Here is a 71431-nt window from a genome sequence, read left to right as displayed (position 1 = left end):
GCAGTAACGCTCAGCCATCACCGGAAAAGTGCTTCTAATGGCCTTCACTGGTCTCCGTCCAGAGCAACGGGATCTGTTGGTCCATTCTTATATACTGTCTATGGTAGTGACAGCCCTGTTTAAGATCCCATGCAGGGGATGAGACTGTTCCAAGGCAAAAGCTGCCTACAAAAAGAACCAGCAGAGAGGTGTTCTTACCTTGAGGGATTTGGACTGAGCATAACGTTATAGAAAGTGACTAGCAGGAAGTTTAATGTCACCAAACAACAACACAGCTTTATTTTGTAGTATGGCTAGCTCATAGAATTAATGTTTATTCGATTGGACATATGTTTAAGCAAATGTTGACCCTGTGAGTTAAAAATGACCCTGTAAGTCATCATAGAATTCATTGATTTAAGATTAATGATTGTGGCTTTGACTATATGTTCTTTTCAGTTTTACAGTATCAGGTCAGTGTGCTTTGTTCTCGTGTCTTTTGTAAAACTACAACAATTAAACTTAAAACTACAATACCTTAACTTAAAACTACAATACTTAAACTTAGTGTGCTTTGTTCTCGTGTCTTTTGTAAAACTACAACAATTAAACTTAAAACTACAACACTTAAACTTAAAACTACAATACCTTAACTTAAAACTACAATACTTAAACTTAAAACTAAAATGCCTTAACTTAAAACTACAATACTTAAACTTAAACTACAATACTTAAACTTAAAACTACAACACTTAAACTTAAAACTACAACACTTAAACTTAAAACTACAACACTTAAACTTATAACTACAATACTTAAAGTTAAAACTACAATACTAAAACTTACAACTACAATACTTAAACTTAAAACTACAATACTTAAAGTGCCCATATTATGAAAAAAACACTTTTTTCTGGGATTTGGGGTGTTCTTTTGTGTCTCTGGTGCTTCCACACACATACAAACTTTGAAAAAAATCCATCCATGCTGTTTAGAGTGAGATACGGTTTCTGAATGTGTCCTGCCTTCAGTCTCTGGGTGAACTGTTCAAAATCGGCACGGCTTGTGACGTCACAAGCCGAAACGAGCAGGCTAACCGCAACCATTAGCTCGTAGCGTTAGCATGCTAATGCTAACACTAACGCTAGCATGCTACCTCGTTCTCAATAGCAAAGCACTGCTACAACACCACACAAGTTCACCCTAATCTACAAAAGAACTACTTACATGTGCGCCCTCATTTAGAAGTCTCCCAGCTAATCCTGCCTTGTAACTGACCGAAGTTGTAGAAACAGCCTTTCTTTTACTGTCTATGGAGCTAGCTAGCTGACATGATCTGCATCTGGGCTACTGGGCATGTGCAAGTGCAATCAAAGATAGTACAGAAGAAGAAGAAGAAAAGAGGTCTCACTCTGTAGCTAAAACAGAGACCAGGTGAAAAGAGGATCTGCAGCAGTGAGAGAGAGCACTGCAGTACAACAAAAATATGGTGTTTTTTGAAAATTAAACCATGTAAACCTATTCTGGTACAACATTAAAATACAATTATGAACCTGAAAATTAGCATAATATGGCTGCTTTAAACTTAAAACTACAACACTTAAACTTAAAACTACAATACTTAAAGTTAAAACTACAATACTAAAACTTACAACTACAATACTTAAACATAAAACTACAATACTTAAAGTTTATCTACAATATTATTTACAAATGTTATCTCATTGAACTAAAATGATAATATTTCATTTTAGTTCTACGCTCTTTTCTTTGGGAGTGTTTAGGGATTAGGTTCTCCCGTGATATCCACATCATAAAGTGGAGGATAGACCCCGACCCCGTATGAGACGTCCACATGCACCAGGCCGTCTCCATCCAGTGATTCTGTGAACGTGGGACGATCCAGCTTTTCCCACAGCTTCTGCTTGATGCGACGTCCGAGCGCTAAACTGTACGGATGCAGACTGCTGCTCTTGTACCTGTGAGGAGCGGAATAAACAGAAATGAAATCATAATGAAAAACACGATTTAAAAGTTATATTGAGTAATACATTTGAAAGAGTCACGATTTTTGACACAAACATACTTCAGCATATCATCTACAACTTCATGGTAGATCTGCTGGTACTCTTCTACTGAACGGTTGTGTATTTTCAGAGGGCTGTCATGGTGCAGTGGAGCAGGAAGGTCAGCAGGTGGGGTGGTGGTCCGAGGCTTTGGGACCAAATTCAATAACTCTGGAATGTCAGCAGCTGAGGTGGAAGGCTGAGGAGTGGCATCCCAGTCCAACACCTTTGGCTCTCCAGCAGCTGGATTCACAGCAGAAGCTTTGGAAGGATGAGCCATAGAGGTCCGCTTCCTCTTCCGGGGAAGTTCTGCAGCAGTAGTAGAGTGCTGGCGCTTTCTCTTTACATTCGGCACCTGGGAAAGTCAGCAACACATGAGAGGATGTCAGGCTCCAGTGAACTTAAACAACATACTGGTACAGATGACTACTATGTCAAATTAAAAGGCCCTTCACAGATTCTGTCCATTTTTTAGAAAGATTTTAAAACCTTCATTATGTTAGGCTATACATCTAGATACAAAAAGACTTGAAATCAAAAACTGAAGTGAAGCTGGACATAGCATACCCAGCTGCAATATGTGATGGAACTTTAGGCAAGTTACTGAAATGTGAGTCCAATAAGCAGTGCAATTGTGACAATGTGTCCCTATCAATACACTCTGCTATGTGTTTTCCATTTTGTAAAACTGTCTAGTTATCTAATTCTTAAGGACTACATTGTAACAGTTTGGGAAATGTCTCACCTGGTCGTCACTGCAGCATGGACACTGTGCTGCAAGCGTCCTTACACTCTCTGCCTGGCGTGCAGAAGTTCTCCTTTCTCTGCAGTAGTCATGGTCTCGCAGGTGGTTTGGCACATTAACCTGCAGCAATATACACTCATGTTAGAATGAAGCGTTGCAACATCTGGTATTAAATGAAGTGGATTTTATTTCTCCTGGCTACAGATTTGCCATTAAAAATAATTATTTTAGTCGTATGCAACATGTAATTACAAAATTGAATAGTGAATAGTTAAAATCTCCTCAAGACAGGGCATCAAGGCTTGCATGCAGACTTTCAAAGTGTTCAAATCTTACATTTTCCATGATGGAAGTTTGTTGTGTCAGTCTCTGGGAGTCTTTAGTTGTTGTCAGCATGTAGGCAGTTCTCAGTGGAAGTGTTAATTTGGAATAAATTGTTGCGTGAAAGTTGAGGAAAAACTTTTCTTGACCGTCTGAGATTTTGTTTTTGTTTGAATGATGATCTTATAGAAATGATGCACCTGGAGACCAAACATAGCAACCGTGGAATCCTTCATGTCCATTTTAGCTTACAAACATTATTTTACCAAACCTTGGGTTTTATTTTTATTTAAAAATGAAATATGAATGAAATATTTGAATAAAATCAGCCAGGTGTCCATAATACGATCTCACTAATAAAGCTATTTTAAATTTGAGCTTCTTAAGTTGATATCAGTAAGTTTAAAACAAATACAAAGTATTTCTGGGCTAAATCAAAATTCATTGTCCACAACAACCACAATGACTTGCATATAACAGCAGGACTAGCCCATCTGTCAGCTCCTATCACAGCCTGAGTGGAAAGCACCTCCTTTTTATCTCTTATGAGCTTTTCAATCAACTTTAGCCTTTATTTAATTATTATGATTATTCATCATATGACAAATATTTTCTTTTCAATTCTAAACACTTCTTTTGTAGGCTATAATATAACCATATACTCTGGAGAATAAACCTAAGCTTTGCTTGAATTTGTAGCATTCATTTTCATGATATTTGCTTAAAAGAATGAGCTGTATTTTAATGTTATACATATATAATATTAGCCTGGATGCCAGCTGAACTTAGCCCCGCCCACAACATTCGAGGTCGGGAAGTTCGGTCTAGTTGGTTCTGACTAGAATCTGAGTATGACCACGTCAGGCTAATATAATACTAGTTTAATGACATAATATTTGGATTTATGCTGCCGCCAGCAACTAACGGCGATTAGCTTCTTCTGATGAGGAAAAAATAATAAAATAAAATCCCATTTCAGAGGAACTCGCCTAAGTAAATATCCATATAAGTTTATCTTCAAACCATCGTTATATTAGCTTATATGTCATTCTATAATATTAGACCTATGTGGTAAATTATGTTTTATATATTTTCATATCGCTCAACTACAGGAGTGTGTGTTCAGAGCCTGTTAGCAATGTCAGGGAACTCTGTCTCGACAGTAAAATGTATAAAAACACTGCAGGCTTTCAAAGTGTTCAAATCTCACATTTTCCATGATGGAAGTTTGTTGTGTCAGTCTCTGGGAGTCTTTAGTTGTTGTCAGGATGTAGGCAGTTCTCAGTGGAAGCGTTAATTTGGAATAAATCGTTGAGTGAAAGTTAAGAGAAAATCTTTTCTTGACCATCTGAGATTTTGTTTTTGTTTGAATGATGATCTTATAGAAATGATGCACCTGGAGACCAAACATAGCAAACACATCCTTGTTATCCAATCAGCCTGAAATCAAGTCCATTTTAAACCAATCAACACATCTGACTGCGACCTCATATTGTCTGTTATACAAATTGTTTTAGTCGTTATTAATATACTAATGGAGTGATGCTGTAGTATGTCTGCAATAACTACTTAGATTATAAACTTGAATGTCAGAACCCTCCTCTGTTTGAATTGCATGTGCATGATGTGCAAGATGTTGTTTTATAGTAGCCTACTGACCTATTTTTTTTTAACAATTCAACCATTACTCTAAAATAGAATACATAATATATAATGAATGAATGAATGAATGAATGAAGAAATCTATACATATCAAAAATAAACGAAACAAAACATCAACGAAATGTACTAATGAGTTAAATAAGCAAAACCTTCAATAAACAATAAGAAATATTAGCCAACATAGAAAGGAAGAACACTTATTTAATCCTACCCCTTTTCCATTACTCAGAAATGTATTATTATTATTATTATTATTATTATTATTATTATTATTATTATTATTTTTATTATATTAATGTTTTTTTACTTTATTTGTTTTTTATATTTTTAACTTCCCTCCCTGACCCTTAGTACTGTGGAACACTCCCATGTAAGTATATATAATTTGGTGTTTTGTTGTACAATCCATATACAGATGTATATCAACATTTATACATACACGTACATACACACACACACACACACACACACACACACACACACACACACACACACACACACACACACACACACACATATACATACATAAACATTTACATACATACATATATACATACATACATACATACATACCGTAAATACATATATACATACATACATACACTTCACACAAATATTTACATACACATATTTACATACACTCACACATAATATAATAACCCTAATATATTTGACCACATTAAATTATTACCACATATTTATTTCTTATTTACACACATAATCATACATTATTTATTATCATACACATATATTATTATTATATATATATATATATATATATATATATATATATATATATATATATATATACACATACGTCAATGAACACACATTGCATTTGCATGTTAAAGCCCTCCTTCTTTCCTATATCTTTTGAAAATCATTGCTTTGTACCTTTTTTTGAACTGGATTATGTTTGGACATTGCTTTAGTTCTGTGCACATACCATTCCACAATTTCACACCACTGATTGTAATGCACTGACTTTTTATAGTCGTGCGAACAGCTAGAACCTTGAAATTAAACTTATCCCTTAAATTATAACCCCCCTCTCTATCAAAAAAGAACTTCTGAAAATTACCTGTTAGTAGTCTGTTTTTCGCTTTATACATGATTTGTGCAACTTGAACTTCAACCAGAGCAATGAACTTTGAAGAACAGAAATGTAAAAACTGTAAGTTGGTGTGATCATAATATCCTCACTGTAAATCATTTTCCTGTAAAATAACAGTAAAGAGCTGGCAGCAGGGACGCCAGCAGTATACCATTATTTTTACGGTATTCATTCGTAAAATGACTTCACAGTAGTAGTCGGTAAACCAGAAAAACTGTATATTTCTGTTGTCAGCGTGTTCGTTTGTTGAGAAGAAGGTAAAAAGTCACTCCAACTTCAGATAAAACGTCCACAACTTCTCAACTTCTCAAGATTTATTTCAAAGCAATAAGGCAGAAAAAGGGTAGAGGAATACACAGCTGCAGGCAACAGTTTGCTTCGTTCTGAAAACTCCGCAAACTGGTCCCCGAATCCTTTGTCTAAACAGTTTAAATACTATTCTACTCCGGCGCGTTCTTCTCTTATTGGTCCCGGCAGGTGTCAGGTCTGTTTTGTGCGTCCAATGGCTTTTCCAGACGTCTCCTGAGGGGAGGGATTCTCCTTGAAACATATGCCTAGTTTTTAAATGTTGTATTAAATGTATCAAAACTGGTTAAAAGTTCAAACTAAAAGCAAATATATGATGTATGTTCCCTTAATATTTGACTGGCATGTTTATCATCTGTCAAGGAGCATCCCTGATCTTCGCACCTCTCCCAGTCGCACATCCTCTCTCTGGACAAAGGGCTGGCAACGTGCCAGCCTGTAGCGCCTTGGGCGCACAGCAGGAGACTGCTGACTTGGCACAAGGATAGCTGAGTTCAATAGTTCAGATGGCGTCATCTCTTGTAACTTTCCATTCGGGGCTGTGCTTGAAATTAAACCCTCCCATCAGACACCCTAGCAACAGGTTCTGAAAATTCTCATTGGAGGATTTCTTTCTATGCTCTGTGTTAACCCTTTATCCGCACTATGAGTACACTGAAGTCAAATTGAAACATTCCATTACAAGAGAGAAAGTTATTAAAACTGATTGATCATATAATCCAGAAAGTCATTATTACTAATTGTTTATACTATTATAATATGATATAGAAAGTCATGATACATGATTGTTTACTCAGGGCCTTGGTGTGACTTGTTTTGTTGAACTTAGGCACATGTTAACTTTTATTATTTCTTCACACTGTATTTGTATAATTTACAGTAAAGAGCTGGCAGTAAAGACGCCAGCAACATACCGTAATTTTACAGTATCCATACTGCAAAATGACTTTACAGTAGTAGTCTGTAAACCAGAAATACAGTATATAGAGTCAATTCTTCGGTATGGTATTACTAGCTGGTTTGGAAATTTGACAGTTAAATCAAAAACTCAGATTTTTAATTTGGTTAAGACGGCAGGTAAAATTCTGAGAACACCTGCACCCCTCAACCCGCAGGAGCTTTTTAATTATGCAACAATCAGGCAGGCTAAGATTATCCTATCTGATAACTCACATGTGTTGTTTTTGGAGTTTGAGCTACTGAACTCAGGAAAGAGGTACAGGGTTCCTTTCTGCAAATATAATAGGTATAAGCACTCATTTGTTCCCCTCGCAGTTAAGCTCATAAATGAGCAGCGATGAACATATGACCATGAATTTTTATTAATATATATTGGTGACTGAAGGTATGTATGGATATGAATGAATGAAGGAATTACTGCATCTTTTTTTTTTTTTTTTTTTTTTAACAATGGATTGTAAGGATATTTACTAGCAGTTTTTATAATATGGTAACTTGTAATTTGCACAGCTATTTGAGTAGCCTAGATGTTTCATGTTCATTTGTTTCCCTAACTTCTTTTTAACCCTGTGATGTGTGTCTATGTTGTTACTCTTGCAAGGCAAGTTCTCTCTGTCCAAGGCGAATTTCTCCTTAGGGAGACTAATAAAGAGACTTTGACTTTGACTTTGACTTTTATATATACATACATTTTCTAAAAAAATAAATGCAGCATATTTCTGTGATTATTTGGAAATTACAATAATATTCTGTTTAGGTTGCTACTTTAACTTCTCACAGTTTACTGTAGACAGGCACAGTAGATAATACAATAACTAAATTTAGCAGTTTCCTAAAATATCATGCAATGTTTTCATTGCAATCAATATTGATTGCAATGAACTTCATTATTCTCAGGACTATAGACAATTTCTTAAGATATGCATTATTGTGAATATTATGCAAAATAAGCAATAAAAACATCAAAATCAAATACCTTTATTTCAAAGAGCAATGTGTACATTTGTTATAAACGTGTGCTCTTTAAAAAGTAGTAAGCATTGTTACTTACATTAAATGTTTAAAAATCTTACATTATCTTACATGTTACATAAGGTACTGCTTATATTATTTCACCATCTGTACACAAATGTAATTAGTGAATGCACGTGTCCGTGGGTGGGGCTGCATGGTAATGTGGGCTGGTGTGACTACAGTGCCAGAGCCTCAGCGGGGGCTCGTTGAGGCTCCGTCTAAAACTCTGCTTTTTCAACCAGCTGTTTGTAACATTGAAATAAAATGGATTATGGATCATTTTATTTCTATAGTTTATAGCTGACTTCTCTATTGGCTGTTGAAACAGGTGACATCCCTTACGTTCTGCGACTTGAACACCTGAAAGTCTAGACCCCGATTATAAACAACCCCACTTTTTCAGACTTTTTTCTAGGAAAAAAAAACTTCTTATATTCGGACCAATACGGTATTTCTATTTTGTGAATAAAATGCACTCACAGAAAAACTAATCATTTTATTCTTAAATAATTGTTTTGCATTTCATTTTGTCATTTCAGTTCCTACACAGTCTTACTAGGAGTTCACAATGTCAGTAACAGTAATGGAGTACAGCATATATCTGGGGAGCAAGCATTTCCACATGAAGACTACAATGAAACCAATTTAGATAGTATGTATACATCCTTGTACTTAACAGCTGGCATTTGGGATTTCATATTTTTGGTTCTCATGTTATTAGCAAATGCTCTATTGAATGCATTGATCAAGAGGAGCATTAAAATACTTTACAGATTGATGTATATATTTTTTTTCAAATACTTTTATCTCTCCCTGTTCCTCAAGTTGAGCTCCAAGGCAAAATTCTGTGCAAATGTGAGACCCATTGCTCTTGCAGGCCAAGGCTCTCTGCCAAAATCATGTATAGTCTCTGGCAGGGAGGGAACAGACAAGACTACAAGAAGTTATATGTCTGTTGTACTCATGGAAGTCAGTGTAACACTGATTGACAGTAAGCAGTGTCCTAATACCAACTTGTACTGCTCTGAGAGAGATACTGGACCTGGTAAGGTACGTATTTTTGTAACATAACATGGATAAACAAACATTGGTGAACAATGAAAATAAATTGACTAATGTTGAAGCAATCACCGCATACTCTACTTCCAGGGAGATTCTGGTATTCCACTGGTCTGTGAAAATGGAAAGGTGTACGGGTTGGTGTCCCACAACTTGCGACCACCCTCAGGTGGCCCGGAAATTAAAGGTTATACCAAAATTCCTGACTACAGAGAGTTGGCTCGATTCAACCATTGAAAATGCATTAAAAGGCAATATCATGTTTTGTTTGGCAAGTTGAGTCAAAAGATATAAATATATGAATGTGATTTGGTTCATTTAAGAAAATGACTTTTTTTTCACTTTTAATGGTACAGCTGTTTTTGTTCTGCTGCCGGGGAATACAAACTTCTTTTTGTCAATGAACTTTTGATTATTTTAAGCAAATTACAAATTCAAACCAAGCTGATGCAGTTTTTTCAAGCAGGCCTTTAACAAGCAAAAAAGGAAGACAGATTAAGTACGCTTAAAATCTGAAATGTAAGACTCAAAGCTGTTTAATAGAGGTATTGATACTAGATACTGTAGGTCATTCTGCTGTTAAATACAACATAATATACATAAAATACATTAATGCTTGGTGCATCTTCTTTTTTACTCCATGTAGTGATTTTCAACTAAACGAATAGCCTAAATAAGCCACTGGGCCAAAAATAAGCCACTTACTCCTTTGGATTTGGTGATCCATTTTTTTCACAGTTCGGCATACACATGCACACCATAGCATAGGTAGATAGCAGCACTGTCTATATTCAGTCGCAATTATGTTTCCATTCAGCAAATTCAGACTCAAGCACGCCAGCCATGCTGACACGGTCAAAAACAGTTGTTCCCCTTCCACACACCTAATTCTCATTACCTAGATAAGGATAAAATAACAATAAATTACATTATGTTTACAACATTCAATTAAATGACAACACAGGATCCTCTAAGTTTGTTTTGTACCATCAGCATGTCCAAACTATTCCATAAAGGGCCAGGGGGCTGCAGGTTTTTGTTCTAACCAGTCAAGACAGGGGTGCAAACTGCTGTTTGGTCAATGACAGTAAAAGAGGGGGCTTAGATATGACGTTTAGAAATTGATTTTTACAACCGTTACAATAAAAAACTGTAGGTTATTTTAAAATTCTAATTCAAATCCAAATGTATCTGTCACATACATAATCATGCACAGTACAATGTGCAGTGAAAATCATTGTGTACCTGTTCCGGCTCAATAAAAACAATAACAATAAATAAATAATAATAATAATCCATACTATAGTATAGTAATATACAACACAATAGAGTAAGAGAATAGAAAATGAGGTGGGTGGGCTAGCCACAGTTAGCTGAACCTTTTATTGAACAGGATATCTGTTTGCATGGTCACATGCCTAAGACCTGTGACACCAACACACTTCCAATTACCACAAACTAAAGCCACAGACAGTAAATCGAGGGCTTTCATTGGCTCCTGGAAGTCTGGAGCCTCTGGGCAGTTGCCTGCTTTGTTCGTTTCATAGGTCTGCTTTGATTTTGAAGTGGGGGCATCTTCCTGTTCTAGTGACATACTGTCATAAATGTTGCATGTCAGCTCCCTAAAATGCAATTTTTTAGCCATGCTGGTTAATTTTAGCAATATAAGAATATATTTATTTATTTTACTTGATTGCTCTTACCGTGACAGAAGCAATGGCTGGTCCATCACATGATATCTCACAAGACAATAATCTGTCTAATTACACTATATGAATATCATTATTGTTATAAATGAGACATTAGATGAAAGGAAACAGTGACTGGTTTGATCAAATTGTCCCATTTTCATATGCTGGTAAAATAGTTTACGCCACTTCCCTTACATAATCTAACTTAAACACCTCTTCCATATGATCATACAGTACATACACACTGATCTGGCAATTATATTTACTTGGCCTAGCCGGTCAGGGCAGGAGCCAGGTGTGCATGGTTCAATTAAGCTGTGCATTGCCCAGGGAATCCCCCATGTCTTCCTGACTGTCCTTTGAGTGTGAGCTAGGAGCATTAGAGTCACAGTGTACCACTTAACAAGACGCCTGTGTGTCTTTCCAGTCTAAGATCTGGAGGGTCAAAGGTCCAGTTATTGTCCAATTGAATACTTCCATATTAAGCTGAAAGGAATGGTATCCAGTGATTCTGGCTCCTAGACATGTACCATAAATAAAAATGAGAGATAATGAACGATGACTGCTGAATGAATGAATTCTGCTGCTTCAAAACTCGAAGCAGAGGATGTGGTTAAAGATATTCATCAATACTTCATGTAAATTGGAAACAAAATGAGTGTGCAAAGCTGGGCAAATGCCAAAAAGACTATGTAGATAGTGTAGAGGAAAGAAGGCCCTGAGCTCCAGCCGACCCTCAGCCCCAACCTGTTCCAGAGACTAGATGACAATGAAGGATTAAAAGAGAAGTTGGATTGCCTTTAAAATATATTTCAAGAGCAAATAACAAGGAATAAAACACGATTAAGGGGGCAAAACAGCATGAGGTATACACAACTGCTTGTCAGAAACTAAAATTTGGACTCTCTTCATGTAGGCTTTGTCTCTTCATGGTGTGAGCCTCATAAATGCAAAGGAAGAGAAGGAACCATCTTAAGTCAGCCCAACAGCATTGAGTTTTTTCAGGACAGCTACTTAACACTGTCTGAACTGAGCTTAAATAGACACATCTATCTATGGGCTGATCAGACATTAGTAGCTGTCTGTCTGTGGAATAAAGGTTCCCAAGGCCACAGATTACCTGTCACACGTGCAAGGGCATTTCATTTCACATGACCAACGTCTCCCCCTTGGCCAACAGCTTTTTTCACTTTAGTCACTCTTTACACTCCTCCAGACATCCATCTGCAACCTCCCAAAGTCTAGCCCAACTCAGCTCATCTCACATGCATGTTCCAGGGAACTCACCAGTGTTGGGCAGTAGCGGCGGCACTGCAAGTAGCAGCATTAGTTTAACTACATTTCTCAGTAGCGTGGTGGTACTCTAAGCTATTGAGTATAGCTTTTCAGTAGCTGAAAATAACTTTTCAGTTGCTGTGCTCTTTTATTGATCAAGTGGTGCGGTAGCGTCCACACAAGCTTAATTTTTTTTTTACTTTTTTAAAAAGTGTAGCGTGAATGTATGCAAAGCCGAAAGAAGCACTTCTGTGTAACGGGAACATCACATACCAATCCTTGGGCTGATGCCTACACGTCTCTCTGCTGCAGGGGAAAACAGACACACAAGCTTGAGTTTACTTGATGGAAAGATGGCAAACTTTAATAAATAAACATATATGGTACATATAGAAGGACAAGGTGGGGAAAAATGAGGGGAGAAGAGGAAACACTGAAAAGTTTAGATTACTCCTTAAAGGGATACTTCACCGATTTAGCATTAAGCTTTGTATCAGTAGAAACCCAGTCTCAGGTATTTTCCCCCTGAGACTGGCTTTCTCTGTATTGTGTGTCTGGAAAAAAGCCTCTGATGACGCAACAATGTATTCATTTATTCATTCATTTAGCGTCATCGGAGGCATTTTTGCCCAGAGTCTGTGGACTACAGCCAGCTAGTTCTGCATGTTTTCAACCCGCCCATAGGGGGTTGGACTGTCGTCTTTACAAGAAGCTTACCGAAGCAAACCGAGTGTCAGCCATCTTGAAGCTTTGCTAAACAGGGTCTCTTTTCAGCAGCAAACCTTTACAACAATTATATGAATTCCATATGATAATTCTATATGTACCACTGGGATACATTGGTACAGATCGGAGAATATGCAGGAAACTTTATTACAGACGGAATACTCAACACACTATGCGAGCTTCGCCTGCTACGGAGACCAGCACCTCAGCCTGCGGTGTCGCTCGATGCCGCTAGCCGGTAAGGAGACATCCTCAGCGGTGAAACGCGGAACAAGGGCTGGAGCTATGAGCTAGCTAGGTGGAAAGCTAACGCTAGCCGGGCCACCTGTTCCATCAATCCTGCTTGCAAGTGTCCGCTCATTAGACAACAAACTGGACTACATCCAACTTCAACGAAACTCCCAACGCGAGTTCAGAGACTGCTGTGTTTTTGTTGTTGTGGAAACATGGCTGAACAACAGTGTACCGGACTATCCAGCTACCAGGCCTGCTGCTCTGTCGCCGGGTAAGACTACTGGAGGTGGGCTGTGTTAACACAGACTGGTGCAGGAATGGTGTGATTTGTATCCAACTAACTGCTAACTGCTGGTGTAGTTTGTGACTGTTAAATGCAAATTTATGGCTGTGTTTATACTCTGTGTTTACAGCCCACCAAGCGCTAATGCTAGTATGCGTTAGCTGAACTTTACAGAGCCTATAATGTGTGTGCACTAAATGTAGCCTGTTTCGTATGTTGTTTTTATATAATGTCGTTTTTATATATTTTAAATGTGTAACACCACTTGAGCCACGGTGAAACATTGTTTCGTGTATATGGTTGAAATGACAATAAAACACACTTGAGTTGAGTTGAATGCTGCCTCACTGTCTGTCTGTAAACGGTAGGCGTGGCTTGGGCGTGGACTCTAAAGCAGCGAAGCAAGTGCATTCTGGGATTTGGTGTCTTTCATCCATATGAGCCAAAAACACATTTTCTGGCTTATCTCGGCCTAGAAGGCACCAATATCTAAAAAAAAAAAAAATCACATTTCTACTACATAAGTGACCCAATTTAAAAATATATTCGTCTTTCCAACGGTGAAATATCCCTTTAACATTACCTTCCGATTTTTTAACATTGAACAGCAAACAAAATGCAGGTCTCTATACAAAACCAAACTATGGTGGTTAGGGGTGGTAGTAGCTCAGTCAGTAGGGAGTTGGGTTGTATAGCTGCATGTATAGGTACTGAGCATGTGTGTGTAATTCAGGCCTGTGTGTAATGTGTGTAATAACCATAGATATAGAACAACAGAGTGAAAACAATGTAATATTAATAAATAAAGTATACATTACATCAGTTTGCTAGGAACTTATAAAGTAAATATAGCTACTAGAGTAGGCCTAATAAAAACACCGGTCATTATACTGCCTATCATAAAGATAAATAAATAGATAGACTTTATCAATCTCAAAGCTAAATTAAAGTGTTACAGCAGCCCCTTGACATGAATCAAAAAACAATGAGGTAGGTAAAAGACAAATACAATTAAAGGCTGAATTATAGAAAAACTAAATGGACTTAAATTTAAAATAATTAAACAGAATAACTAAAACTATAATAGAGTTGAAATTAAGTTGGTTCAATGTAAAAAAAAAAAAAATGAAATACCAGCAGCTTTGATGTGGTGCTGTAAACTACTGCCATGTTACTGTAGCTTAGCTTGCCAAATTTCTCTGGGGGTAGCTTTAGTCTAGTGAAGCTTTGTTTAATGTAGAATACCTGTTAGCTTAACTAGCTACACTTTCCAAGTAGCTTGCTCCAGCACGGGAACTCACACCAGTTCCACAGCACAATTTGCTTTGGCCTTTCTGGCATCAACCCACTTCATGCTATTTATGTCCTTTCCTTGACTTAAAACTCAGGTGCATGTTTCTCCTGGCGTTCTTCGGTTTCCTCTAATGCTCCAAATTCACAGTGTGGTGATTTCCACCTACAACAACCAGTCTCAGCATGCAAATCTGGCTGACATCACCGTTATCACTTTGGGACCCATTTTGACCTTTGAACATATATGACTCAAAATAAGACCTCAAAGAATGATAGAACCAAGGGCTGTTTTACTGCAGTTTCACAACTCAGGCAGAGGAAATGGTTTATATCAATCTATACTTTTTGCGGATCACAAACAAGATACGATGCAAGAGCATTTCAAACGGATGTGACCAAGCAACACCTAGATACACAAGACCCAGCGTAAACTGGAATCAGTCACTGCTGCACTAACAGATCAAATTTTTATTTCCAATGAATTAAAATGGAAGAGACTTTTGATCAAATAGTACCAGGAATGGAAGGCGTACGGCTTATGCAGGCCAAAGAAAGGGGACACATTAAAAAAGCACAATAAATCGATAGATTAATCAATAACAAAAAAAAACACTGGTCCCTCAGGGTAGTTGGTGTTATTTATCACAAAATATATGCAAATTAATGAATACACTGCCACACAACCCACCATCCAATTAGGCGGTCGCTAAACCCCCTACTTCAAACAGTGATTTATTTGCATATATGTATGTTATATTATTTGTTTATTTGACAGGACAGTGCACAGCTTTTTAACTGTACCAGTTAGTTATAAGCTATAAGCTAGTAGTCCCTGTTTGTCCGATCATAGATCATCAAACATAATTGTTTCTGTGAAACAGTGTTGCTCTTATGAGAGCAAAAGTGTAAGGAATAGATTCAACTGTTAGTTTGTCTGATCTAACGTAAGCTGCAAATGATAGCATGCCCGCCAAACTAGCTACCTACCTACAATAGTAACCGTTTCAAAAGGCAAGGGGCATTTTATCAACAACATGATATATTATACCATTATACTTTAATATCAACTACACTCAATTCAATTCAATTTTATTTATAGTATCAAATCATAACAAGTTATCTGAAGACACTTTACAGAGAGTAGGTCTAGGCAAAGACCCAACAATTGCAGTAATTCCCCCAAGAGCAAGCATGTAGTGGTGAGGACAAACTCCCATTTAGGCAGAAACCTCGAGTGGTGAGGAAAACTTCTTTTTAGGGAGAAACCTCGGACAGACCCAGTCTATTGGTAGGTAGTGTCTGACGGTGCCGGTTGGGGGTGTGATGAACAGTGGCAATTATAGTCTCAATAAAGATAATGGAACTATGACTAGAACTAGTAGTTGTAGTAGTTCATGGCGTAGCAGGGCACTGCAGGGCGTTACAGGGTGCAGCAGGGCATAGCAGCCCAACTACCAGCGACTGTTGGTATATTCAGCTGGAACTATTAAAAAGTCAGCTAAAGATGCTGAAGAGTTTTCAACCAAGTCACATGTTGTCATTAGCATTATCTTATACCAATGAGAATACTCCATGCCAGCAGCCAGCATGATAATCCTTGCTGTCATTGTTATTGGGGCAAAATGAGTGGAGAACTAGGAACAAGGCCATTTACATACAGTAACGTTTGAATGGACTCTACCACTTCTGGATGTTCTTATTACTGTTTTAGATACTTCCTCTAGGGGACTGCTAGTAGGAAGAGCCAACCCCATGGCTTCCTGTTGTTTTCTTCAGTGAACCACAAATTTCTTACAGCATCTCTGTCTCTCTCTATTATAGTGATGTTTGCAGAAATGCTTTCTTGATGTCAGCCAAGTCGGGGGTTTCATGGGTCCTGTTAATAGACAAACTATTGAGAGAGTGACTGCAATATTTTTGGGTCCCAAGCATATAAAACATCTGCTAATTTTGATCAATTCTTACTTGCTAGCATCAACCTTGTGGTCTGTACATCTCTTATGTTTGTGTTCAGTATGGTCACAAAATAAACAGTTTTGTGCCATCTGGCTAGCTGTGCATACTGTGGCTGCATATGCCTAATTTGGCTTCTTTAAATTTGAATTTACTGGTAGAATATAACTTACATGGGTTGTGACTAGACTGTAGGACCTTGTAATTGGGAAAGCTCTGAACTATCTTCTATGGGAACTTGAAATATTAAGAACTTTTCATTCACTATTTGATTCCCTCTGTTGGCTATAGTCAAGAGCCATGTCCTCTGGAACCTTCTGCAGTATTAGTAGTAGATAGTTTCTGTACTACAACCAGTGGCTCCAGACTACAGATCTGCATTTCACATTTATCCAACTAGTGCAGTGCCTGTTTGATGAGCAGGCACTGCACTAGTTGGACTAGTTGGATAAGCCAGATGAGCCTGTTCGGAATGGGCCAATTGCTTGGTTCCCAGAATTTTCTTTGTCCACAACTTTATCAAAATATGAGCACGGTTCAATCAGGCACAGCTCGGCTGTGGCTCATCTAGGGATTTGGCATCTCTCCTTGTTTTTTTTTTGTTTTCCTGGGAGTTCATCTAATATTTGTTTGTGTGCCAACCCGTTCTCATTCCCAAGTCGTCCAATACTGACGCTTGGTCAGTGGCTCTCATACTGACACCTAAGGCACACTTTAATGTTTTTATGAGACGCACCAGATATATATATATATATATATATATATAATTTATATATGATATAACAAAATTAGAATGTGGGGTTATGTGACCTCTGAGGGAGCCACAGCATTGGCCACAAAATGCCAATAGAAATTTTCAAGGCTGTGTGTGTTACCACAGAGGTATCAATACAATACTATGGTGTATGTACACCACATGCACCATACCGTATGTACTTAATTAAACATTGTCTAAAGACGTTTAGACTTGTACCACATAAATCTAACTTTTTTCATGCTCTGGGGGGGGGACAGAGACGTCCCCTCATGAATGTGGTTCAATGCTACATCATTTGCATGTACAGACTACCCACCCTAATACAAGGAAGCATTTAAAGACTGAACCTGTCAGTGATGTGAGCCACTGCTTTTCAGGAGCTCAGCTGGACTGTGATCTCACCATGTCTATCTACTGTGAACTGCTAATACTGATCCTTGCTCTGACTCTTGATGTTCAAGGTAAGTTACGTTTTTGTGGCATTATATACCGTACTGTTTATAGCTGTTGTTTAGCGTACGGTTTATACCACATTACATGAGAAACTACATTCCACTATCAGTACTGTGAGACATTTTGGTGCATGACGATAGATAAACTTGTTTAATCACTTCTTCTTCTTAATCACTTTTTTTTGGTCCATTTAGTTTTTAATTTTGGTCACACCTGCACTTTTTGTCAGTTCATACAGGGGAAATCATTGGAGGTAAGGAGGCTGTGCCACATAGCAGACCCTACATGGTGCTTTTGGAGCGGCACATGCAGGATGGTAAAACAAAACACTGCGGTGGCTTCCTTCTGAATGAGGATTTTGTGATGACTGCAGCCCACTGCCTGGCTTGGTTAGTTTTACACACTTTATGATTATTTACTGGGAATTCTGGGACTCTTGATAAGATTTATTCTAACAACAACCTTCTCAAACATTAAATCTGGGAAATATGCTTCATGGATTTGTGAATTGTGACCTAAATCTGAGTCTTTTAATATTTTTATTTTATAAATACAATGCTCTGATGAAAAAAAACTTACTCCCAGGTAACTTTTTTTGTACTTCATTTTGTCATTTCAGTTCCTACACAGTCCTACTAGGACTTCACAATTTCAGTAACAGTAATGGAATCCAGCGAACATCTGTGGTACAAAAATTTCCACACAAAGACTATGACAAAACTGATTTCAGCAATGACATAATGCTTCTTAAGGTAAAATAAAACATAATTGTACTTAGAAATCCTTGTACTTAATGGCAGAAATTTGTGATTTCCAATTTTTGTTTGTTTCTCATTACAAATGTTCTATTGAATGCATTGATCAAGAGGAGTAATAATTTACAGATTGATGTTTATATTTTTAAAATATACTTTTATCTCTCCCTGTTCCTCAAGTTGAGCTCCAAGGCAGAATTCAGCACAAATGTGCAACCCATTGTTCTCGCAGGCCAAGGTGATGGCTCTCTGCCAAAATCATGTATAGTCTCCGGCTGGGGAAAAACAGACAAGAATATACCTTATATGTCTGTTGTACTCATGGAAGCCAATGTAACAATAAGTACGAAGTGTGAAAAGGAAAAATCATACTGCACTGAGGGAGAGACTGGACCTGGTAATGTACGTATTTTTGTAACATAAAATGGACAAAAAAACATTGGGTAACAATGATAATTAATTTACTGTTGTTGAAGCAATCACTGCATACTGTGTATGTACTTCCAGGGAGACTCCGGAGGTCCACTGGTCTGTGAAGATGGAAAGGCGTACGGTGTGGTGTCCTCAGGTGCCATAAACAAATATAGTTATGCTAAGATTCCTGACTACAGAAGCTGGATCGATTCAATTATGAACCAACATTGAAAGTTCCAATTCATCTAACGATTGACCAAATCACAACGCTTGAATTGAATGTTTTTATAACATTGGAGAGCTGATAATTGAGATGCTAATATCACAACTTATTCCAAAGCTATGAGACTGTCAGACCAAAGACTGGACTTGCTTACTTTACACAGATTTATATAAAATGTGCTTCATTTTGACATTACCAAATGATACAAAATAACTTCCTGTTTGAGAAACTGAGTCAAAAGAGTGAAAATATATGAATGTGATTCGGTTCATTTAGGTGACATTGTTTGGCTTTTTTTCATCATACAGCTGTTTTTTCCTGCTGCAGGGGGCTTTAACGTGACATTTTATTTGAATAAACCTTAAATTAATCCAAGCAAATTTGATCCAAGCACATGCAGGTTATTTTAACAATCATGACACACATTAATTAGGCTTATAATGGACTCCATACTGCTTAATAAATGTAATATCATAGACACTCTATGTCATCCTGCTCATAAATACAACAGTATCTGCATTATCTACATTACTGCCATGTGTATCTTCTTTTTGACTTGATTAAATGAGAACACAGGATCCTTTAAGTTTGTTTTGTACCATCTTTTTGAACAATAAACTGTTGTTCTCTCAGTACCACTGCACACGTCTCTGTTTGAGCGTAAATTAAATCAGCAAAAAGACAACACTGCCTCCTAGTGAACAAAGTGTATCCATGCCGCTAGAAAAGGTTCACTTATTGAAGTCACAGCTCTATTCTCATTTATAAGTTCTAAAACTAAACGAGTCTGCCTGTTGTTTAACAGAACCTGTAAATGCATTTGTAGCTATATCTGACAGAGAGGTTGAGGATGGACTTTCCAATTATACAAGTACATTCTGTTCAAATTTTGAGATTCTTTAGGCATTAAATCAGGCCACCTTTTTACTACAACTCAAACACCATGCTCTCTTACTATTAAAGTTGTGGGTCAGTTATATCCAGTTATGTTTACTTGTAGGTTTAGACCTGTTTTAACTAACACCTCTTCAGTAATTATGGGTGTTTAACATATCTACATCTACAGTATGACATTCATCTACACGTACTGTATGATGATTCCCATCATCATACAGTACCTTATGAAATTAGTAAAACCATTAGCACCACCATCAGGCAGTTTCCATTGTTTACATGACCATATTAGTGATTGCGTTATTGAACATAAACATACAGGCAACATGTACATGCACATACATAATTCATGCTGAAATCCCATTTGGAAAATTTTAGTAGTGAAAAATATCACAAATGCAACCACTATGACTCAATGTTTAAGCCAATTTGCAATCATCTTTAGATGTAGTTCTTCTAATGGCCACTAGATCCTCGCTCCATTGTTTTCTTCCCTGAAAAATTCAGAGGCCCAGAGCTGGACAGAGGCCAGGACAAAGGGGCGGTGTATATATTTGTTGACTCAGAGCTGGTGTTAAGCTGTTATCAAGGTCCTTAAAAGTTGCAGCAGTGCTGCATCATCCCCATGAAATAGTTGTTTGCCAATCACCAAATGCCACGTCTCATGCTTTTTACTCAGGAGCGCCTTCAGTGTAGCCAATCCAGTATAATAACCTGATTCATAGAGTGCAGACTGTCCTAACCCGGTGCTGGACGTACTGTAAATGTATCAGTGGCTTTGACGAAACCTTGGACTTTGACAAAACCTTGGAGGCTAAAGGGAGAGTAATAAGTGCAAAAGAACTGAACAATCTGAATGTTTAATATGCCTTGCTGAATAATTAGAAAGAACAATACAAACTTATTTGTTGCAGCAAAGGAGGATATTGCTTAAATGATCGTGTGGTGGTCCATAGTTAAGATATGGATAAGATCGGTACAGACACTGATACGCAAGTATAAAAAGTCACTTAAGCTTAACACAAAATGTTTCAAAACGCAGCTCTATCAGTCGTTCTACATATTGAGTAATAGAGCGTATGTTGAAGGACAATATAAGCATGCTTCTGACTGTATCAAGTGTAATTTAAGATCTTGTACCACTAAATTAAAATGAACACTGCAAAATCCTAATCCTACTTTATTCGGTACGGGTATGGGCGTATTTAAGGGGTTGTTGAAACATCTTTCATACTAATAAATAAGGCTAAGTGCTTTTAGAGTTTTCAGAAACAGTCATAGCAAGGTATGATGAGGAGTTTTATATTAATATCTGCACATTTACAGTGGAAACACTACATAACGACCTACTTCACTTACATCACTGTGACACTCACCATAGCTGCTCTGCTGGCTCTGTAGTGGATCTCCACATCATCCTGTCTCCTGAAATGAAGGATGATGCCTTCTGCACCTACAAAAGAAGGGAGGCACAGAAAGGTGAAAAAGACACAACTGCAAGGTTTTATTAATAATTAGTCTCGCTTTGCCAGACCTTCCTCCACAGCGCTGCGGAGGAGGGTCTGGCTAGTCCACACAGCATTCCAGGATAGGAGGAAAACGTGCTCTGGTTTATTGGCATTTTTTTAAACCAATCAAAATCGTCTTGGGCGGTGCCTAACGCTGGACGGAGCCACGGTGCCGCCGAATAATAGCCTCGGGAAGGAACATGTGTAGGTTAAAAAGTAGTTTTAGTCGTGCAACAGAAAACTCAGATTGGACAGATAGTCTAGCTAGCTGTCTGGATTTACCCTGCAGAGATCTGAGGAGCAGTTAACCATAGTCCTCATAAATCCACCGGAATTTAAAATTTCAACACAAAGAAACATTTGATAGACAGAAACAAATACATAAATTGTTGATTGCATTAGGAGTCTATTCCTTATCATCGTCACCCTTATCTTCCCCTAACTGCTCCATGTCACTTGAATTGCCATCCATAATCATTCTAAGGGCATCTTACACTGTACTTTTTTGCTATATGAAAATACACAAAAACAAATTAGGAAAGCCATAGATCCTCTGAATGCCCTAAGTCTTTAGTTTTTGGTTGTAAAGGTCCAATAAATGGTCTTACTACAATAAAATGGCCACTATGCATCACACTATCAGCACACATCGGGCTCATTAAATCCACAAGTCTCAGCTTTCCAGTCATGACCAATTGATGCAACTCCAAGACTCCACTACCTTAATTGGATCTAGTTAAATGAATATGAAAATGAATAAAAACAGCCTAGATCGCCAAATACCCGCAGCAGTATTTGATAGAAATATCTGTGAATTAACAGTTGCATGACTGTACATTTTAACATACATTGTCCATATAATGTGATTCACAGTTGTATTTCTGTTTTATTTACATTTGGAATTGTATTGTGGGACATGTATCTGTGCTCCGACAACTAACGTAGCTAGTTATTAACATATGGCTAGTTAACATAGCTAGCTAGCTATTCACAACACCGACATTGTAAATTATTAACCAGCACTTGGATTAGCGAGAGTCAAAAGCGTCAAAAAAAGCTTTAAATTAGGTTAATTAAAGAAAATATTTCTTTTTCAGGAGTTTCCAAACTCAGCAGCTTTGTCTGAGAGAACTTTTCTGTTATTTTACGGATTTATTTCTTAGAGTGTACATTTTCAACACGGTTTTACTAAGCCTATACAATATAGAGGGTTTTCAACGACGTCACGTTCTGGGCGGCAACCTGGATGCGCGGCCATATTGGAGGCACTCGGTGTAAACAACTGAATGGAGTAATGGAGTATTGTGCGCTTTGGATACTTTAATACTTTATGTCTAAACAACAGAAAAGCTCATCAAAACGCGTCCAAGATGCAAAGGCATATAGGGAAGGACTTGGACCACAAGAAAAGGCGCGATATTTCGAGAAATTATGGTTTACTGGCAGTGCAGATCCCTACAAGTTGGCTCCCTCTTCTTGGATCCATGGCGACCCGGTGATTCTTCTTTCAGTTGCATATCCCGATATAGTCAACTACCTGGTTTTCTCGCCAAGCCCATACACAGCGGACGACCTTAAATCCTACAAAAGTTTGGAGGCCTACAACCAGATGGTGTGTGGATGGGTGAGGGAGACACAGTACCAAGTCATCAACGACAGTTGTGTTGTGAAGGCCAAAGTAAGTAATGCAATCAACAATAATGTCTTTAATCAACCTAACCTTAACTGTATGATAGCATTGCGATACTCAAGGTGTAGCCAAGTGTCTCTCAATTGTTTATTTTCATTTCAAAGACCGAACAAGACAGATTTTTCTCTTGCAGATCCTGGTTGAGCTTTGCCAACCACAAGCACCTCCTTTCCTCTGTTTATTTAGAACTTCTGGCATTCCTCTCCCTGGTTTTTAATAACTTTTGGAAGTCGATAATTTTCCTAATGTTTTTCTCGGTCTGACCTATTGGTACAACCTAAAACATGGCAATAATTAACCATTTTCCTTGACGGTGTTCGGGATCTACTTCAGTGCCTGTGCTTTGTTGTGATGCGGAGTACCTCCAATATGGTGACTCCTGGTCTGATGACGCGTCATGAAAACCCTCTGTAAGTAGACCTAGTTATAGGTTGCTTCAATCCAATAAATATTCATATTAAAGTGTTAGTAACAATATAAATGTTATTCTTACTGTAACTTCTTTTAAATGACCAAAGATTTCCATGCAAAACATTTACAGGTGAGGGCAGCCATTAATGATTTTGTATATAAAGGACCTCTACTGCCTGCAGTGCATGGTTAGTCCACTAGGAGGCAGATAACATGTAGCTACCAGATGGTATCAGATTGCATACAACAGGTTTTTCTGAAGTATTGATCATGTGGTTGACATCAAAAAAAGTTGTATATCAAATATAACACAAATGGCGTTACAGGGTCCATGTGGTGTTTTTAGTTGCTTAGGTCCAACTACAATATGAAAAAGTACAAAACTGCTTCTCATCGACACTATTCAAAAACAAATCTGTATTTTTCCCGATCTGGTTTGACAATAATATAATTCAGAAGGATTTCTAATGGAATCTCTCTTGTCTATTTATAACATCCTTGTCGCCCAAAGATAATTAGCTGTTTCCCAAAAGGGTGATGATATTGCTTATATGACACCATATCAGGGAAAAACATCTTTTATCCAGCCCATCAACCCAGAATAAAAGGATCAGGACACTCTTTCAGAAAGACTATGTCACCCTCCCAGATATGTTCATTACTGAGGAAGGTTCGTCTCAAATGTGCAGTGGAAAAAAGTTTGGACCTTAACTTCAAGATACTTGATTACAACCATTAATTTTTTTTTTTTCAGCAAAACATTATTTGCAAATAGGGTTGCAAAATTCTGTGAATTTTCAAAGTTGGAAACTTTCCATGGGAATTAACGGAATATTTTTAATATTGATGCTTATAATACTATTCTAGTCTATAACAGGGAACTTAAATGTGTCTTGCAGCATAATCTTGGTTAAAACAACCTGATTTAATGCAACTTCAGTTGAATGTCCTCCCTATATCTGTCAATGACACACACACACACACACACACACACACACACACACAGTAAGCAGCATAGGCTACAGACAGGTTTTTTTTTTTTTTGTTGTTGTTTTTTTTGGGGGGGGGGGGTAATACATAACCCACTTGTTCTTGATAGGCTGGAAACAATAGACAGTGCTGATGCTCAGCACGCATATAACCATAACCATAGTAAATCAAAGGCAGCATGCTAGCTACCTTCATGTGTTAAGCTAAAGGTCAATGGTTTGGGCTACTACTTAGCCTACTGCAAGGCCACACCCACTGCACAGATCATTTCTAGAATCCAACATTCTACAGCAGATTGAAGCTGATTGAAGACAGCATTTGAGCCCAAGGACTACATCCCATCCAAATTCCCATAATTTCCATTAATTCCCATGAAAGTTTCCAAATTGGAATGTTTCCAAAATTCCCCAGCTAAACTTTCCATGGAAAGCAATATTAAAAATATCCAGTTTATTCCCATTAATTCATGTTTATTCCCATTAATTCCCATGAAAGTTTTCCAAATTGGAATGTAATTCCCCAGCTAAACTTTCCATGGAAAGCAATATTAAAAATATCCACTTTATTCCCATTAATTCCTGTTTATTCCCATTAATTCCCATGAAAGTTTTCCAAATTGGAATGTAATTCCCCAGCTAAACTTTCCATGGAAAGTTTCCGGAAATTTACCAGAAAATTCCTATGCTTTGCAACCCTATTTGCAAAGCATAGGAAATGACATTGATATGAATTGCTCTTTATGTGGACATGATGGGGAAACAACCATAGCCTGTACATTTGTTGCTGTTATTTTTTAAAGAAATTGTACAGTATATTTGTTGTTCATTTTTCATTACTCTACAAAGATGTGCTGTTTGGTTTTTATGTCTGCATTTCAGAACAAAAACCTTCCTTCCATCCTTTTTTAAGCATGATTTCACATTCACAAAAGTAATTTCTATAACGGAAAACCTTTATTTAAAGTTTTAATAAATTACATGCAACAATATAAACAGCGGTGGCTTCCTTCTGAATGAGGATTTTGTGATGACTGCAGCCCACTGCCAAGCCAGGTCAGTTTAACACACTTTTACTGGGAATTCTGGGACTCTTGATAAGGCAGGTTGGGGTAGTGGACAGGACTTCCAGCCACGAGACCGGGGTTCATTATCAATTTCAAATCAATGAGCCGCCGTCTAGGGATGTAGCAACTTCTCATCCCTGCTGCTGGACTGTGCATGCGAGAGACACACCAACACGCACAAAGATTTATAGTTAGATAACTCTCTCAGAGGTTTGATATCAGATGATTTTATTGCAGGGCTGAGGTTAAAAGTCTTGACTTATGTGCATTTCTTTTTTTTTTAGATATGTGTATTTCTTTTTGTTGCAACTGTGAACTCATTGTCATGTTCAAGAAACCAATTTGAAATGATTTGAGCTTTGTGACATGGTGCATTATCCTGCTGGAAGTAGCCATCAGAGGATGGGTACATGGTGGTGATAAAGGGATGGACATGGTCAGAAACAATGCTCAGGTAGGCTGTGGCATTTAAACGATGTCCAATTGGTACTAAGGGGCCTAAAGTGTGCAAAGAAAACATTCCCCACACCATTACACCACCACCACCAGCCTGCACAGTGGTAACAAGGCATGACGGATCTATGTTCTCATTCTGTTTACGCCAAATTCTGACTCTACCATCTGAATGTCTCAACAGAAATCGAGACTCCTCAGCCCAGGCAACAATTTTTATTTTGGTGAGCTCGTGCAAACTGTAGCCTCATTTTCCTATTTTTAGTGGAGATGAGTGGTACCCGGTGGGGTCTTCTGCTGGTGTAGCCCATCCGCTTCAAGGTTGTTCGTGTTGTGGCTTCACAAATGCTTTGCTGCATACCTCGGTTGTAACGAGTGGTTATTTGAGTCAAAGTTGATCTTCTATCAGCTGGAATCAGTCAGCCCATTCTGACCTCTAGCATCAACAGGGCATTTTCACCCAGAGGACTGCCGCATACTGGGTGTTTTTCCTTTTTCAGACCATTCTTTGTAAACCCTAGAAATGGTTGTGCGTGAAAATCCCAGTAACTGAGCAGATTATACTCAGACCAGCCCGTCTGGCACCAACAACCAGGCCACGCTCAAAGTTGCTTAGATCCCCTTTCTTTCCCATTCTGACATTCAGTTTGGAGTTCAGGAGATGGTCTAGACCTGGATCACACCCCTAAATGCATTGAAGCAGCTGCCATGTGATTGGTTGATTAGATCATTGCATTAACGAGAAATCTTATAGGTGTTCCTAATAATCCTTTAGGTGAGTGTATATTATTTATATATAGCTCTGCGATCACATTTCACAAGACCTATTTTATGTACTGTATTATGACATCACAAAATTAGAATGTTTCATGTGGTGTTGTGTGACCTCTGAGGGAGCCACAGCACTGGCCACAAAATGGCAATAGAAATGTTCAAGGCTGTGTGTGTTACCACAGAGGCATCAATACAATAAATTACCGATTACAGATGTCTTCTTACTTAATAGTTTTATTTCTTATGGTGCATAACAGTGACTAACGTTTTGATGTAGGGTTACATCTTGTAACCCTAGCTCCCTTTTCGGAGTTAAACTCCCCAAGCGCCTGCAGGCTTAACAACCTCGCTGGCCGGCCGTCACACACACACACACACACACACACACACACACACAGCGCAGCAGGCAGAGGCGGGGGAGAGATACCCGTTTCTCTTCGGGAGACTTGTATAAATTATAACATGGGCTATAGATTTGGTATTTAGTTCCTACTTTTTTTGGTGTGTTTGTTTTCTGATTTATTAGAAGTTGAGTTTCACTCTGTATGATAAATGAACAGTTGTACATAAAGTGGTAACATGCTATGACATGTTATGTAGATTAAAGGGGAGACACCAACCTTTATAATTTGAATTGCTAATTCTGTTGCTAATCTGTTGTCCCTGGGCATTTACAGTGCACTACAATAATATAGAAATGATAATTCCACATAACACTAATAGGGACACCTATGTGTGACAAGTGTACAGGCTATGGTTGGTTCCTCATCAAGTCCACATAAAGAGCAATTCATATCAATGTCATTTCCTATGCTTTGCAAATAATGTTTTGCTGATAGCATTGATAGAAGTTTGTAAAAAAAAAAAAAAAAAAAAAATGAAGGGTTGTAATCAAGTATCTTGAAGTTAAGGTCCACTTCTTTCCGCTGCACATTTGAGACGAACCTTCCTCAGTAATGGACAAATCTGGGAGGGTGACATAATCTTTCTGAAAGAGTGTCCTGATCCTTTTATTCTGGGTTGATGGGCTGGATAAAAGATGTTTTTCCCTGATATGGTGTCATATAAGCCAATATCACTGTCATCATTATATTATTGTTAAACCAATTCGGGAAAAATACAGATTTGTTTTTGAATAGTGTCGATGAGAAGCAGTTTTGTACTTTTTCATATTGTAGTTGGACCTAAGCAACTAAAAACACCACATGGACCCTGTAACGCCGTTTGTGTATATTTGATACACAACTTTCTTTGATGTCAACCACATGATCAATACTTCAGAAAAACCTGTTGTATGCAATCTGATACCATCTGGTAGCTACATGTTATCTGCCTCCTAGTGGACTAACCATGCACTGCAGGCAGTAGAGGTCCTTTATATACAAAATCATTAATGGCTGCCCTCACCTGTAAATGTTTTGCATGGAAATCTTTAGTCATTTAAAAGAAGTTACAGTAAGAATAACATTTATATTGTTACTAACACTTTAATATGAATATTTATTGGATTGAAGCAACCTATAACTAGGTCTACTTACAGAGGGTTTTCACGACGCGTCATCAGACCAGAAGTCGCCATATTGGAGGTACTCCGCATCACAACAAAGCACGCATCCCGAACGCCGTCAAGGAAAATGGTTAATTATTGCCGTGTTTTAGGTTGTACCAGTAGGTCAGACCGAGAAAAACATTTGGAATATTATCAACTTTTACGTACTTACTTACTTTGGCCTTCACAACACAACGGTCATTGATGACTTGGTACTGTGTCTCCCTCACCCTTCCACACACCATCTGGTTATAGGCCTCCAAACTTTTGTAGGATTTAAGGTCTTCCGCTCTATATTGTATAGGCTTAGTAAAACCGTGTTAAAAATGTACACTCTAAGAAATAAATCCGTAAAATAACAGAAAAGTTCTGGCAGCTCATTAACGTTACACAGACACTTAGTCCCATAATTAAAAACAGAAATTTAGTGTGTAGCTACAGTAAAAATACAGAAAATGTTCAGTTATTTAAAATTCTCTCAGACAAAGCTGCTCAGTTAGGAAACAAAAAAAAAAAAATATTTTCTTTAATTAGCCTAATTTAAAGCTTTGTTGACGCTTTTGACTCTCGCTAATCCAAGTGCTGGTTAATAATTTACGATATCAGTGTTGTGAATAGCTAGCTAGCTACGTTAACTAGCCATATGTTAATAACTAGCTACGTTAGTTGTCAAAGCACAGATACATGTCCCACAATGCAATTCCAAATGTAAACAAACAGAAATACAACTGTGAATCACATTCTATGGACAATGTCTGTTAAAATACAGTCATGCAACTGTTAATTCACAGATATTTCTTCATGTATCAAATACTGCTGCGGGTATTTGGCGATCTCGGCTGTTTTTATTCATTTTCATATTCATTTTTTTTTAAAACTGGAGCCAAGGTAGTGGTATTATATAATCTTAATGATCTGAAAAATCCAGTGGTACCATGCCATGCCAGTTTACTGGGAAGGGGGCTAGATATTGCTCCATGCTTTGGCGAAGGAAGTTTCAAAGGGGTCCCTTGACCTCTGACCTTAAGATATCTAAATAAAATTAGAATCTTTGGGTACCCACTAGCCTCGTCTTTACATACATGTCCACTTTATGCTGATCCCATGCAATTTGGAGCAAAAACCATGCATCTTTTTGCATGCAGTACAGATTTGTTTGCCTATTCCAAAAAGGTGTTTTGGGATATTTCTGAATACTGGGATCCCTAAACTTGGAGTCTTGGAGTTGCATCAATTGGTCATGACTGGAAAGCTGAGACTCGTGGATTTAATGAGCCCAATTGTATTTATGTGTACTGATAGTGTGATGCATAGTGGCCATTTTATTGTAGTAAGACCATTTATTGAAACTTGACCTCACTGTATAAAATGACCCCTGGGATAATCACAGCCTCAGGGAACTTTACAACCAAAAACTAAAGACGTAGGGCATTCAGAGGATCTATGGCTTTCCTAATTTGTTTTTGTGTATTTTCATATAGCAAAAAAGTACAGTGTAAGATGCCCTTAGAATGATTATGGATAGCAATTCAAGTGACATGGAGCAGTTAGGGGAAGATAAGGGTGACGATGATAAGGAATAGACTCCTAATGCAATCAACAATTTATGTATTTGTTTCTGTCTATCAAATGTTTCTTTGTGTTGAAATTTTAAATTCCGGTGGATTTATGAGGACTATGGTTAACTGCTCCTCAGATCTCTGCAGGGTAAATCCAGACAGCTAGCTAGACTATCTGTCCAATCTGAGTTTTCTGTTGCACGACTAAAACTACTTTTTAACCTACACATGTTCCTTCCCGAGGCTATTATTCGGCGGCACCGTGGCTCCGTCCAGCGTTAGGCACCGCCCAAGACGATTTTGATTGGTTTAAAAAAAATGCAATAAACCAGAGCACGTTTTTCTCCCACCCCGGAATGCTGTGTGGACTAGCCAGACCCTCCTCCGCAGTGCTGTGGAGGAAGGTCTGGCAAAGCGAGACTAATTATTAATAAAACCTTGCAGTTGCGTCTTTTTCACCATTCTGTGCCTCCCTTCTTTTGTAGGTGCAGAAGGCATCATCCTTCATTTCAGGAGTCAGGATGATGTGGAGATCCACTACAGAGCCAGCAGAGCAGCTATGGTGAGTGTCACAGTGATGTAAGTGAAATAGGTCGTTATGTAGTGTTTCTACTGTAAATGTGCAGATATTAATATAAAACTCCTCATCATACCTTGCTATGACTGTTTCTGAAAACTCTAAAAGCACTTAGCCTTATTTATTAGTATGAAAGATGTTTCAACAACCCCTTAAATACGCCCATACCCGTACCGAATAAAGTAGGATTAGGATTTTGCAGTGTTCATTTTAATTTAGTGGTACAAGATCTTAAATTACACTTGATACAGTCAGAAGCATGCTTATATTGTCCTTCAACATACGCTCTATTACTCAATATGTAGAACGACTGATAGAGCTGCGTTTTGAAACATTTTGTGTTAAGCTTAAGTGACTTTTTATACTTGCGTATCAGTGTCTGTACCGATCTTATCCATATCTTAACTATGGACCACCACACGATCATTTAAGCAATATCCTCCTTTGCTGCAACAAATAAGTTTGTATTGTTCTTTCTAATTATTCAGTAAGGCATATTAAACATTCAGATTGTTCAGTTCTTTTGCACTTATTACTCTCCCTTTAGCCTCCAAGGTTTTGTCAAAGTCCAAGGTTTCGTCAAAGCCACTGATACATTTACAGTACGTCCAGCACCAGGTTAGGACAGTCTGCACTCTATGAATCAGGTTATTATACTGGATTGGCTACACTGAAGGCGCTCCTGAGTAAAAAGCATGAGACGTGGCATTTGGTGATTGGCAAACAACTATTTCATGGGGATGATGCAGCACTGCTACAACTTTTAAGGACCTTGATAACAGCTTAACAACAGCTCTGAGTCAACAAATATATACACCGCCCCTTTGTCCTGGCCTCTGTCCAGCTCTGGGCCTCTGAATTTTTCAGGGAAGAAAACGGTGGAGCGAGGATCTAGTGGCCATTAGAAGAACTACATCTAAAGATGATTGCAAATTGGCTTAAACATTGAGTCATAGTGGTTGCATTTGTGATATTTTTCACTACTAAAATTTTCCAAATGGGATTTCAGCATGAATTATGTATGTGCATGTACATGTTGCCTGTATGTTTATGTTCAATAACGCAATCACTAATATGGTCATGTAAACAATGGAAACTGCCTGATGGTGGTGCTAATGGCTTTACTAATTTCATAAGGTACTGTATGATGATGGGAATCATCATACAGTACGTGTAGATGAATGTCATACTGTAGATGTAGATATGTTAAACACCCATAATTACTGAAGAGGTGTTAGTTAAAACAGGTCTAAACCTACAAGTAAACATAACTGGATATAACTGACCCACAACTTTAATAGTAAGAGAGCATGGTGTTTGAGTTGTAGTAAAAAGGTGGCCTGATTTAATGCCTAAAGAATCTCAAAATTTGAACAGAATGTACTTGTATAATTGGAAAGTCCATCCTCAACCTCTCTGTCAGATATAGCTACAAATGCATTTACAGGTTCTGTTAAACAACAGGCAGACTCGTTTAGTTTTAGAACTTATAAATGAGAATAGAGCTGTGACTTCAATAAGTGAACCTTTTCTAGCGGCATGGATACACTTTGTTCACTAGGAGGCAGTGTTGTCTTTTTGCTGATTTAATTTACGCTCAAACAGAGACGTGTGCAGTGGTACTGAGAGAACAACAGTTTATTGTTCAAAAAGATGGTACAAAACAAACTTAAAGGATCCTGTGTTCTCATTTAATCAAGTCAAAAAGAAGATACACATGGCAGTAATGTAGATAATGCAGATACTGTTGTATTTATGAGCAGGATGACATAGAGTGTCTATGATATTACATTTATTAAGCAGTATGGAGTCCATTATAAGCCTAATTAATGTGTGTCATGATTGTTAAAATAACCTGCATGTGCTTGGATCAAATTTGCTTGGATTAATTTAAGGTTTATTCAAATAAAATGTCACGTTAAAGCCCCCTGCAGCAGGAAAAAACAGCTGTATGATGAAAAAAAGCCAAACAATGTCACCTAAATGAACCGAATCACATTCATATATTTTCACTCTTTTGACTCAGTTTCTCAAACAGGAAGTTATTTTGTATCATTTGGTAATGTCAAAATGAAGCACATTTTATATAAATCTGTGTAAAGTAAGCAAGTCCAGTCTTTGGTCTGACAGTCTCATAGCTTTGGAATAAGTTGTGATATTAGCATCTCAATTATCAGCTCTCCAATGTTATAAAAACATTCAATTCAAGCGTTGTGATTTGGTCAATCGTTAGATGAATTGGAACTTTCAATGTTGGTTCATAATTGAATCGATCCAGCTTCTGTAGTCAGGAATCTTAGCATAACTATATTTGTTTATGGCACCTGAGGACACCACACCGTACGCCTTTCCATCTTCACAGACCAGTGGACCTCCGGAGTCTCCCTGGAAGTACATACACAGTATGCAGTGATTGCTTCAACAACAGTAAATTAATTATCATTGTTACCCAATGTTTTTTTGTCCATTTTATGTTACAAAAATACGTACATTACCAGGTCCAGTCTCTCCCTCAGTGCAGTATGATTTTTCCTTTTCACACTTCGTACTTATTGTTACATTGGCTTCCATGAGTACAACAGACATATAAGGTATATTCTTGTCTGTTTTTCCCCAGCCGGAGACTATACATGATTTTGGCAGAGAGCCATCACCTTGGCCTGCGAGAACAATGGGTTGCACATTTGTGCTGAATTCTGCCTTGGAGCTCAACTTGAGGAACAGGGAGAGATAAAAGTATATTTTAAAAATATAAACATCAATCTGTAAATTATTACTCCTCTTGATCAATGCATTCAATAGAACATTTGTAATGAGAAACAAACAAAAATTGGAAATCACAAATTTCTGCCATTAAGTACAAGGATTTCTAAGTACAATTATGTTTTATTTTACCTTAAGAAGCATTATGTCATTGCTGAAATCAGTTTTGTCATAGTCTTTGTGTGGAAATTTTTGTACCACAGATGTTCGCTGGATTCCATTACTGTTACTGAAATTGTGAAGTCCTAGTAGGACTGTGTAGGAACTGAAATGACAAAATGAAGTGCAAAAAACATTACCTGGGAGTAAGTTTTTTTCATCAGAGCATTGTATTTATAAAATAAAAAGATTAAAAGACTCAGATTTAGGTCACAATTCACAAATCCATGAAGCATATTTGTTGAAGCAAGGTTGTTGTTAGAATAAATCTTATCAAGAGTCCCAGAATTCCCAGTAAATAATCATAAAGTGTGTAAAACTAACCAAGCCAGGCAGTGGGCTGCAGTCATCACAAAATCCTCATTCAGAAGGAAGCCACCGCAGTGTTTTGTTTTACCATCCTGCATGTGCTGCTCCAAAAGCACCATGTAGGGTCTGCTATGTGGCACAGCCTCCTTACCTCCAATGATTTCCCCTGTATGAACTGACAAAAAGTGCAGGTGTGACCAAAATTAAAAACTAAATGGACTACAGAAAAGTGATTAAGAAGAAGAAGTGATTAAACAAGTTTATCTATCGTCATGCACCAAAATGTCTCACAGTACTGATAGTGGAATGTAGTTTCTCATGTAATGTGGTATAAACCGCACGCTAAACAACAGCTATAAACAGTACGGTATATAATGCCACAAAAACGTAACTTACCTTGAACATCAAGAGTCAGAGCAAGGATCAGTATTAGCAGTTCACAGTGGATAGACATGGTGAGATCACAGTCCAGCTGAGCTCCTGAAAAGCAGTGGCTCACATCACTGACAGGTTCAGTCTTTAAATGCTTCCTTGTATTAGGGTGGGTAGTCTGTACAAGCAATGATGTAGCATTGAACCACATTCATGAGGGGACGTCTCTGTCCCCCCCCAGAGCATGAAAAAAGTTAGATTTATGTAGTACAAGTCTAAAAGTCTTTAGACAATGTTTAATTAAGTACATACGGTATGGTGCATGTGGTGTACATACACCATAGTATTGTATTGATACCTCTGTGGTAACACACACAGCCTTGAAAATTTCTATTGGCATTTTGTGGCCATTGCTGTGGCTCCCTCAGAGGTCACATAACCCCACATTCTAATTTTGTGATGCCATATAAATAATATATATATATATATATATATATATATATATATATATATATATATATATATATATATATATATATACAATAGAGAAAAGAATTGTGAAACTGGCCACAGTTAGTCAGTAAAACTTAAAAAGGTAGAAATCTACTGTGTAACAGGCAGGCTTTTTGGAGCCACTACAAAACTGCTCATAATAATGATGAACTTTGCAACAAAAAGAAATCCACATATCTAAAAAAAATCCACATAAGTCAAGACTTTTAACCTCAGCCCTGCAATAAAATCATCTGCGATCAAGCCTCTGAGAGAGTTATCTAACTCTAAATCTATAAAAGATTATAAATCTTTGTGTGTGTTTGTGTGTCTCCCACATGTACAGTCCAGCAGCGGGAGCGAGGAGTTGCTACATCCCTAGACGGCGGCTCATTGATTTGAAATTGATAATGAACCCCGGTCTCGTGGCTGAAAGTCCTGTGTTTTTTGACCCATCCACTACCCCAACCTGCCTCCTTACACATGGATTTTTGAGTCTTTAATACTACTCTTTACCGTTTTTGCTTTTCATACTAAGTAATCCTACAGCGCTGCCGCAGTCCAGCTGCTGCGTCTCATAAAAACATTAAAGTGTGCCTTAGGTGTCAGTATGAGAGCCACTGACCAAGCGTCAGTATTGGACGACTTGGGAATGAGAACGGGTTGGTACACAAACAAATATTACATGAACTCCCAGGAAAACAAAAAAAAAAACAAGGAGAGATGCCAAATCCCTATATGAGCCACAGCCGAGCTGTGCCTGATTGAACCGTGCTTATATTTTGATAAAGTTGTGGACAAAGAAAATTCTGGGAACCAAGCAATTGGCCCATTCCGAACAGGCTCATACTCCAAACAGGCACTGCACTAGTTGGATAAATGTGAAATGCAGATCTGTAGTCTGGAGCCACTGGTTGTAGTACAGAAACTATCTACTACTAATACTGCAGAAGGTTCCAGAGGACATGGCTCTTGACTATAGCCAACAGAGGGAATCAAATGGTGAATGAAAAGTTCTTAATATTTCAAGTTCCCATAGAAGATAGTTCAGAGCTTTCCCAATTACAAGGTCCTACAGTCTAGTCACAACCCATGTAAGTTATATTCTACCAGTAAATTCACATTTAAAGAAGCCAAATTAGGCATATGCAGCCACAGTATGCACAGCTAGCCAGATGGCACAAAACTGTTTATTTTGTGACCATACTGAACACAAACATAAGAGATTGCTAGCAAGGAAGAAATGATCAAAATTAGCAGGTGTTTTATATGCTTGGGACCCAAAAATATTGCAGTCACTCTCTCAATAGTTTGTCTATTAACAGGACCCATGAAACCCCCGACTTGGCTGACATCAAGAAAGCATTTCTGCAAACATCACTATCATAGAGAGAGACAGAGATGCTGTAAGATATTTGTGGTTCACTGAAGAAAACAACAGGAAGCCATGGGGTTGGCTCTTCCTACTAGCAGTCCCCTAGAGGAAGTATCTAAAACAGTAATAAGAACATCCAGAAGTGGTAGAGTCCATTCAAACGTTACTGTATGTAAATGGCCTTGTTCCTAGTTCTCCACTCATTTTGCCCCAATAACAATGACAGCAAGGATTATCATGCTGGCTGCTGGCATGGAGTATTCTCATTGGTATAAGATAATGCTAATGACAACATGTGACTTGGTTGAAAACTCTTCAGCATCTTTAGCTGACTTTTTAATAGTTCCAGCTGAATATACCAACAGTCGCTGGTAGTTGGGCTGCTATGCCCTGCTGCACCCTGTAACGCCCTGCAGTGCCCTGCTACGCCATGAACTACTACAACTACTAGTTCTAGTCATAGTTCCATTATCTTTATTGAGACTATAATTGCCACTGTTCATCACACCCCCAACCGGCACCGTCAGACACTACCTACCAATAGACTGGGTCTGTCCGAGGTTTCTCCCTAAAAAGAAGTTTTCCTCACCACTCGAGGTTTCTGCCTAAATGGGAGTTTGTCCTCACCACTACATGCTTGCTCTTGGGGGAATTACTGCAATTGTTGGGTCTTTGTCTAGACCTACTCTCTGTAAAGTGTCTTGAGATAACTGTTGTTATGATTTGATACTATAAATAAAATTGAATTGAATTGAGTGTAGTTGATATTAAAGTATAATGGTATAATATATCATGTTGTTGATAAAATGCCCCTTGCCTTTTGAAACGATTACTATTGTAGGTAGGTAGCTAGTTTGGCGGGCATGCTATCATTTGCAGCTTAGATTAGAACAGACAAACTAACAGTTGAATCTATTCCTTACACTTTTGCTCTCATAAGAGCAACACTGTTTCACAGAAACAATTATGTTTGATGATCTATGATCGGACAAACAGGGACTACAGATGTAAGTTAGCTTATAACTAACTGGTACAGTTAAAAAGCTGTGCACTGTCCTGTCAAATAAACAAATAATATAACATACATATATGCAAATAAATCACTGTTTGAGGTAGGGGGTTTAGCGACCGCCTAATTGGATGGTGGGTTGTGTGGCAGTGTATTCATTAATTTGCATATATTTTGTGACAAATAACACCAACTACCCTGAGGGACCAGTGTTTTTTTTTTGTTATTGATTAATCTATCGATTTATTGTGCTTTTTCAATGTGTCCCCTTACTTTGGCCTGCATAAGCCGTAAGCCTTCCATTCCTGGTACTATTTGATCAAAAGTCTCTTCCATTTTAATTCATTGGAAATAAAATCTTTATTTGTTAGTGCAGCAGTGACTGATTCCAGTTTACGCTGGGTCTTGTGTATCTAGATGTTGCTTGGTCACATCCGTTTGAAATGCTCTTGCATTGTTTATCTTGTTTGTGATCCGCAAAAAGTATAGATTGATATAAACCATTTCCTCTGCCTGAGTTGTGAAACTGCAGTAAAACAGCCCTTGATTCTATCATTCTTTGAGGTCTTATTTTGAGTCATATATGTTCAAAGGTCAAAATGGGTCCCATGCTCTCCACTTTATTCAGTAATAAAGACCATTTAAGTATGCAAATCAGTTTATTGCAGTTACGGGGATGAATGAGTGGTAATGGAGGGATCAAAGAGGGGTGTGGACTCTGTGTTTGAAAGGATTGGATACAAATTTGTGCGGAAGAGAAAAATGGGGTGGGAGATGCCAACCTGGTCTGTGATACTTTGCTTGATTGAATATTAGAGAAACAGAAGTGATAACGGTGATGTCAGCCAGACTTGCTGAGACTGGTTGTTGTAGGTGGAAATCACCACACTGTGAATTTGGAGCATTAGAGGAAACCGAAGAACGCCAGGAGAAACATGCACCTGAGTTTTAAGTCAAGGAAAGGACATAAATAGCATGAAGTGGGTTGATGCCAGAAAGGCCAAAGCAAATTGTGCTGTGGAACTGGTGTGAGTTCCCGTGCTGGAGCAAGCTACTTGGAAAGTGTAGCTAGTTAAGCTAACAGGTATTCTACATTAAACAAAGCTTCACTAGACTAAAGCTACCCCCAGAGAAATTTGGCAAGCTAAGCTACAGCAACGTGGCAGTAGTTTACAGCACCACATCAAAGCTGCTGGTATTTCATTTTTTTTTTTTTTTTTACATTGAACCAACTTAATTTCAACTCTATTATAGTTTTAGTTATTCTGTTTATTTATTTTATATTTAAGTCCATTTAATTTTTGTATAATTCAGCCTTTAATTGTATTTGTCTTTTACCTACCTCATTGTTTTTTTATTTATGTCAAGGGACTGCTGTAACACTTTAATTTCATTTTAAGATTGATAAAGTCTATCCATTTATTTATCTTTATGATAGGCAGTTTAAAGAGTTTATTAGGCCCACTCTACTAGCTATATTTATATAAGTTCCAAGCGAACTAATGTAATGTATACTTTATTTATTAATATTACAATGTTTTCACTCTGTTGTTATTACACACATTACACTATACATACACTAATGGAGAGATGTCAGAGTGAGGGAGCTGTCCATGGAGAGGCGCCCCGAGCAGTTGGTGGTTCGGTGCCTTGCTCAAGAGCACCTTGGCAGTGCCCAGGAGGTGAACTGGCACCTCTCCAGCTACTAGTCCACCAACATACTTTAGTCCGTATGGGGACTTGAACCAGCAACCCTCTGGTAATATTACAATGTTTTCACTCTGTTGTTCTATATCTATGGTTATTACACACATTACACACAGGCCTGAATTACACACACATGCTCAGTACCTATACATGCACCTATACAACCCAACTCCCTACTGACTGAGCTACTGCCACCCCTAACCACCATAGTTTGACCTACATTTTGTTTGCTGTTCAATGTTAAAAAAATCGGAAGGTAACATTAAAGGGATATTTCACCGTTGGAAAGACGAATATAGCTTTAAATTGGGTCACTCATGTAGTAGAAATGTGATTTTTTTTTTTTTAAATTGGTGCCTTCTAGGCCGAGATAAGCCAGAAAATGTGTTTTTGGCTCATATGGATGAAAGACACCAAATCCCAGAATGCACTTGCTTCGCTGCTTTAGAGTCCACGCCCAAGCCACGCCTACCGTTTACAGACAGACAGTGAGGCAGCATTCAACTCAACTCAAGTGTGTTTTATTGTCATTTCAACCATATACACGAAACAATGTTTCACCGTGGCTCAAGTGGTGTTACACATTTAAAATATATAAAAACGACATTATATAAAAACGACATACGAAACAGGCTACATTTAGTGCACACACATTATAGGCTCTGTAAAGTTCAGCTAACGCATACTAGCATTAGCGCTTGGTGGGCTGTAAACACAGAGTATAAACACAGCCATAAATTTGCATTTAACAGTCACAAACTACACCAGCAGTTAGCAGTTAGTTGGATACAAATCACACCATTCCTGCACCAGTCCGTGTTAACACAGCCCACCTCCAGTAGTCTTACCCGGCGACAGAGCAGCAGGCCTGGTAGCTGGATAGTCCGGTACACTGTTGTTCAGCCATGTTTCCACAACAACAAAAACACAGCAGTCTCTGAACTCGCGTTGGGAGTTTCGTTGAAGTTGGATGTAGTCCAGTTTGTTGTCTAATGAGCGGACACTTGCAAGCAGGATTGATGGAACAGGTGGCCCGGCTAGCGTTAGCTTTCCACCTAGCTAGCTCATAGCTCCAGCCCTCGTTCCGCGTTTCACCGCTGAGGATGTCTCCTTACCGGCTAGCGGCATCGAGCGACACCGCAGGCTGAGGTGCTGGTCACCGTAGCAGGCGAAGCTCGCATAGTGTGTTGAGTATTCCGTCTGTAATAAAGTTTCCTGCATATTCTCCGATCTGTACCAATGTATCCCAGTGGTACACATGTGCGGTAGTTTGAATTCACATAATTGTTGTAAAGGTTTGCTGCTGAAAAGAGACCCTGTTTAGCGAAGCTTCAAGATGGCTGACACTCGGTTTGCTTCGGTAAGCTTTTTGTAAAGACGACAGTCCAACCCCCTATGGGCGGGTTGAAAACATGCGGAACTAGTTGGCTGTAGTCCACAGACTCTGGGCAAAGATGCCTCCGATGATGCTAAATGATGATTTTTGCGTCATCAGAGGCTTTTTTTCCAGACACATAATACAGAGAAAGCCAGTCTCAGGGGGACATGAGGGTGGGAAGCACGGTCATTCGAAAATACTACTGGGTTTCTACTGATACAAAGCTTAATGCTAAATCGGTGAAATATCCCTTTAAGGAGTAATCTAAACTTTTCAGTGTTTCCTCTTCTCCCCTCATTTTTCCCCACCTTGTCCTTCTATATGTACCATATATGTTTATTTATTAAAGTTTGCCATCTTTCCATCAAGTAAACTCAAGCTTGTGTGTCTGTTTTCCCATGCAGCAGAGAGACGTGTATGATGTTCCCGTTACACAGAAGTGCTTCTTTCAGCTTCGCATACATTCACGCTACACTTTTTAAAAAAGTTTTTAAAAATTAAGCTTGTGTGGACGCTACCGCACCACTTGATCAATAAAAGAGCAAAGCAACTGAAAAGTTATTTTCAGCTACTGAAAAGCTATACTCATTAGAGTACCACCACGCTACTGAGAAATGTAGTTAAACTAATGCTGCTACTTGCAGTGCCGCCGCTACTGCCCAACACTGGTGAGTTCCCTGGAACATGCATGTGAGATGAGCTGAGTTGGGCTAGACTTTGGGAGGTTGCAGATGGATGTCTGGAGGAGTGTAAAGAGTGACTAAAGTGAAAAAAGCTGTTGGCCAAGGGGGAGACGTTGGTCATGTGAAATGAAATGCCCTTGCATGTGTGACAGGTAATCTGTGGCCTTGGGAACCTTTATTCCACAGACAGACAGCTACTAATGTCTGATCAGCCCATAGATAGATGTGTCTATTTAAGCTCAGTTCAGACAGTGTTAAGTAGCTGTCCTGAAAAAACTCAATGCTGTCCATTGTCCAAATTATAGTTTCTGACAAGCAGTTGTGTATACCTCATGCTGTTTTGCCCCCTTATTGTGTTTTATTCCTTGTTATTTGCTCTTGAAATATATTTTAAAGGCAATCCAATTTCTCTTTTAATCCTTCATTGTCATCTAGTCTCTGGAACAGGTTGGGGCTGAGGGTCGCCTGGAGCTCAGGGCCTTCTTTCCTCTACACTATCTACATAGTCTTTTTGGCATTTGCCCAGCTTTGCACACTCATTTTGTTTCCAATTTGCATGAAGTATTGATGAATATCTTTAACCACATCCTCTGCCTCGAGTTTTGAAGCAGCAGAAAAACAGTCATCGTTCAATATCTCTCATTTTTATTTATGGTACATGTCTAGGAGCCAGAATCACTGGATACCATTCCTTTTAGCTTAATATGGAAGTATTCAATTGGACAATAACTGGACCTTTGACCCTCCAGATCTTAGACTGGAAAGACACACAGGCGTCTTGTTAAGTGGTACACTGTGACTCTAATGCTCCTAGCTCACACTCAAAGGACAGTCAGGAAGACATGGGGGATTCCCTGGGCAATGCACAGCTTAATTGAACCATGCACACCTGGCTCCTGCCCTGACCGGCTAGGCCAAGTAAATATTAATTGCCAGATCAGTGTGTATGTACTGTATGATCATATGGAAGAGGTGTTTAAGTTATATTATATAAGGGAAGTATCGTAAACTATTTTACCAGCATATGAAAATGGGACAATTTGATCAAACCAGTCACTGTTTCCTTTCATCTAATGTCTCATTTATAACAATAATGATATTCATATAGTGTAATTAGACAGATTATTGTCTTGTGAGATATCATGTGATGGACCAGCCATTGCTTCTGTCACGGTAAGAGACAAGCAATCAAGTAAAATAAATAAATATATTCTTATATTGCTAAAATTAACCAGCATGGTTATTAACAGTAAAAGTGGGTGTAGAGCTCTAGAAAGAAAATGGCATTTTAGGGAGCTGACATGCAACATTTATGGCAGTGTGTCACTAGAATATATTCCATCGCATTTTTTAAGAAAACATGAATCAAGAATTTTTGCCTGCAACAATCACAAAAAAACTCGCATTTTTTTGGAAGGACTGTTTATGGAATAGTTTGGACATACTGATGGTACAAAACAAACTTAGAGGATCCTGTGTTGTCATTTAATTGAGTGTTGTAAACATAATGTAATTTATTGTTATTTTATCCTTATCTAGGTGATGAGAATTAGGTGTGAGGAAAGGGAACAACTGTTTTTGACCGTGTCAGCATGGCTGGCGTGCTTGAGTCTGAATTTGCTGAATGGAAACATAATTGCGACTGAATATAGACAGTGCTGCTATCTACCTATGCTATGGTGTGCATGTGTATGCCAAACTGTGAAAAAAAATGGATCGCCAAATCCGAAGTAGAAAGTGGCTTATTTTTAGCCCAGTGGCTTAGGTAGGCTATTAGTTTAGTTGCAAATCACTACATGGAGTCAAAAAGAAGATGCACCAAGCATTCATGTATTTAATGTATATAATGTTGTATTTAACAGCAGAATGACATACAGTATCTAGTATCAATACCTCTATTAAACAGCTTTGAGTCTTACATTTCAGATTTTAAGCGTACTTTATCTGTCTTCCTTTTTTGCTTGTTAAAGGCCTGCTTGAAAAAACTACATCAGCTTGGTTTGAATTTATAATTTGCTTAAAATAATCAAAAGTTCATTGACAAAAATAAGTTTGTATTCCCCGGCAACAAAACAAACAAAAAACAGCTGTACCATTAAAAGTGAAAAAACCCCGTCATTTTCTTAAATGAACCAAATCACATTCATATATTTTCAGTCTTTTGACTCAACTTGCCAAACAAAACATGATATTGCCTTTTAATGCATTTTCGATGGTTGAATCAATCCAGCTTCTGTTGTCAGGAATTTTGGTAAAACAGTTAATTTTCGGGCCACCTGAGTCTGGGAGGAAGATGTGGGACCCCAACCCGTACACCTTTCCATTTTCACAGACGAGTGGAATACCAGAATCTCCCTGGAAGTACATACACAGTATGCAGTGATTGCTTCAACAAACTTGTTTGTCCATTTTGTTACAAAAATACGTACCTTATTAAGTCCAGTTTCTCCCTTAGAGCAATACATGTTGTTAGTAGGACACTGCTTACTGTCAATCAGTGTTACATTGACTTCCATGAGTACAGACATATAACTTATAGTCTTGTTTGTTTTTCCCCAGCCGGAGACTATACATGATTTTGGCAGGGAGCCAACATCTTGGCCTGCGAGAGCAATGGGTCTCACATTTGCTCTGAATTTTGCCTTGGAGCTCAACTTGAGGAACAAGGAGAGATAAAGTATATTTAAAAAATGTAAAGCTCAATCTGTAAAGCATTGTAATGCCCCTTTTGATCACTGCATTCAATAGAGCATTTGCTAATAATATGTTAACCAAAAATAGGAAATCCCAAATGCCAGCTGTTAAGTACAAGGATGTATACATACTATTCTTCTTCTTTTTACCTTAAGAAGCATTATGTCATTGTTGAAATCGGTTTCATTGTAGTCTTCATGTGGAAATGTTTGCTCCACAGATATACGCTGTACTCCATTACTGTTACTGATATTGTGAACTCCTAGTAAGACTGTGTAGGAACTGAAATGACAAAATGAAATGCAAAACAATTATTTAAGAATACAATTATTAGTTTTTCTGTGAGTGCATTTTATTCACAAAATAGAAATATTAAGAGATTTGAATGTATGTGAAAATTATTGAAGCCATCATGAAACATATTTGCCAAAAACATATCATATATTAATGTATTTTAATGATAAAGTGTGTTAAACTGACCTGGCTTTGCAGTGGGCTGCAGTCATCACAAAATCCTCATTCAGAAGGAAGCCACCGCAGTATTTTGTTTTACCATCCTGCATGTGCCGCTCCAAAAGCACCATGTAGGGTCTGCTATGTGGCACAGCCTCCTGACGTTCAATGAGTTCCCCTGTATGAACTGGGACAATATCAATGGTGAAAGAAGTATTCAGATCCTCTACTTAAGTAAAAGTACTAATACCACACTGTAAAAAAATACTCTGTTACAAGTAAAAGTCCTGCATTGATAATGTTACTCACATAAAAGTATGTAAGTATCATCAGGAAAATGTACTTAAAATATTAAAAGTAAAATCCTCACATTTTAGAAACTGGAAACGATCAAAACTGTTCTGTCAATCAATCAAGTGTTTAATCTGCATAATTTCAGCTGGACTTCTAGGTCGTTATAGTGGGTAGTTTATTTTATAATAAAAAAAAAAATTTATAAACTACATGGGTTTTATGTGCAGAATTTTTTATTTGTAAAGTAACTAAAGCTGTCAGATTAATGTAGTGGAGTAAAAAGTACAATATTTCTCTCTGAAATGTGGTGGCGTAGTAGTAGAAAGTGGTATGAAAAGAAAAGACTCAAAGACTCAAGTAAAGTACAAGTACCTCAAATTTGTACTTAAGTACAATACTTGAGTAAATGTACTTAGTTACATTCCACTACTGGACAATATATACTTGTGTGTGTATATATATAAACTGACCATCAATGCCCATTAATGTTATTGATGTCCTTGAAATTCATTGAAATAAACAGATCCATCCTTGCACATTTTACAGTATTTCCTGCAGTGTGGAATATCCTAGATGTAAACTCAAACTTTACTTAATTTTACCTAAATAAAATGAACTTGAAGTATCATCTCTTATGAACATTTTTTTAAATCTATTAAACAGCATTGAGTCTACACCTAAATTTCTTTCATCAAGCCGTACTTACAGTAATCTTTGTGCCATGATTGGCTTGTTACAGTTTTTTTTTTATTGTTAAACGACAGTGGGCACAACTGGAGTCACATGTGCAAAACTCTAACTACAGTCTGCACAGCAGCAGTTCATGTGGACCAAACGCTAGTTCGTTTTTCATTGCTTGAACACAGTTTTCAAAACTCTACATACTTTTCCCACAACGTGCACAACACTGTGGATTTACAGCACTTTGTTCAAATGCTAACACACTGCTGTCAGAACTGTAACCACGCATTCAAAACAGAATAGATTTCAGTCTGGTGCCTATCAAACACTGCTGATTGCAATTTTAGCTGAAAGCCTAAGCAGATGTCTTGTTTTAGACTAGTTAGTGAACATATATGGTATTTATACAGAGAAAGCTCAGAAAGCCTTTTTTTGTAAACACCAAATAAGAAGGAAACAATTATACACTGTACCATTTGAGAATAACAGGTAAAAGAGCAAAGATACCAACATGTCCAGGTAAGAGGTCTGAGGTTATACACACAGATATAAAAAAAATGAAAAACACTATATATTTACAATAGTAAAACTGCGTTCGTACTGTTTTTCAGAAGGTAATGGAGATGAAAGCAATAGAAACACACATCCAGTGTGATGAAGAAAACTTGCCACATGATGCTGGAGAGAGGCAGGATTAGTCACACTATTCTTTGTTACTGTTACGTATATACCTTTAGTTTTTTTTCCCAGTAATTCCATAAATTACTAGAGACAAAATACTATATCGAATAAAACTGCTGATTTTCATTCCTTCTTATTTACCTTACGTAAAAATGTATATATATTTTATTTAATCCTGCCTCTCTCCAGCATCATGCGGCAAGTTTTCTTCATCACGTTGGATGTCTGCATCATCTCTAAATACAAATGAATGTGGTGTTTCTATTGCTTTCACCTCCATTACTTTCTGAAAAACAGTACGAACGCAGTTTTACTATTGTAAATATATAGTGTTTTTCTTTTTTTTTTATATATATATCTGTGTGTATAACCTCAGACAACTTACCTGGACATGTTGGTATCTTTGCTCTTTTACCTGTTATTCTCAAACGGTACAGTGTATAATTGTTTCCTTCTTTTTTGGTGTTTACAAAAAAAGGCTTTCTGAGCTTTCTCTGTATAAATACCATATATGTTCACTAACTAGTCTAAAACAAGACATCTGCTTAGGCTTTCAGCTAAAATTGCAATCAGCAGTGTTTGATAGGCACCAGACTGAAATCTATTCTGTTTTGAATGCGTGGTTAACAGTTTTGACAGCAGTGTGTTTGCATTTGAACAAAGTGCTGTAGATCCACAGTGTTGTGCACGTTGTGGTTAAAGTCATGGGAAAAGTATGTAGAGTTTTGGAAACTGTGTTCAAGCAATGAAAAACGAACTAGCGTTTGGTCCACATGAACTGCTGCTGTGCAGACTGTAGTTAGAGTTTTGCACATGTGACTCCAGTTGTGCCCACTGTCGTTTAACAATCGAAAAAAAAACTGTAAATAAACTATTGAGTAGTGTCAAGTCACTCAAATTGTTCAAACTGTAAAGATGAAAAAGTTTGTAATTTCTGTATTGGTGTTTGATGCTGGTGTTTTTACTCTCAGTGTGTTCTGAGACAGTGTGTGTTATCTCAGTGAGGATTGTTGTGTAGGAGTGTTTGGCTGCACTGAGCCTGTTTTGAGATGTGTGTTAAGAGTTGTGTTGCTTTGAATGAATTTTGCAGGTGAGGTCAACTGTTTAGCTCAGGTGACTGTTGGTAATGCAGACTGTGGCTTGAGTTTTGCACATATGACTCCAGTTGTGCCCACTGTCGTTTAGCAATAGAAAAAAACTGTAAATGTCAAGTTGTTCTTATGGTTTTATCAACCAAATCTTACATGTATCCAAGCTTTTCAATGCATTTTCCATGGTTGAATCGATCCAGCTTCTGTAGTCAGGAATTTTGGTATAAACTTTAATTTCCGGGCCACCTGAGTGCGGGAGGAAGATGTGGGACGACAACCCGTACACCTTTCCATCTTCACAGACCAGTGGAATACCAGAATCTCCCTGGGAGTACATACACAGTGTAGTGATTGCTTCAATAACAGTCAATTTATTTTCATTGTTCACCAATGTTTGTTTATCCATGTTATGTTACAAAAATACCTACCTTATCAGGTCCAGTTTCTCCCTCAGAGCAGTACACTTTGTTAGAAGGACACTGCTTACTGTCAATCAGTGTTACACTGACTTCCACGAGTACAACAGACATATAATTTATAGTCTTGTCTGTTTTTCCCCAGCCGGAGACTATACATGATTTTGGCAGAGAGCCATCACCTTGGCCTGCGAGAGCAATGGGTCTCACACTTGCGCTGAATTTTGCCTTGGAGCTCAACTTGAGGAACAGGGAGAGATAAAAGTATTTAAAAAAAATATAAACATCAATCTGTAAAGTATTTTAATGTGCCTCTTGATCAATGCATTCAATAGAGCATTTACTAATAACATGAGAACCAAAAATAGGAAATATATTCTTCTACATACTATTCTTCTTTTTACCTTAAGAAGCATTATGTCATTGTTGAAATTGGTTTCACTGTAGTCTTCATGTGGAAATGCTTGTTCCACAGATATACGCTGTACTCCATTACTGTTATGGATATTGTGAACTCCTAGTAAGACTGTGTAGGAACTGAAATAACAAAATTAAATGCAAAACAATTATTTAAGAATAAAATTATTAGTTTATCTGCGTGCATTTTATTCACAAAATAGAAATTCCGTAATGGTCTGAATATAAGACGGGTTTTTTTTCCTAGAAAAAAAGTCTGAAAAAGTGGGGTCGTCTTATAGTTCTCTGATGATACTGCCATTGTTGGGAGAGTATTAGAGGAGAATGATCAGGAATACCGGGAGGTCATCTGGGACTTTGTCAACTGGTGTGTGTCAACCCACCTTCACATCAACGCCAGCAAGACAAAGGAGATGGTAGTTGACTTTCGCCACTACACTGGTGAACATCCAGGGTGTCGACATTGAGATGGTGGAGACATACAAATATCTGGGTGTTCACCTCAACAATAAACCTGACTGGTCCAAAAACACAGACATCCTGTACAAAAAGGGTCAAAGCCGTCTCCACCTGCTGAGGAGGCTGAGGTCCTTTGGTGTGTGCAGGACTCTGTTAAAAACATTCTATGACTCTGTGGTTGCGTCTGCAATCTTTTATGCAGTAGCCTGCTGGGGAGCTGGGAACACAGAGAGGGACAGGAAAAGGCTAAACAGACTGGTGAAGAGGGCTAGCTCTGTTTTGGTCTGCCCTCTGGACACCATAGAGGAGGTGGGGGAGAGGAGGATGTTGGCGTCAATCATGGGCAACACCTCTCACCCCCTACATGAGACTGTGAGTTCCCTGAGCAGCTCCTTCAGCAGCAGACTGCTGCACCCTCAGTGCAAGGAGTGCTACCGCAGGTCCTTCATTCCAGCAGCAGTCAGACTCTTTAATACAACATCATAATGTAGCACTGCTAGCTGTTTCTGCAATATAAGCCATCACTGGACAATATCCTGCACTACGCTTTATTATTTATTACTCTGTGTCACCTCCAACTGTGCAATATTTCATCTCTATTCATCCGCACCTTACTCATCTGTATATCTGTGTTTATATACTGTCTGTTTATAGAAGGTTTATTGTGTAAATATGTTTGATTTATTAATATTATTATTATAACTAATTCTATTTTTTCCTATTTCTTATACTTAATGTATATTATTTTCTGTCACCTCCAACTGTGCAATATTTCATCTTCTTTTGAGCTGCTGTAGCAAAGGAATTTCCCCAGTGTGGGATTATCTTAATCGGGGTCTAGACTTTCAGCTGTTCAAGTCGCAGAACGTAAGGGACGTCACCTGTTTCAACAGCCAATAGAGAAGTCAGCTATAAACTATAGAAATAAAATGATAATAATAATAATAAAAATAAAATAATAATCCATTTTATTTTAATGTTACAAACAGCTGGTCGAAAAAGCAGTTTTAGACGGAGCCTCAACGAGCGCCCGAAAGCACTGCAACGTATGTGGTGGAGAGAGAGAGAGAGAGAGAGAGAGAGAGAGAGCTCTGCTCTCTGACTCAGAGAAATAAAACGTGTTTTCGCTGATTCATCACTAGAAGTGTAACTGTAGCAAGCATCTCACTATCTCTAACATTATCCACATTCATAGACGAAACAAATGATATATCCAGCTACAAAAAGCCTGAAGTTGGAAGTAGAACGGAAGTACAACGAGGCGTTGTCATGGAGATGTTACACCGTCTAAAAATGCAAACAACCAGAGAAATTGCAAATGTTTTTTTAGGGAATTCTTTAGGTCTTTATTTGTATAGCACAGCTCAGACCTGAAAGGGGAGAAACGGAAAGACGCTGAGCAAAGGGCCGGAGGACGGAGTCGAATCCGCGGCCGCTGCTTCGAGGAGTAAACCTCTATACATGGGGACCTGCTCCACCAGGTGAGCTAACCAGGCAACCGCCCTTGAGGAAATCTTACCGTGTTCGTCAAAGCCTAACCTCTTACATCCATGCTCAAAGCGGCTGCTTCCAAGCAGAGATGTATAGTAACGAAGTAGAACTACTTCACTAGGCCTACTGTAGCATACTTAAGTAGCTACTAAAAGGCTGTATCTGTAGCCTACTCTACTGGAGTATTATTTTTTTCTCCTACTTCCAATTTTACTTCAGTACATATTTTCGATGAGTTTAATACTTTTACTCCGATACATTTTTTATGTGCTGCATCGTTACTCGTTACAATTATAAAAATGTTACGAATCATTCCAAACCCACATTATCACTGCCAGAGTGGTAGATGGCTCTGTCACCAGGTTTGATGAAGCTGGCTCATCATTGAGCGAATCAAGCGATCAAGCTGTCTTATAAGAAGACCGCACGTGCTCCCGGACTTCAAAAATTCACCTTCGAATTTGAAGAAACAAATCAAGGTAAGTTACAAATATAATACACAAATGGGACACCAGCTTGAGCTGTCAGTAATCGCTAGCTAACTAGCTACCCGCAGTTCATGACATGCTGCGGTGTTGTACATTCCTGTCCTTGTACTGATGCTACAGCCAAAGGAATTGTGAGTGTCCTTTAGGCTAAACATTTGAAATAATATAAACAATATGATATTCAAACTTTGAACTGCTTTCTTTCTTTAATAACTACATAACCCAATACTTGTACTTTTACTTTCAGTACTTGAGTAGTACATTTTAAAATAAACTACTTGCAATACTTAAGTACAAAAAATGTTGAATACTTTATTACTTCTACTTAAGTGTGGTGCTTAAAGAGCACTTCAACTTCTACTCAAGTCACTTTTTTGATAGAGCACTTGTACTTTTACTCAAGTCTGGGTCTCTAGTACTTTATACATGTTTGCTTCCAAGAGATTGACAGGACAGTGTGTGATTACGTGACAGAAAAACGTAATGATGGGATGCCCATTACCAGAGCAGTCATTCAGCTGAAGGTCTTGGAAATATTTACTGTTAATTTAAATGTGACACTTTCATCTAAAAAGATATTAAAAATATTATGTTATTTAAAAGATGTTAAAAACAACAGTCTATCTTGTTTTATTCAATGTGTTTTTATTACAATTATTTTCAAATAAAATTATTTTCTTCATGAAAACAATATTTGGCTTTTATAAAGTATTTTTCCAAAATGAGTGTTGAAAAAGGGGGGGGTCGTCTTATATTCGGACCAATACGGTATTAAGAGATTTGAATGTATGTCAAAATTATTGAAGCCACCATGAAACATATTTGCCAAGAATATATCATCTGAATGTTTGAGTTTAGGTTGTTGTTGGAATGAGAAACCAGGAGAACAGAAACCAGGAGTCCCAGAATTCCCAGTAAATAATCATAAAGTGTGTTAAACTGACCTGGCTTGGCAGTGGGCTGCAGTCATCACAAAATCCTCATTCAGAAGGAAGCCACCGCAGTATTTTGTTTTACCATCCTGCATGTGCCGCTCCAAAAGCACCATGTAGGGTCTGCTATGTGGCACAGCCTCCTTACCTCCAATGCACACAAAAAAAAAAAAAAAAAAAAACTAAACTGACCATCGCGCCCATTGTTATTGATGTCTTTGAAATTGAAATAAACAGATCTATCCTGGTGCATTGTATGTCCAGCAGCATAGATTATAGTTCCTCATGTGCTGTAGTCTAAAATGCATTAGCGTTCTCAATAAAAAAGCATTGTATACAGCTGTAAAAAGGCTTCTTAACTTACCTTGAATACCAAGAGTCAGAGCAAGTATCAGTATTAGCAGTTCACAGTGGATAGACATGGTGAGATCACAGTCCAGCTCAGCTCCTGAAAAGCAGTGGCTCACATCACTGACAGCTTCAGTCTTTAAATGCTTCCTTGTATTAGGGTGGGTAGTCTGCATATGCAAATGTTGTGGATTTCGATGAGGGGACGTCTGTCACCTCCAGAGCATGACACAAAGTTAGATATCCATAGTACTGTTATAAAGTTAGTAGACAATGTTTAATTAAGTACATACGGTACAGTACATGTGGTTTATAAACACTATAGGATTATATTGATTAATTTTATTTTTGAAAAACAAATGATATTCATAATGTATTTAGACCGTAGGAAGTAAGTAGTAAGGACAAATCCGGCGCAAAATAAACCTAGGGGTTAAGAACACGTGTACCGAGTCGACCGTTCTCTGGGAGTTGTTTTCATGCTAATCGCATGTGACCAGTTTTATCTCTAGACTGTATATTAATGGACAGCGCATGTGTGCCGTCACCCATTGGTTTGTGGAGATCTGCTATCCGTCGTCGAGTTTGCCGTTATGGGCGCAGCCATCCTGGTTGCGGATGTGACGATTTTAGATGAGAGGGAGGAGTGAGGGAGGAGCTGCTTACACTCTACAGTACGTTACACACTTTCACTGGCAATCACATCATAGCCACGCACTAAAACACCCCCTGCTTTATCGCCGATTTTAAAATTAACAAGACCATAATTCAAAAAAATGAACATCATTCGTTGTTGCAGAAGACTTAAAACTAGCGATTGAGACCATAAACTTATTATGAAAATGTTTACTGAGGTAATAAATCAAGTGAGAAGTGGGTCACTTTCTCATAGACTTCTACAGAAACCGACCTCCTTTTTGCAACTGCACGTGTCACCCCCTGCTGGAATTCAGATGCAGCACTTCGCCGAACCGAATGCGTTGTCCATTAATATTAACAGTCTATGGTTTTATTGCAAACTGCTAATTAGCTTATAACGCTAGTTGTCGGGGCACGGGTAAAGTAAAAAGAAATCGCTATTTCTATACCACTAAAAAGGCTCAAAATAGCACTACACTTCCACGGTAGCATAATGGGGGTCCCTACATGTAAACCGAAGCATTGAGAACTTTGTAAGTGTACAGACAGTTTATTAAAAAGATAGTTTAGAAAGACAGTACCGTTCACGTATACAGGCGGGCGCCATCTTGGGAAAACAGTCACAACCAGTCGAACGACGACCGCCGTGCTTGAGTTACTGGTTACTGGTTGCACGGCGTTCGTCGTTCGACTGGTCATGACTGTTTTCCCAAGAAGATGACGGATTTGTCCTTTAATAGAGCATGGTGGCCTGATTTAATGCTTAAACAATATAATAATTGGAAATAAAATGTGCTTGTATAATTGGAAAGGGAAATGCAAGGTTCTGTTAAACAACAGGCACAGACTTGATTAGGTTTGGAGCTTATAAAGGAGAAGAGAGTTTCAGGTGTGACAAGAAGTGAACCTCTTCTGGCTGCATCGTTCTCTCTGGGCACAGGGAGGTAGTTTTGTCTTTTTGTTGATTAATTTGACTCACTCACATAAGTTGTGGAACATCAACCCATACGCCTTCCCATCTTCACAGACCAGTGGAATACCAGAATCTCCCTGGAAGTACATACACAGTATGTAGTGATTGCTTCAACAACAGTCAATTAGTTATCATTGTTGACCAACGTTTGTTTGTCCATTTTATGCTACAAAAATACCTACCGTACTAGGTCCAGTTTCTCCCTCAGAGCAGTATTTGTGCTTTTCACACTTCTCACTGCTGAATAGTCTGACATTGACTTCCATGAGTTAATCTGTAAAGTATTTTAAAGCTCCTGTTGATCAACACATTCAATAGAGCATTATTACATTATTATGTTAGCACATAATGAGAAACAAATATAAACGGAAGCTTTTTAAAAAAGCATAAAGCATAAAAAAAAGCATTTTGCTTTTATCCGTCCATCCATCCATCTTCGTCCGCTTATCCGGTATCGGGTCGCGGGGGCAGCAGCTCCAGCAGGGGACCCCAAACTTCCCTTTCCCGAGCCACATTAACCAGCTCCGACTGGGGGATCCCGAGGCGTTCCCAGGCCAGGTTGGAGATATAATCCCTCCACCTAGTCCTGGGTCTTCCCCGAGGCCTCCTCCCAGCTTTTGAATTTTCATACCTTAAGAAATATTATATCATTTTGAAAATCAGTTGCTCTGAAGTCTTTATGTGGAAGTGCTTGTTCCACAGATATAGGCTGTATTATTAATGTTATGGAAATTGTGCCCCCCAGTAAGACCTGTGTGTAGGACCTGAAATCGAAAAAAATTTAATGGAAAAAAAAACAAACAATCTAAAAATACTTTGATTATTTGTTCTCTGAGGGCATTTTATTTACAAAATAGAAATGTTTTTTTTTTTTTTTTTTATAACAACATTTACATTTGTATGGTAAATAAATGTTCTAGCTAAATCTGGAGTGTTAATAAAGCATGAAAGCCTGATTTAATGCTTGAAAATTGGAAACAAAATGTGCTTGTATAAGTGGAAAGTGGAAAGCGAAGGGTCTGTTTTAGAGCTTGAGAAGAGAGTTTCAGCTCTGACTTCAAGAAGTGAACCTGCATGGATACACTTTGTTCACTAGGAGGCAGTGTTGTCTTTTTCTTGATTTAATTTACGCTCAAACAGAGACGTGTACAGTGGTACTCAGAAAACAACAGTTTATTGTTTAAAAAGACTGTTCTTATTTATTTGTGTTAAAAAGAAGATGCACAAAGCAGTAATAATGTAGATAATGTTGTATTTAAGAGCAGGATGACATAAAGGGTCTAATATCTTAAAGTGCTCATATTATGCTTTGTAAACCTATAACGTGTACAAAAAAAGATATATAACACAATAAAGAAAAGGGGAAAAGCCAAAAAGCACAATATGAGCACTTTAAGATATATATTACTAAACTACATTAATCAGCATTGATTTTAAGACGTACTTAATTTGTCTGCCATGATTGTTAAAGTCTAGTAATAAAAATACCTGCATGTGCTTGGTTTAAACTTGCTTAAAGTTGATTCACAAAAAAAAATGTAATTGTAAATTGCTAGCCCCCTGCAACAGATGAAAATAACTGTACCATAAAAAGCTCACTTAAATGTCACACAAATCACGTTCATATATTTTCACTCTTATGACTTAACTTCTCACACAGAAATTTAATTTGTATCATTTGGTAACGTCAAAGTAAAGCACATTTTAAATAAATCTGTGTAAAGCAAGCAAGTTCTTTGGTATGTGATATTAGCATCTCAATTATCAGCTCTCCAGTGTTATACAAACAGTAAATTCAAATCTTGTGATGTGATCATTTCAAAGCTTTTTCATGCATTTGTCAAGGTCAATTCAATCCAGCTTCTGTAGTCAGGAATCTTAGCGAAACATTTGATTTCCGGGCCACCTGAGTGTGGTTGGAAGATGTGGGATACCACACCGTACGCCTTCCCATCTTCACAGACCAGTGGACCTCCAGAATCTCCCTGGAAGTACATACACAGTATGCAGTGGTAGCTTCAACAACAGTCAATTCATTTTCATTGTTGACTGATTTTGTTTGTTTGTTTAGAATTATGTTCTAAAAATACGTACCTTATCAGGTCCAGTTACTCCCTCAGAGCAGTACGTGTTGTTAGTAGGACACTGCTTACTTTCAATCAGTGTTACATTGACTTCCATGAGTACAACAGACATATAATTGTGATTCTTGTCTGTTTTTCCCCAGCCGGACGTTATACATGATTTTGGCAGAGAGCCAACATCTTGGCCTGGCAGAGCAATGGGTCTCACATTTTCGCTAAATTTTGCCTTGGAGCTCAACTTGAGGAACAAGGAAAGAGAGAAAAAAATACACATAATGAAGCTTAAATATAAATTCAGGTGCTCACATTTGCCTCTAATATATTTCCTGATAAGTTTTTGTTCAGTGATATCCATACAGAAAGTATTTCAAGCCTCCTCTTTATTAATGCATAGCATTTGCAAATAACATCATGATAAACATAAGGTAGTTATTACTAAAATAGACAAAAGCTAATTTTTGGCTCAAAATACGAGAATTGACTTACCTTAAGAAGCATTATGTCATTGTTGAAATCAGTTTCATTGTAGTCTTTACGTGGAAATGCTTGCTCCACAGATATACGCTGTACTCCATTACTCTTATGGATATTGTGAACTCCTAGTAAGACTGTGTAGGAACTGAAATGACAAAATGATATGCGCAACATTTATATACGAATACAATTATTAACTTCATTCACAATATAGAAATATCAAGAGAATTGCATTTTTGTCACAATCATTAAAGCCATCCTGAAGCATATTTGCCTAAAATCATCATCATCATCATCATCATCATCATCATCATCATCATTTATTGGTGATTTTTAAGTTGAAGTCTGAATGAATGAGATTATGTGTTGTTTGAATGAGAAATTCTATCAAGAGTCCCAGAATATCCAGTAAGTAATTATAAAGTGTGTTAAACTGACCTGGCTTGGCAGTGGGCTGCAGTCATCACAAAATCCTCATTCAGAAGGAAGCCACCGCAGTGTATTGTTTTACCATCCTGCATGTGCCGCTCCAAAAGCACCATGTAGGGTCTGCTATGTGGCACAGCCTCCTTACCTCCAATGATTTCCCCTGTATGAACTGATTAAAAAAATAAAATAATATCTATATATATATATATATATATATATATATATATACACACACACACACACACACACACACATATGAACTCACAAAGCTAAACTGACCATCGACGACCATTAATGTTATTGATGTCTTTGAAATAAACTGATCCATCCTGGTGCATTGTATGTCCTGCAGTGTGGAATGTCAGTCAAAAGTTGGGACACACTTTCCCATTCAAATGAATGAGAAAGCGTGTCCAAACTTTTGACTGATACTGTACATGTAGCTCCTCATGTGCTGTAATATAAAGTGCATAACAACCTCAATGAAAAAAAGTATACAGCTGTAAAAATGCTCCTTAACTTACCTTGACCATCAAGAGTCAGAGCAAGTATCAGTATTAGCAGTTCACAGTGGATAGACATGGTGAGATCACAGTCCAGCTCAGCTCCTGAAAAGCAGTGGCTCACATCACTGACAGCGTCAGTCTTTAAATGCTTCCTTGTGTTAGGGTGGGTAGTCTGCATATGCAAATGTTGTGGCTTTGATGAGGGCACATCTGTCACCTCCAGAGCATGACACAAAGTACTTTGTCATGCTTGTCATAAGATTTTCGTAGCACAGGTCTAACTTCTTTAGACAATGTTTTATTAAGTAGATACGGTGTGTGTTACATACACAATATGTAATGCAACATATTTGAGCTGGGATGTAAACATGAATTTTAAGAATGTGCAGCCATGACACAAACACTGATTCATTTTTTAAGTCAAGACTGATGTTATGAGGCAAGTAATGCCTTTCACAGTAGACTCTTTGATTCGCAAATTATCTATCTATTATGAATTCCCATTTGACATTTTTACATAAAAAAGACACATGCCTGTGACCGCATGTTAACTTGTCATTGAGTCAATTGTTGCAAGCTTGAGTAGATTTCAGACCAATGTAGTGAACTGTGATGGTCATAATTTATCCACTGATGCCTTTGTGGTAACATTCACAGCCTTGAAGATATCTATTGGCATTTCATGTTCAAAGCTGTGGCTTTCTCAGAGGAGCCTCTATGTCTGTCACACAGCCTCAAAGGTAACATTATTCTGATGTTATCACGTCATAAGACAGTGTATAAAAATAGGATTTGTTTGAAAGTATGGTTCGTGGAACTTAAAGTGAAATGGGACCCCTGAGCTACCAGAGGAATGAAGAAGTCATTAGGATTATGTTGGAGGCAAAATGAGATGTGAGATGAGATGAAACCAGTATTATAGTAACAGAATATTTCGGGGCCGTCTTTTTCTTTTAAGCAAGGAGCCACTTTAACAATTTCTTTATTAGAAAAATGTATGTGTAACATAAATCAAATGCAATTCATAATGTGTGTTCATAGCTTGTGGGCTCTCCAAACCTTTTTGCTGCAGTTTGGCAAAAATAAAGGAAAACACACTTATGAGATACTGACTGCTGTATTTTTGTAACCAATGAGAAGGAAAGGAAAGCTGGATATTAGTTTAGAACAATGTGGATCAAATGCGAATGAAGCAATTTGAAGATATTTGCAACACATTAAAAATAGTGATGGCTATAACCCATTCCCCGTCAGTGTAGTCAAGCCTAAAAGTATGCAGCTTACGGACCACAGAATACAGATATGTCTGTTACATCACTTCCTTAGTCTAGACTCAAGTATGACCCTCTTATATCTTAGTCACAAACTTTATTGTAATTGTTTTGAATGATGCGTAATAAAGTTTTCATGTGTTGAAGAAAGGGGGGAAAATGAGTAGGTGGGGGAGGATGAGAGGAAAAGGAGTGAACATGTTTTTGGGATGTGAGCCCCTGGAGTCCAGGGCAGTAATGGGAATTACAGGAGGAGATGCAGAGAGGAACTTGCTTGGTGGAACAGGGACTTTACAGTTAGCCCCTCACTTTTATTGGGACCCCGGGGCTAAGAGGGCTGGCTGGTTTAACCATTGGACACAGCCACAAGGAAATGGGGAATGAAAATGGCCATGAAAAACCATCAATCATAGTGCAAATTACATGTTTATTAAGAAGAAAGAAAAAGGACAACAATAAAAGCCGACAGACATTCCTAGAACATTGATAGATCAAACTGTGGTTTAACGAAATCACATATGGAACCGGAGGTTTATAGCCCGATCCCATGCTGATGTGACACTGTTCAACAATTATCCTGATATTAGCTGACTCATGTCTATGCTGGTCTTATGCTGTGCTCACACCAAATGCAAATATAAGAGTATATTGCAGTTCTTTTATAAAATTAAGAAATATGACATCCCAATTCAAGCAAAATGCTTGTGGCCCAGCATTCTGGAGATGGAAGCACTTCTTGTCTACAAGAAAAGACAGGACGGATCTGGATTCCAAGATTGTAGCTCAGCCTCTGTGATGGGAAGAGAACCACTGTCAGGAGAAATTAGACTGTTCCCAGACAAAAGTAAGACAGCCTTCCCAATTAGGCTAAACACATATATACACACACACACACACACACACACACACACACATATACACAATCACACATCAATCTATGAATAGTTTTACCAGCAGTTTGGTTTATACAGTATCCCGTGGCTGGTAGAGCCCAAGGTATTTCAATCAGGAGAGACTTCGTTGCAGATATGCAAATATTTATTGTATGCAAACATGATATGACATGTACAGTCTTTGGAGATTAGACTCCATCATTATTAAATGATAATAATTAGGGGGTTAGAAGGCCAAAAGCTGATCCCCCGATGGAGTCTAGACACTGATGGCGGTGTGAGGAACCCGAATATCGAACCGATGAGCCGATGCCGTCTGGTCGGAGGAGGAACCAGGAGCCGTGAGGGATGAAGGCCGGAGGAGCGAGGGGAGGAGGAGGGTTGTTCTTAGCCTGAAATGACAACTGCAACAACAGCAGAGAGAGAGACCGGTTTAAAACAGTGGTGTCGTGCTGTGATTAGCTTGAGAATTTCAGAGCCTCTTCTGATTGGTTAGCTAAAGTGGGCGTCTCTAACATCTGTTCAGTTTAGAAGAGAGAGAACATGATTAGTTAGAAGTCTTCCTGTCAGAATTTTGCTGAGCTCCATTTAATCTTAAATTTTTCTTCAAAAGGCAGAATTTAAAATTTTAAATACTAATGGCTGCCAACTACAAGCCAATGAATCAACAGTACTTGGCAAATAGCTGATCAAATTGCAGCGGTTCAACAAGCAATCAGACCTGCATGGCATCAAATGTATGGCTTTGGGCATGCGTATTGCTGTTTTATTTCCCACACTCGGGGCACTTGACATTGTAAGTGGCCTCTCTAATACACGTGTATTGAGAGGCGACCCTATTCACTTTTTCCGAACAGCATGCTGGGTACATTCAAGAACAGATGAAGAAAGAGAGACCGGAGATGTTACATTGCAGCAAACTCAAACATTTCAAGCATCAGCAATGACCGCTTTTGTTCCCGGAAATAGCCTGGTCACAAATAGCTAGCTGTTAGCAAATGACGCGTATACTTTAGCATTGCTAGGGGACACAACTACTACTACAACACACTGTTGAGGGTGAGCAGTACTTCCACAAAACTAGATTCAATTAATTGACATAAATAAAAACAAAAAAATTTAAATAGTTGCTTTTAACTACAGAACAGTGATGATGCATGGCCTTGCACTTTTATCAGTTTTATTATTGCACCATCGTTGACAACAGAGTTGAGTGTAATTTGAACACATTTTAATCAAATTTACCCAAGGATGTGACATAGATTACGTTAAACTGCTATCTTTATTGCTAAGTTGATGTTGACAGTCATTTACTTTCCACTGAACTAGAACTCGAAAAATGAGGCACGTAGGCATGTGGTTACTAAGAGTGTGATGTAATCAGTACAGAAAGTTTCCTTCCTCAAGATGAAGAGATTGAACATACAACTGCATTCTTGTTTTTACTGATGCATAAGTAAGAATTAATTAATAATTTGTTTGAAGATTGTTAAATCTACTACATAATAAACTATGAAAATAACTTTTTATTCCAATAAAATACTCAATGACTTTATAACTCAATATTTAATGCCTAATCAAGGCCTACCTACAATAAATAAAGTAGCTGGCAAACATAAGAACATCTCCAAAAAATGTTTGTTATCAGACCTCGGCCACTTGTTTTAAGCCTGCGTAGATAATAATTCATCCATTTATTTTCAATTGTTCTAAGCAGTATTTTTACAGCTGGAAAAGTAATGTTACAGCGATAGACAGAGCTGGCAGTTGATGCCTGCAGAGAGTCCACAAGAAGAGAGAGAATTGAAAGCATTCTCGAGTGCACCTGTGATTTCAATAAGACATTTTTCTTCCAAGTCAGGCTTTGTTTATACTCAATTGAAGTTAGATATGTGCTGTTCAAATGAACTTTGACAGACATTGCATGATGAAAACATCCCATAAACTGGAAGAGGATGTAGAATTGAGGAGTTATTTGATTTTGCCATGGGCTTCATTGACCTGACATACCAGGGAGTGTGTTTTTAAGTGCAGCTTTTACTTGACTGACATAGTTGAAGTGCCTCATTTTACTCTGCAATGTTACTGCACAGTGCTGTGATTGGTTATGCACGAGAGTTCCATTCAAAATCTATTTTTGGACCCAAAAAGTGCCATTAAGTAATAATAGTAATAAAAACTACTTTCCCACTCCGCATGAGACTAACTAATATCTTCAATATTAACCTGCACTGTATCTGATTAAATGTTACAAGTTGACATTATAAGAGAAAGCTATTGGTAGTGAACATGTCAATTTAGAAGTATTCATATACAGCGGGGAAAATAAGTATTTAACGCGTCAACATTTTTCTCAGTAAAGATATTTCTGATGGGGCTATCAGTATGACATTTTCACCAGATGTCCATAAGAATAAGTCCATACATTAAGTTGTCTGTAATAAAGTGAAATGACACAGGGAAAATGTATTGAACACACATGCTGAAATTTATTTAATACTTAGTAGAAAAGCCTTTGTTGGTAATGACAGCTTCAAGACGCCTACTGTATGAAGAAACTAGTCGCACTGCTCAGCTGTGATTTTTGCCCATTCTTCCACACAAACTGTCTTCAAGTCTTGAAGGTTCTGGGGGCATCTTCTATGAACCTCTTCTTTTCAGAGGTTTTCAATTGGATTAAAGTCGGGTGATTGACTGGCCCATTCTAACAGCTTGATTTTCTTTCTCTGAAACCAACTGAGAGTTTCCTTGGCTGTGTGTTTGGGATTATTGTCTTGCTGAAATGTCCACCCTCGTTTCATCTTCAGCATCCTGGTGGATGGCAGCAGTTTCTTATCAAGAATGTCACGGTACATTTCTCCATTCATCCTTCCTTCAATTATATGAAGTCTGCCAGTGCCAGATGCTGAAAAACAGCCGCACAACATGATGCTCCCACCTCCAAACTTCACTCTTGGTATGGTGTTTTTAGGGTGATGTGCAGTGCCATTTCTCCTCCAAACATGGTGTATGCTGTGACAGCCAAAGAGTTCAATTTTGGTCTCATCTGACCAGATTATATTCTCCCAGTATGTCATTGGCTTGTCCAGATGTTGTGCAGCAAACTTTAAGCGAGCTTCCACATGCCTTTTCTTGAGCAGTGGTGTGTTGCGTGGTGGGCGTGCATAGAGGCCATGGCATTCGAGTGCATTACTAATTGTTTTCTTTGAAACAACTGTACCTGCTTCTTCCAGGTCTTTCTGAAGATCTCCGCGAGTGGTCCTTGGTTTTTCGACAACTCTTCTAAGTATTCTATGGACTCCTCTGTCAGAAATCTTGCGAGGAGCACCTGGTCGTGGCTGGTTAATGGTGAAATGATGTTCTTTCCACTTCCGGATAATGGCCCCAACAATGCTCACTGGAACTTTCAGAAGTTTAGATATTCGTCTGTAACCAATGCCATCCGTATGTTTTTCTACAATAAGCTTGCGAAGGTCTTGGGACAGCTCTTTGCTTTTACCCATCATGAAATGCTTCTTAAGTGACACCTTGGTAATGAGAAATCTTTTTATAGGCCATCAATTAGGACTAATCCAGTTGATATTAATTTGCACTAATAGGGGACAGGATTGCTTCCTAAATATTGACAGATTTCAGCTGGTTTATTGGCTTCCCATGCCTTTTTACACCCCTTTTTCTTCATGTGTTCAATATTTATTCCCATTATCATTCCACTTTATTACACATAACTTTTGTCATGGACATACATGTTTTGATTTCTTTGTATGTGTGGATTACTTCATCATCTGGTGAAAATTCCAATTCCAATAGCCCCATCGGAAATATACTTACTGGGAAAAATGTTGACGCGTTCAATACTTATTTTCCCCGCTGTATAATGTCTATGTGTGACAGCACTGTTGTGAAACACAGAAAAATTAAGTCTAGCTTATGAAATCTCATCTCCATGGCAAAGAAAACACTTTCAGTTTCCCACCGTGGACTCACATTTCTCTGTAAAAACGTGTTAGATTTGGCATAGTCCTACCACACTGACCAAAGCTTCAGGAGATTAGATCTTGTGATTCAAACCTGTTATCTCATCTTAGTCATGCTGCTTCTGCTTGTTTGACAGCTTTCTGTAAAGAATGTGCAGCTATTCTCAAGCAGCAGATCTCCATGCTTATTTGCTCCAGCAGTAGCTTTTTGTTGTTTGTTGTTTGTTGTTTTTGTCTCAACCACGTACAAACTGCATTAGAGGGGACACATCTTTAATTTCCTGTCAGTAGTTTTATTCACTAATCTGGGCAATGTGGTTGTGTAAGCAGTAGAACACAGTCAAAATATTGACCTAAACAATGAAAATATGAATAGGCAGACAGTTAATGACAACATGTAATTACCTAAGAAAACCACAGGTGACTTCTCGCCAAAATGTATCCTCTACTCAAGTAACATGGCCAGCAAAAAGCAGACATAAAAGAGGCAAATCATTTGACTAAGCCTCAATTGACATAAATTATGTCAGCTCTATGGGTGTTTTTCTGTTCTGCTTGAACCATTTCAATCCAAAAAACATATGCGCTGTAGACATGGGATTCATATTTAGATGTATCAGATTTAAACCAGTATAATGAGATGATGGGAACTTTCTTCTTTTACCCTCTTTTCATTTGGTAAAGAATGAAGCTTTCCCAATAAAACAGTTAGGCCTCATTTTTGCAAGAAAAGTGATACCAGTAGCTAAAGGTTTTTGTGTCTCAAGTCGTGTAATTCATCAGGCCTTTGAGGAGGACCTGTCAAAAATGAGGATACTGTATAAACCCACTTGCAATTGCTAAAGTTAACAGCGTGTTCCTGTATGTTGGCCTATTCAAGTCTCATCACAGGCTCCTAAATAAGAATGTAGTTGTAGAGTTGAAGTAAAGGTCTAATTTCCCTTCCCTACAACATAATTGACCTTTCGCTAAGCCCTAAATACAGTAGTTGTTGATCAGGCTGTTACTTTTTCAAAAAGTCAAGTTCGAACAAATTCAATACGTAATTTGTTAAAATACAGTCAAACACAACTCGCATAGCTTGAGATACTATATATATATTAGATATTAGTGTCATATTGGTGTCATATAATTGCACTGGGTGTCTTGAGTAAGAAGTCATTTGTGCCAATATGTGTTGCTATCAGAAAATACTTACACACACTGCATCTCAGATTCTTTGGTGTGATTATCCGATCACCACATCCATTATTTATAAGCTAGTTAGCCGCACACGCTAACATTTGCCAGCTTAGTTTTTCAACATTCAGATAAATCTAAAGCTTGACAAAGAGTTGCCGTAATTCTAAATTCTCATCAACATAGACACATACATAAAGTGTCTTTTTTTACAGTTTGTAAAGCCTGACTGAGGCATACAGAGCCTCCAGAATTCAAGGGATATAACAGAGGGTGACAACAGCCCCTCTCTCTCCTACACACATATATGCATACACACACACACACACACACACACACACACACACACACACACACACACAAAATACCTTTGCAGTGTCTCCTCATCAGTCTGTCTGAGCACACAGATCCAGTGTTCTGACCACAGAGAGCACCCCTAAAAGAAAAATGTGTCGGTCAAACGGTGTGGAAACAAAAACAGACCTTTGAAAGGGTGCTGTATAGGTTTTCACTGTGGTGCAAAAGAGGTCTGTAAGTAGCAACAGAAGACTAATACATCAGCCCTTTTCATGGAGGGCAAAGTATGGGTCGGATGTAATAGATAGGAATGGTAAACTGATATTTAGACATTCCCGTTAGAGATTGGAGTGCCAGATGTGGAATTTAGAACTAGTTCGGTCTGACAATGTCATATTGGGTCATTTTATCCACCATAGAGCTTTGTGGTAGTGACAGAGGTAGAATTGAAAAAGTCATCATTATTGGAAGGACAGGTTCCATAGGAAAAGGGATGACAGGTAGCCTCTTAGATTCTTAGCTTCATCCTCTAAACCATAACTCTTCCAGCCTTCTCTGCTCTGGGGGGTTGTTGTTTTTACATGGCTGCTTTGGATTTGGTGTGTGAGTATAAATGTAACACACACAAATTATGTGGTTGTGTTAAACTTGAGGTCAGAAAAGTCCCCAACATATTAGATGTGTTACATTCATTTATTTAGTAGATAAATGAATCAGACCACACTCCTATACTGAAGGCGTCTCCTCTGTTGTTTGCAGTGTGAAGATTTTAAAAATGATATTTACGATTTGTGAGAGAAAAAAAAATCTACCATTATCTGTTAGCAGGCATATGTGCAGTGCAGTGTGGAGGCCTTTCATTGGGGCTTCCAATTCCCTTCTTTACTTTTACACAGGAAACCTTGAGTAGATTGGTCCCACCAGATGTAAAAGGACACTGGTATTCTGGGTATTTGGCAGCCAGTGGGGGAAGAATAGGCAGGTATTTGGAGGTCTTTGGACACATAGTGGACAGACAGGAGGTGGATAAAGAGGATGAGAGTGAGGACAGTGGAGTGGCCTGCCTTAGGGTGGAAGAAGAGTCAGACAGTCTGTGTTTGTCGTTAAAGGAGTTTTTCAATGTAGAAAACAGATGAACACTTCTTATCTGATGATTCCAGACAGCTGTGATCAGACAGGAGGGGGATCAGCGTATGAGTCTGTGTGGGTACATGCTTGCCATGTCCTTTTATGTTCTGTTTTTCTTCCCAAAGATCACTGCAAATGTGCTATATTTTTTCTTCTGTTGGACTGAAGGTCGGAGTTACAACAATAACACTCCCCACCATGATCTTAAAACGATCATTTAATTGCTGAGCTGCGATTAATTTTTCTGGCCAACTTCCAGAATATTTTTTATTCGGCTTCCGTGTGTTGTTGTACACCAAAGCCAGCGTGCCCCTTTTTTCTTTATGATTTAGTAGTTGAGTAGCATGACATCAGCAGTTCAGTCACTCTCTTAATAGCTGCTATTTTTCACTGTCACACTTGTGTTTACTGACCTAGTTCTGACTCCATATAGCTGGGTAAAACTGTTTGAAAAGAAACAATGATCAACAGGAGGAAGCATGAGGAGATGGTGAAGTAGAACCTTGAGTTCATGGAGATACAGATGATGGGATGGGATACCTGAGGTGTTGGGGATCTCTCTTCCATTAGGTATCTCATTCCCATTATTATCTAATTGAGAAGGCTGTTTGTGTTCCCTCACAGTATGTATTTAAACAGATATTGATCATTGCATTATTGTAGATCACCTTTTTCAGTCTCTTTGGAGCAAAATTGTGGTTTCAATTTCTCCTTATTAATCAAATCTTTGAATGACATTTAGCTGCAGAAGATAAAAGCACTGACCATGGGCTGTCTTCAGGCTATCTTGTTGATGTTAGTCACAGCTGATATGTTGCATAACTAATGTGGTGGTAATACATTTCCCTTAGGACCTTAACTACTTGGTTACCGCAGAAAGAATTGTTTGTGGGGTGAGATGTAAGTATTCGTTCATTCATAAAGAGGACGTATTATGCTTTACCTTATTTACTGTCATATATATAATTTTACAATGTTGGATGTTCATGTTAAACATGTCCAAAGCTTTAAATAATGTGATAAACGTATGTAAAAGTAATTCCTATGAGCCAAACCCTCAGATTTCAGACCGTTATGAACGCTTCACTTCCAACAGTTGTTTCTACTTTCGGCTCAAGCTTCTGCCAGATTACTTTATATGGTCATCTGCTCCAGCCATGTTACTGCAGTGTATACATTACATACACTGCTACAATACATGTAGCTACATGCTAACACAGGGACACCTGTAATCTTGGTTGCCGATATTGTTAATTTCTTTCCAATTTCGGATCACATTCCTGCTGGAACATGTTTGATTGTGTAGTTTTTGGTTTAGAAGATTTTATTGGTGAATTTTACCGGTAGAAAGTGCTGCTATAACGCATTCCGTTACAGTCATTCCACTGCTACATGTAGCTACATGCTAACATCAGAGAAAGCTGTAATCTTGGTGGCCAATGTTGTTAATTTCTCCCAAATTTCGAATTGCCAAATTTTCTAGTTGTGTAGTTTTAGTTTAGAAGCCTTTATTGGTGATTCTTTACCTTATAAAGTGCTGCTATGTTCTGTTACAGTCAGTCCCCGGCTGCAATGACAGAGACGGCAAGAGCAAAGAGCAGAAGACCCAGAAACGCTGACCAATCAGAGGAGACTGGACTAGACTGGAGGCGGGCTTAGAGAGACAGATAGAGGGTGAATACAAGTGCAGCAACCAAGGGCATATTGAGAAAAATAAAGTGTTTTGGAACATTAAAGCATGTCAACATGTTTTGGTAGAAAGCAACAATACAAGTATGGACCTGAATATGAGCATAATAGGCCCCCTTAAAAACAGCATATATTTGTGCAAATATTATTTTGATGCAGGAAAACAGCGCTATGACAACTGGAAAGAAAAAAAAACTTTTTTTATTAAAGATTTTTTTGGGGGCATTTTTAGGCCTTTTATTTCCATAGGACAGATGAAGACATGAAAGGGGAGAGAGAGGGGGGAATGACATGCAGCAAAGGGCCGCAGGTTGGAGTCAAACCCGCGGCTGCTGCTTTGAGGAGTCGTAAACCTCTATATATGTGCACCTGCTCTACTAAGTCAGCTAACCCAGCCAAGGAAGAAAATGTTTTCACTTTATACTTCTTTAGTTTCACATGCTTAAAGGATGAATACTAACCTGTTTTTTCACAATGATTCATGGCTCAAGCGTCTGGCCTTCAGCATCAGTCCCAATACGATATTCCTTCCAAGGTCTCTAAGTTTTCATATTGCAGGCCACATCTTGATCTGGGAAAAGAAATTGTGAAATAAAGCAAAATATTGCCGCTGTCAAATGCAATGGCAGTGATGTAAGCATCATAAACAATCATAAACATATCTTTCTAAGCTCCTTTTAGAAAATGTGAAGTGTTGCACACAACTGCAACACTATATATATAAAAATAATGAGGTCAAAAATATTGACTGAAGTGAACTTCCTACCACTTCTGCAGAAGTATTTTAGCTGCACAAGCAGTATAACCTGTGGAAAAGAAGAGTAAGCAGTCAGGATTGAGGAATGGTATTTGGAGCAAAAGAGACGGCTTGAATTCACCTCTTTAAAAAATATTCATAACTGCAATTTCAAACAACTATGTGCCATTGTGCCATAAGTACGGATTCAGCAAACCGGTACAAGAATTCATTTTTAACGTGGAGGAAGTGGAAATTTCATATTATCCCCATTTGTTGAAGTCATTTCAGTGTTTAGCTCATTTGTTCTTCTTTTCCATTCTTCAGCATGTGTCCCTCCCTAACCCTTCAGATATGTTGAACTAAAAAAGAATGAGTATGTATAAGGCCATGTAACAAGGTCATGTTTAGTGTCAGAGTAGCTGCTGCAATTATCTATCATTTCATCTGAAACCCTCGCAACAACAGAAACTAGTTCATAGAACCCTGACATGATGACGTCTTTTTAAAATGCTTTTTTAGTTTTAGTGTTTTAGTTTACAAGAAGTATATATTATCATATAATTAGAATATATAATAATAATAATAATAATCACCATACAATATAGAATATCATTAACCACTTTTTCTGCCTGAGACCACAAACTGGTTCTAGTTGCTATCTGGGGCACGAGGCAAAATATAATGAAGCTGCATGTATAGTCTGATGTGTGCGCACTGTATGTGAGAAGCACTAACACATATAAGACACATATTACACATAGAATACACGCAGAGTGGAAAGAACAGGGATCTGGAGGCTCACAGCTCATACTTGCCCCGGGACCCCCTTCTGCTATCCTCAGATTTCTTTTGAGGGTTTTTGTGGTTGGGTTTACAGTAAAAGCATCTGTTCAAATAGTATTCCCTTTAGAATTGGACCCAATAGACAGAGTGAGCATTTGTCGGCATCGGCGTCTTATCTGGTGCAACTTTCTTTCTCAATGAGAGAAATGTCTTGAGATGCATGCTTGTGATCTTTGCAGTTGTTCTCATTTCAAGACCACAACAAGATGTGGGTGATAGGAAATGGGCTAGATATGTGCATTTTGCAAATAGAACACGTTCTGCAGAAAGATATCAGTTTGAGTTGTGGATGCATTTTGTGATAGAAATGCAACACAGTAAAGGAAGTTAAAAGCTGGTTGAATATAGAGCTGCTGCTGTAGAGAGATGCAACAGTGCTTTAATAATACTATGACAGAATATTGCTATTTTTTTTATGTAGGCCATGTCCACACTAATGTGGAAACATTTTAAAACATATTTAACATTCTGTTTTAGCCTTCCATGCACACTAACCTTTTGTTTAACATCCCCCAGTTAAATTCATACAAACACTCAACACTCAAGATAGCTTATTAGACAATGCACATTCTGGAGGGGAGAGATTCCATAAATTTTGTATTGTTTTGTCCAGAAATCTTAATCCCTAAGGCAGATGGGATCACTTTTACACGAAAATATTGTGTTCAAATGTATCCCCATGTGTGCAAACATTGCGTGAGTCTCCTAGACTGGATAAACCCAGGCCGATCTAGATTGAGCTTGGTCTGGTGATAGTCAGACTATGAGTCTCCCTGAAGATGTTACAAAAACAGCTAACATGCTGGGTTTCACTCCATGAGACCTTTGTTTCTGAATGTTCACTTTCCCAGATGGACGGGTCCCCCCTTACAAATCGATCCCTTCTCCATAGGTCCCTGGCTAGAGAGGCTCTTTGTCAGAGTGCTGTGATGTGGTTAGAAGCTGTTGGCCAATGCACATTTCATTGTTCCCTTTCATGGTCTATCAAAAGGCCTTTTATAGAGCTGAGCTTTCTTTGCTTAAATCTTTACATTCAGTGTGACCAGCCTATCTAGAAGATTGATAGACATGTCTAGGTTTGTGTTGTTTTTTGTGATCATTTACAATATGATACAATATCATCTGGCTATTACACCTTCCTCTCTGATGGAAATTGGGGAGAATTTAGTCTGATTGCTTCTGTTGATCTCTTGAGCGAGAGTTATATGTCTCACAAGCTTAAAGGGAGATATGTATGGACTTTTTTAATGATCTGTCTCTAATAAAACAAGGGACATGCACACATGAGGGCCAGGGAGTAAAGTAAGTCAAGAGCGCTGTTGTGGGACACATGCAGATCAGTAAGGCTTGAAGTATGCATGAGATGAAAAGTAAGACTAGTTTGAGCCGGGGATGGAGTCTACAGCAACAGTCGGTCAACAGACGGGAACAGGCTTAACATGTCTCCATGGGCCGCTTTCAAATGCAATGTTCCAACAACAGTTTTTCTCTTTGTCATGAGGCCCTAGTTACCAATATTTTTAACACACCTGAAACCATGCATCATGTATTTCATGTCACCTCCTTTACTACCTGCTACCTGTTGTGTTTACTGTATCAGATATGTTCTCTGCAGGCAAAGACAGGTTTTTTTTTTTTTTTAATTAATCACACTAAATTAGCAATTGGCCTCATAAAGTACTTCTCAAGGCACAATTAATTGCGGGTTGTTGGCCTGGTGGAGCCAAAATGATTGTTTAAGTTGCTGGTCCGTGTGCCTCAGGGCTGAATATGAATAATATGTTGATTTGTAGGAGCTTGATGTATTTCAGAAGGTCTGGTGTGTGACGCCTGCAGACTGAGGGAGGGTCAAGTGATTATAGGCCTGTGAGTAGAACACTGTGTTCTGTGTAGTGGAGAAACTGCTCATCGTGATGTCTGTGTGTGTGCACACATTTTTATTATTTTTAACATTGTATGCAGGTTTTTGAGCTTGTCTCTCTTTCTTCAGTATGTGCATATTTAATTTTTGGGTTCATGGGTGAAATAGGTGTTTCTTTAATTGTTTTTCTGTGCTTGTTGTAGTTTATTCTCTCTCTATATATATATATATATATATATATATATATATATATATATATATATATATATATATATATATATATATATATGTCAGTTAAGATCCATTAACCTTTATTGGCATGACATTTTGTTCAGAAAAATGTTGACAAAAATGTTGACAGCATGAGATACATAAAGTGAATGCAGGGAATACACACAAAAAAGTAATAAAAAGCAGCACATGGAATTGGAGCAACTAGCAAATAAAGATAAAGTGAAATAAGGACAAAAATGTGTTTTTTGCCCTCTCGCTCACTCTCAATGATATTGCGGCTTACTGTAATCACCCAAAACCCCTGGACCAACTGGGCACCCCTTATTTCCTTTAGCCATGCTAATGCATGGCTGTCTGTAGGCCCACCACTTAAGAACAGACTTAAATATCTAAATAACTCTAAACAAGCTGTGAAATGTTAAACAGAAAATCCACAGAAGCAGAATCTGAATGACTTTGGTGAGCCCCTGATTTTACCTCTGGAGCTACCAGGAGCTTGACTTTTCTGCTTTTGAGTGAAATATATCCGCAATTATTTGCTGGATTTCCACTAAATTTGATATCCATGGTTACCACAGAATGAATGCTAATAACAGTGATCACCTGACTTTTCATCTAGTATGACCAATTGGTCAAAGTTTAACAAAATGGCTATAAGTAGCAAGTTGTATGAAGTAAAGAAAGCAGAAAGAAAATGTATCATACATGCTTGCCAGATGTGGCCTAGATAATTACATTGTATAAACACTATGTATGTTTTCTGCGTCTTACA

General features: G+C 38.1%; 6 protein-coding genes across 8 annotated transcripts; 1 reads left to right on the top strand and 5 right to left on the bottom strand.

Annotated features, from left to right (window-relative positions):
- Positions 1-1566: 1566 nt before the first annotated feature.
- LOC116063516 lies at positions 1567-4464 on the bottom strand. 2 transcript variants are annotated; one of them, XM_031318512.2, is made up of 4 exons: positions 4322-4464; positions 2791-2910; positions 2066-2400; positions 1567-1958 (listed from the first exon to the last, which is right to left on the bottom strand). In XM_031318512.2, the coding sequence occupies exons 1-4, from the start codon at positions 4457-4459 to the stop codon at positions 1760-1762; spliced, it is 792 nt and encodes a 263-aa protein (XP_031174372.2). In that variant the 5' UTR covers positions 4460-4464; the 3' UTR covers positions 1567-1759. The 2 variants fall into 2 exon arrangements, with proteins under 2 accessions (XP_031174372.2, XP_031174371.1); XM_031318511.2 differs by lacking the exon at positions 4322-4464 and adding an exon at positions 3127-3267.
- Positions 4465-17773: 13309 nt separating this feature from the next.
- On the top strand, positions 17774-19918 carry LOC116063492 (granzyme G-like). The gene is made up of 5 exons (XM_031318487.2): positions 17774-17899; positions 18121-18280; positions 18511-18643; positions 18827-19048; positions 19154-19918. Exons 1-5 carry the CDS (start codon positions 17842-17844, stop codon positions 19289-19291), a joined length of 711 nt encoding a protein of 236 aa, XP_031174347.1. The 5' UTR covers positions 17774-17841; the 3' UTR covers positions 19292-19918.
- Positions 19919-32371: 12453 nt separating this feature from the next.
- LOC116063369 (granzyme B(G,H)-like) lies at positions 32372-56741 on the bottom strand. Of its 2 annotated transcripts, XR_004108259.2 has the most exons (6): positions 56567-56733; positions 56052-56211; positions 55626-55758; positions 55150-55377; positions 54799-55040; positions 32372-32903 (listed from the first exon to the last, which is right to left on the bottom strand). XR_004108259.2 is itself a non-coding variant. In XM_031318331.2 (5 exons), exons 1-5 carry the CDS (start codon positions 56724-56726, stop codon positions 54885-54887), a joined length of 837 nt encoding a protein of 278 aa, XP_031174191.1. In that variant the 5' UTR covers positions 56727-56741; the 3' UTR covers positions 54394-54884. The 2 variants fall into 2 exon arrangements, 1 of the variants encoding a protein (XP_031174191.1); XM_031318331.2 differs by lacking the exon at positions 32372-32903 and having other exon boundaries at positions 54394-55040; positions 56567-56741.
- On the bottom strand, positions 32421-34511 carry LOC116063370 (granzyme G-like). The gene is made up of 5 exons (XM_031318332.2): positions 34379-34511; positions 33998-34157; positions 33647-33779; positions 33242-33463; positions 32421-33136 (listed from the first exon to the last, which is right to left on the bottom strand). Exons 1-5 carry the CDS (start codon positions 34434-34436, stop codon positions 32999-33001), a joined length of 711 nt encoding a protein of 236 aa, XP_031174192.1. The 5' UTR covers positions 34437-34511; the 3' UTR covers positions 32421-32998.
- Positions 42832-44374, bottom strand: LOC118492925 (granzyme B(G,H)-like). The gene is made up of 3 exons (XM_036006977.1): positions 44173-44374; positions 43842-43974; positions 42832-43652 (listed from the first exon to the last, which is right to left on the bottom strand). Exons 1-3 carry the CDS (start codon positions 44274-44276, stop codon positions 43197-43199), a joined length of 693 nt encoding a protein of 230 aa, XP_035862870.1. The 5' UTR covers positions 44277-44374; the 3' UTR covers positions 42832-43196.
- LOC118496212 (granzyme B(G,H)-like) lies at positions 47009-51585 on the bottom strand. The gene is made up of 5 exons (XM_036006978.1): positions 51452-51585; positions 51108-51250; positions 47713-47845; positions 47321-47548; positions 47009-47217 (listed from the first exon to the last, which is right to left on the bottom strand). The coding sequence occupies exons 1-5, from the start codon at positions 51515-51517 to the stop codon at positions 47020-47022; spliced, it is 768 nt and encodes a 255-aa protein (XP_035862871.1). The 5' UTR covers positions 51518-51585; the 3' UTR covers positions 47009-47019.
- Positions 56742-71431: the final 14690 nt, after the last annotated feature.

Source organism: Sander lucioperca, chromosome 11, assembly GCF_008315115.2.
Source record: "Sander lucioperca isolate FBNREF2018 chromosome 11, SLUC_FBN_1.2, whole genome shotgun sequence".
Taxonomy (NCBI): Eukaryota; Metazoa; Chordata; class Actinopteri; order Perciformes; family Percidae; genus Sander; species Sander lucioperca.
The sequence above is the reverse complement of the archived record's forward strand: the minus strand, read 5'-3'. Positions and strand labels throughout refer to the sequence as shown.

Bases quoted from the DNA above. Each gene is read 5' to 3' on its own strand.
- LOC116063516 (XM_031318512.2), bottom strand. From the start codon at position 4,459: ATGGTCAAGAAAAGATTTTCTCTTAACTTTCACTCAACGATTTATTCC. The intron at 2,401-2,790 runs GTGAGACATTTC...TGACTTTCCCAG, and splicing joins CATGCTGCAGTGACGACCAG to GTGCCGAATGTAAAGAGAAA. The intron at 1,959-2,065 runs GTATGTTTGTGT...CGCTCCTCACAG, and splicing joins GTTGTAGATGATATGCTGAA to GTACAAGAGCAGCAGTCTGC.
- LOC116063492 (XM_031318487.2), top strand. From the start codon at position 17,842: ATGTCTATCTACTGTGAACTGCTAATACTGATCCTTGCTCTGACTCTT. The intron at 18,644-18,826 runs GTAAAATAAAAC...CTGTTCCTCAAG, and splicing joins ATGACATAATGCTTCTTAAG to TTGAGCTCCAAGGCAGAATT. The intron at 19,049-19,153 runs GTACGTATTTTT...ATGTACTTCCAG, and splicing joins GAGAGACTGGACCTGGTAAT to GGAGACTCCGGAGGTCCACT.
- LOC116063370 (XM_031318332.2), bottom strand. From the start codon at position 34,436: ATGTCTATCCACTGTGAACTGCTAATACTGATCCTTGCTCTGACTCTT. The intron at 33,780-33,997 runs GTTAGTTTTACA...TTGTCATTTCAG, and splicing joins GCAGCCCACTGCCTGGCTTG to TTCCTACACAGTCCTACTAG. The intron at 33,137-33,241 runs GTACGTATTTTT...ATGTACTTCCAG, and splicing joins GAGAGACTGGACCTGGTAAT to GGAGACTCCGGAGGTCCACT.
- LOC118492925 (XM_036006977.1), bottom strand. From the start codon at position 44,276: ATGGTGCTTTTGGAGCGGCACATGCAGGATGGTAAAACAAAATACTGC. The intron at 43,975-44,172 runs GTCAGTTTAACA...TTGTCATTTCAG, and splicing joins GCAGCCCACTGCAAAGCCAG to TTCCTACACAGTCTTACTAG. The intron at 43,653-43,841 runs GTAAAAAGAAGA...TTGTTCCTCAAG, and splicing joins ATGACATAATGCTTCTTAAG to TTGAGCTCCAAGGCAAAATT.
- LOC118496212 (XM_036006978.1), bottom strand. From the start codon at position 51,517: ATGTCTATCCACTGTGAACTGCTAATACTGATACTTGCTCTGACTCTT. The intron at 47,846-51,107 runs GTCAGTTTAACA...TTGTTATTTCAG, and splicing joins GCAGCCCACTGCCAAGCCAG to TTCCTACACAGTCTTACTAG. The intron at 47,549-47,712 runs GTAAAAAGAAGA...CTGTTCCTCAAG, and splicing joins ATGACATAATGCTTCTTAAG to TTGAGCTCCAAGGCAAAATT.
- LOC116063369 (XM_031318331.2), bottom strand. From the start codon at position 56,726: ATGCAGACTACCCACCCTAACACAAGGAAGCATTTAAAGACTGACGCT. The intron at 56,212-56,566 runs GTAAGTTAAGGA...TTTTTTAATCAG, and splicing joins TCTGACTCTTGATGGTCAAG to TTCATACAGGGGAAATCATT. The intron at 55,759-56,051 runs GTCAGTTTAACA...TTGTCATTTCAG, and splicing joins GCAGCCCACTGCCAAGCCAG to TTCCTACACAGTCTTACTAG.